The 72,089-nt window shown below is 42.1% G+C and overlaps 1 long non-coding RNA gene and 1 pseudogene across 1 annotated transcript; both read right to left on the bottom strand.

Annotated features, from left to right (window-relative positions):
- LOC121473646 overlaps nucleotides 1-858 on the bottom strand; it is a 1,404-nt pseudogene extending 546 nt beyond the window's left edge.
- Nucleotides 859-13,331: 12,473 nt separating this feature from the next.
- Nucleotides 13,332-71,310, bottom strand: LOC121478124. The gene is made up of 3 exons (XR_005984421.1): nucleotides 71,195-71,310; nucleotides 13,913-13,944; nucleotides 13,332-13,473 (listed from the first exon to the last, which is right to left on the bottom strand). It is a non-coding gene; the product is annotated as an uncharacterized LOC121478124 (long non-coding RNA).
- Nucleotides 71,311-72,089: the final 779 nt, after the last annotated feature.

Raw genomic sequence — 72,089 nt, 5'->3', positions numbered from 1 at the left:
CTGCAGGAGGATCTCATCCAGCATTTTGACAGCCCCCATGCTGGATGCCTGGGTTTTCTTGGTTAAGGTCTTGGCCATATTGATGGTATCTCTACTCTGGGTGTTGTGCTTAGGCGGTTCCTGGCAAGGATGACCTAGAACATGTGGGCAGCACTGCATTGTACCCCTCTGTCTCCCTGCTGCCCTGTCACCATGTCCACCAGCAGCTGGGTTCCCAGCAGGCTCTCACCCCTGCCTCCATCCAGGCCCAAACCAGACACCAGTAGCATAAACCTGTCTGTGTCAGGGTGAGATGCAAGGTTCTGAGGAGCAAGTTCTGCAAAGCAGTGGTCCTCCACCAGAAACTTCCCACTGTCTCTCACAGAGTGGAGCACAGCCAGGACTGACCCTATGACCAGCTTTGACATGTCAGTGGTGCCTTCCAGTTTGATACACTGCAATTCACCCTCTAAAACCAGTTCATCATCTGGGTGGATATATTTGCTCCAAGGAAGCTAGGAGATCAGGTTGTGCTCTTCACTGATCTCCTAGAGGATGGACACCTGGAGTGGCACGGCCTTGAAGAGCCCCCACCACAGGGTACTTCTTCCCAGGCTGCAGCTCACACGGCTTCTTTATTTGGACTCCACCACCCCAGTGTCACTGGGCCAGGCTTACCAGGAAGGGCCTCATCTGGAGAAGATGGGTGGCATAATTGGGGGCATGCCACCAGCCAAAGCCACACACCCCCAGCAAGAAGGGCTGGGAGGACTTGGTGTAAGTCAACACAGGCATATGGGCAAAAGTAACATTGTTGGTTGATGGTGGGGAGAGTAGAGTGTGGGCCCTTTGGGCAGCCTGCTCAGGAAACATGACCATGCTTAACGTGTCCAGACCAGCGTACTCAGGCCAAGGAGGAGGCAGTCACAAATGTAGCATTTACTACAAAAAGGTAATGCCTCAGCTGTGGCTTGGTGAGATTAGAAAGGAGAAAGGGTAGCATTATAGAAACAACATTAGCTGGATCTCACGGTGTTCAGTGTGTTTACGTAACTGTACCTATGCCTTTGTGGTCAGATGCTTTTCCTATTCAACACTAGATTGACCCACAGAGTTGAAATCCAGCCACCAGGACAATATGAAATAAATTTTTTGCATCACTGAGTTGTTGTGGGGTTTGTGTGTGTGTGTGTGTGTGTGCTTTTTTTAACCAAAATTTTCTTTGCTGTTGTTTCATCTCATATACCCTTAATTTGTCCTAAGCAAATGTATGACAAGGTTTTTATTTTGTTTTATATTTCTTCATGAAATCTGACCCTCCCTTAGTCTATCCGAAGTGAAACAGCCCAACTCCTTTATCCACTGGCTTTTAGGAAGCTAGAACGAAGATAATCTTTTGTTATGGAATGTTCTAGTAGTTCACAAGAGAACTCAACTTTCCATACTTCATAGCATTCATTTTCAGTTATTCACCTTTATTATAGTAAAGCCTGCTAACTTTAGTCCCCTAGAGCACTCAGGAGGTATCTTCTGACTTAGCAAAGGTGCATATTACTTTGCTGGGTGATTTAAAATTTAATTTTAATAATGTACACACACACCTTTAACTTAAAAACATGCATACATTAAAATATATACACACAATAAAAGTATAGTTCTCTCCTATGGAAGCTTACTGTGTGGAATTAGAAATTTTGATGTAGAATAAACAAATGGCCACCTGAGCCCATTTCAGGATCACACAGATACCCCCAATCTCTCTGTACATTACGGTATTCTTGTGAATAGGCCCAAAGACCCCTAAATACCTTTTACATTCTTTCTCTTTTCCTCAACTTTCCTGACCCCACCCATGTACCCTTTCCCCTCACCTCCCTTCTTGGTTTGCCTTCACAAGTGCCCATAAGAAAACGAGAACTTGTCTTTGACTTATTTCTGCTGACTCTCTCCATCATGGCCTCATATCATGCCTGCATCCGCAAGCCAGAACAGTCTGTTGCAAGAGGCCTGATGACCCTGTGGGAAAGACTCTTTGGAGCCATCATTTCATTGTGCAGTGATCCAGGAGGGTTAGGAAAAGAATAAGCCTTCACTGGGTTTCTGATGGAGCTCCATCCCCCACCCAGTACAGTCCAGGACACTCTGGGATCTGCTCACACACAAAACATTCTCTTGGGCCTGTCTATTTACATTCCTGGACTCCTGCCTAATCTTCCTATAAAAAAAGAGTCAACATGAAGAATGTCTGCTTTTTCACCCCAAAACTCTCATGAGAAAGTTTTGCTATAAAAGAAGTACCAGACACTAACTGCTAGAACACACAGGGCAAGATGAAGCCAGCAAGATGAAACTCAATAGAGTTTGGGAAAGTTTTCAGAGATTAAAAACAAAAACATTTTGATAAAGCCTATTGTAAAAGGCCTGAGTTCCAAGTATTATGATGAAGGTAGAGTGTTATTACCCACTGCAAGTTGTAAGCATCCTTACAACCACCATGTGTCCTTAAAAGAGAGGGGTCATCAGCATCAGGGCCAAGCACGGTTATGTCCCTGACTAAGTTCCACAAAGCTGACAAATCTCAATGGACATGACTTCATGGCCATTTGCTGCTCTGTGCTAACCCAAAGAGACAGCTCATGGCTTGGGCTTGGAGGACGGGTAGATAGTCTTTGACCTCTGATCTCCCACCCCAATCCAGAAAACTGAGGGTTTGTCCTACACACAGTTGTTTTGATCCTAGATGTATCAACTAGGAATGGGCAGGTGGCATGGCTCTCATGAGGAAAAAGTCCCCAACTACTAGAAAAAGAAGTTTGCAAGTGCCAGAAGAAGAGAACCAAAAGATGTGGAAGAAGCACTGTCACAGGTTAATGAGACTTTTCTTCTCCCATCTGGGGAAAAAAAAAAAGTGAACACCTTTGGAAGGTTTATACATCTCTCACATTTGTCTAGTTTTTTATTGAATTTTTTTTTCAATGTGCCTTCACTGCTCTTTCTCCATTAAGTCTTTTTATTTTCCAACCAAAATGAAATTGCAACTACCTGCTTCGAGAACCTGGGGTAGTTTTATATTGCTTCCATACGTCTGTCTTCCCCACCAAAGTGGAAAATTCTATGCAGCCTTCTCAGGAGAGCTTAGCCATTAGAAAGTGAGCAGTCAGTGGACTGTAAGAACACGTAATTTGGGGCACCTGGATGACTCAGTTGTTGAACATCTGCCTTTGGCTCAGGTCATGATCCCAGGGTCCTGGGATCAAGTCCTGCATTAGCCTGCATATCCCTCTGCCTATGTCTCTGCCTCTCTCTCTCTGTCTCTCATGAATAAATAAATAAAATCTTTTTTTTAATTAATTTATTTTTTTAAATAAATAAAATCTTAAGAAAAAAAAAGAACACGTAATTTATGAAACATCCCTGGGGACAAGTTGACAGGCCTTCCTCATTACCATGCCCCTTCCTTTCTGCATTCCAAGTTCTGACCAGTGTTTACATTGATACTATGGTCCAGAGAGTGGAACCCACTGAGATTGTGTGGGAAGAGGGACTTAGATGAACAAGAGACAGGCATAACAATGCTTCAAGTGAACTGTCTAGAAAGGAGCATGTGGGGAAGAAAACCCAGGGAAGACCACCTGAAAGTTGTTTGGCATTTCTTAGGTTTGAGAAGGATGGGGTAGAGGCCTGGAGCCATAAGACTTACTAACCAATCAGTTTCAGCCTTCATATGATTCTTTTTCCAGAGGCTGCCCTATCTCCTTTGGGACATTTCCTACTTGAGTAGGGACCAGTGGTAAATGTCCTTACCTATGTATTCAAGGCTAACCAGTTGGTCTGTATCACTGTCATTAACACTATCATCTCTATGACTACCACTAACATCATCACCTACACATGCCTAGTGTCACAGTTCACAGAGTGTTGTCGTGTTCGCTGTCTTGTCACTGCTAACAACCCTCTAAGAACATTTCTGCTGTTGGGATCATGAGGACTGAAATCACTGACTTTGCCTTGGGTCTTGAAGTGAGTCAGAAGAAGTATAGTTGGATAACATAAATGAGAAGGATGCTTTACAATAATTTAGTCTTTCAGGGCCATTTTGCTGGGGTCACCTATTTGACACTTCTTTTGGGTTTTTTGCTATTGAAATAGGATGATAACCAAAATAAAGACTTTAGTAATGAAGATTATAATTATAATTTTAAAAAGGTAATTTCCCAAACTGGCCTTTGTACAATAAGACTAAGACTCACTGGTTCACACAGGTGTAAGGATAAAAATGTAATAACAGGGCAACTTGGGCGGCTCAGCGGTTTAGCGCTGCCTTCTGCCCAGGGTGTGATCCTGGAGACCCGAGATCGAGTCCCACGTCGGGCTCCCTGCATGGAGCCTGCTCCTCCCTCTTCCTGTGTCTCTGCCCCCCTCTCTCTCTCTCTCTCTGTGTGTGTGTCTCTCATGAATAAATACATAAAAATCTTAAAAAATATATATAACAAAACTCATAGTGAATAACAATGATACTATACATAAATGTTCACTTCTTTATAAAGTACTTTTATCTGATTTAGCCCCACAGCTACCTTCCCTGTGATTTAAATAATCATTATTTCCTCCATTTTACAGATGAAAAAGAATCTCAGTTAAATAGCTCACCTGCTCTGTGTCAGGAACAGGACAACAGTCCAAGTAGCCTAGCTTCCAGATTAATGCGTCTCCCCATACTGGGCTGCCACTATTGTAGTCTGTCCATTGGCAGCCTGGACTGTCTTAGGAACCCTCTGTGACAGTAGCAACAGGACAGTAGACATTTTTTTGTAGTAATAATTGGCACACCCAATAGGGAATCTGCCCTCCCATTTGCAGAATTCAAATCAGAAACACTGTAAAACAATAACCTTACATTTTATCATCGAATTATTAATAATCAATTCAGCATTAATACTTGAAATGTAGATTTTATTTAATATTGTGTTTTGAAAGGTTCATAGAATTTTTGTCGAATATGGAGACTGAGACTTGTGAGTTGTCACCAAAAATAGGCTTTGGTTTACCTGATTTCTGTAGAGTTCTTTTTGATGATTGCTTTCAGCCTCTTTAGGACCCCCTCCTGCCAAATGCATGTTCTTCTGTGGGGACAGAAAAATACCTGGTTCTAAGTCAAGGTCTAGGTCAGTGGTTCCCTATCATGGCTGCATGTTAAACCTCCCAAGAGGGATCCCTGGGTGGTGCAGCGGTTTAGCGCCTGCCTTTGGCCCAGGGCGCGATCCTGGAGACTCTGGATCGAATCCCATGTCGGGCTCCGGGTGCATGGAGCCTGCTTCTCCCTCTGCCTATGTCTCTGCCTCTCTCTCTCTCTGTGTGACTATCATAAATAAATAAAAATTAAAAAAAAATAAATAAATAAACCTCCCAAGAGCTTTTTGAAGAAGGTAGATGCCTAGCTCCCTCCCCAAAACAACTGAATCTCAGTCTCAGGAAACAGAGCCCAGGTCTTATTATATTTTTAAAACTCCCCAAGTGTTTCTTATCAAAATAAAAGGTTTAAAACCACAGGTAACAGTTTTGTCTGATTATTTTAAATGGGATTACTCTGATTGTCATCCTTATTTTGCATGTGGATATACCAGTTTAATTTTGTAAGGATTTTTAGCAACAAGGGCATTATCCTCTGGGTGTCTCAGCCATTTTTGACTGTTTTCCTGATAGCTTGAAGATTTTGAGGTGGGTACAGAATCAGGGAGCAAAAGGGGCAAGGCTTCTTTAGGCCAATCTCTCTTTCCAGGATAAAGAAAGGGATCCTATTTGATAAAGAAATGTCCCTTGTTAAAATAAGTTTCTTGAAAGATACATAGCTTTTCATTCTCCCCTGACTGTGGGTAAACTGCAATATTAATAAATTCAATAAACTGAAATATTTAACTTATGCCACCAATTAAGTGGCGAATTGAGGACTCTCCTCTTCTCCCCTCCCCAGACTTGACCGTATTGCTATAAATGCAAATTTAAGTGTACTGTCCAAATATGCCTAGGTATGTTTATTTTAGGTCTGTATTATTATTAGCTAAGCCTGGAACAGAAAATCACATGACCTTGTCCAGGTTTCTCAGAAGTCTGTGCCTGGAGGGGCCATAACCCAGAGCTAGGGATAAAGTTTCAGAAGCTATTTGGTTTTGAAATGTTCTCTATGTGTCCTGTGCACTCTCTATCATCCTGAACCGTCACATCTCAAAAGGAGAGAGTGGCCTCCCAACCTGTGAGGGACCCTTTGATGAGGGAGGGACTCCAGAGAGAAGTCAGGTCAATCCCGAGACAAAAGGTACCTACCCCAAGGGAAGGGAAATAGAATCTCTCTCTCCCTCACTCGTAAGTCTGGGTGAGACATCAGAGATCATTCCTGGGAAAATTAGACTCCAGTGTGTGAGTCCGTGTATATTCTAATCTCAGACCACTTTTCTTCTCACACCGTGTGGATGACCTCGTGCACTGCTCAAAGCTTTGCTCATTAGCAGAATTTTCTCTTGGCCCTTATTCCTCAGTGCCAGGCCTGAGTGAGACTATAGTCCAGCTGTCACCAACATTCAACTTGCACACAAACACCAAGCCAGTCCATCCATAAGACATGCTCCGGCTTTTTTACCCTCCTTCAGCATGTTGTAAAGAGCCACTTATACAACCGTGAATGTGAGCTGAGGGAGGGCCACTGACCCAAGGGTGGTAGGTGCCACAGTGAGGGCTGAGCTCTCTGTGATGCAGCCTGAACCCTCTATTCCTGCTTTGCTCAATCCCAGATGTACCATCTCAATTCTATAATGAATTATTTCTGGACCCACTAGAACTTATGACTTGGTGGATATGACAGGGGCCAGACCAAGGTGAGCAGTTCTGGACTCATGGTCACTTGGTGTCATAGGCTCAGGCCTTCTCCTTCCACTGCAAGGCAGATGTAACAGAGCCTGGGCTTAGCTGGTGGGGAGCTCTGGAAGGAGCAGTGCCTATCATGGTGATCCTGCAGTGGGCTGAAATGTTGGGCCTTCAGATTCCTCCTCAAGACTCAGTTGCCCTTGAGAAGAGCATGACTAGGGTGAGGCAGCTCTTGGCCGCTGAGGCACCCCTAAAGGAGCTGGCATGAGGCTGTCTGCTGACCCACTGCCCATCCCTCAACCGGTCCCTTCCTTGGTGGGGGGTTGGGAGGCACACCTCCATATCTGCCACTCCTCCATGCTGTAAAGTGAAGATGGTAAAATCAGGCCAATTTACCTCATCCACTCCAAAGGATCAGGTAAGATAAGGCATGTAGAAGAATCAAACAATGCCAACATTATTGAGGTGAAAATATTATCACTTTGGTTGTTGTTTAGAAATATGTTGGCCACAAGGAGGGACTTGAAATGTTTGCTTTATTCTGACGTCTTTATGATTATGGTATTACTTTTAAGAGACTTTTACCATAAAACCAAAAAAGCAACTTCTAATAATAGCCCTAGGGTTAATAGATGCTAGAAAACATCTGTCTGTTCAGTGTGAAAGCAATCTTTGTGGCAAGGTTTCTTGTCTGTTTTTCTGTTTTCAGAGGTGGTGGCAGTGGGGAGGGCGAGTGGATATTTAGCATTTGCCCAGGAGTAGTGACAAAAACCCTGTATCCCCCACCCCTGCTCAGCAGAAGTTGAGCAGCTTTCTTGTCGTAAGTATGTGGGTCACTCCCAGGCTTGGGAAATAGTGTGTGTGTGTGTGTGTGTGTGTGTGTGTTTGTGTGTGTGTGTTTTAATACATCTTTAATTTTCTCATCTTCATTAACCATTAAGGAAATTCTCACTGTTAGAATTTGATTGTAGGTTGAACAAGAGTGGGCAGGGTGGTTCAGATCACCAAGACAGCTGTATGCAGTGGGAAGAAGGTAGGAGGAAATCCATTTAAAATAATATCTGAGCTTCCGTTAGAAAGACAAATTGTTTTGAGCAAACATATCTTTTTTTTTTTAAATTTTTATTTATTTATGATAGTCACAGAGAGAGAGAGAGAGAGAGAGAGGCAGAGACACAGGCAGAGGGAGAAGCAGGCTCCATGCACCGGGAGCCTGACGTGGGATTCGATCCCGGGTCTCCAGGATCGCGCCCTGGGCCAAAGGCAGGCGCCAAACCGCTGCGCCACCCAGGGATCCCTGAGCAAACATATCTTCAATTGCATTTTATAATTCAGTTATTTAATACCTTCCATCCAAATTATCAGCAGCCCAGGAATGCTCTCACCCCTACCACCTGCATGTGGAGGATGTCACTAGCATGCCAGTAGGCAAGTCAGACGATAATCCTCAACCGACCACAACGTTGGGGCCCCAGTCCCAGTCTTCTGACTGGCAAGTCCCATTCTGGGCTGTAATCCACCAAGCCTCTGGCAGTATCCAGCCCTGCTCTTCACATTTTCAGCCTAGGGAGGAGGTCCCCTTCAGGTAAGAGAAGTGGCAGAGGGTTTTTGGAATTCCAGGCTCTGGTGACTGACGGTTGGTGCAGGGCCCATAGCTGGTGTCTGGCCTTATTTTAGACGGCTTCTCATTTTTCCTCCAAATTAGACTGAACTGCCAGTCTTGCTTGAAGAAGTCATCCACTGGGTTTATTAGATGCTTTTCTAAGGTAGGGCTGTGGCTGGCCCAGCACTTTTGGTGTATGTAAGACAAAACCAGAGCATCTCAGAATTTCCAGTTCTCAAGGTATGTACCAGAGGATAAAAGGCGGCCAAAAACAAAAAGAAAGGGTGCTCTCGTTGGACATGTGCCTGGGTCGGTTTAGATAGGTCAGAACATTTGGCTTGCGGCCAGTCTTTCTGTGCTGGCTTTAACAGAGCTTTCAGCAAACCCTAGCAGTGAAGCCCAGCCATTTCTTAGAATGGACCTTGCTGTCTCAGGAAACAACACTTGCCAAAGATGTGGCAGAGAAAGTTTCTTTCTCTTTATCTCTCTCTTTTTTTCCTCTTTCCTCTCTCTCTCTCTCTCTCTCTCTCTCTCTCTCTCTCTCTCTCTCAGTGATGAAACTTTCAGAAGGCTCCTGACTTGGAAACAATATCTTCATCCTAGAGGGCACATTGTGTGTATTAGCTAAATTGTCAAAGTGTACACAAGCCACCACGGGTCCCCATCCTGAGTCTTCCAGAGAAGTCAGCTCTGGTCTATGATCCAGACTTTTTCTTTTTCCCCTTAGAACTAGCAGCTACCTTGTTGCCTCACAAAAACAGACCATGACCTCTCCCCTCTCACGTGACCTCCCCAGGGCTCCATAGCAACATCTTACCATGACCCAGCACATCACAGCACTTGCAGAGAAAGCCTTGCTCGATGCCGTTCACTGCCAGTATTAACTCTTGGGCTCCCTGGGTGTGTGGAGTCATTAGAATAAAAAGTATCTCAACATACAGCACCATGGCCACAGGCTGTGGCTGGAGTCTAACAGTTGTGTTCTGTGGTCATGCTGTCAGTTATGGGTGAACCTCAAACAGTTGAGAATTGAGACTCTGTTCTAGTTACATCTCCAGTAACTAGGATGTTTCTCTTTCCCTCATGAGACTGCAGAAGAAAGCTGGCAAGTGTTCAAGAACAGACCATCTCATGAGATTTCCTGTACTTCCTGCTGCTGTTGCTGCTGCTGCTGCTCAGCCACGTGTCCCCTAGAAAGGCTTTCTCATGACAGGTCAGCATTTCTGCTGCCAGTTGTGGCAAAAGCCAGATGTGAGGAGAAGTACGAAAAACAAAATAGTGAAGAAGATATATACCCTCCCCCCATCTTTTTTTTTCCAAGGGGAGGGTGTAGGGGAAACAGGTGATAACTTGAAAAATGTACATGTATGGGACTCCTGGGCAGCTCAAATCAGTTAAACATCCAACTCTTAATTTCAGGGTCATGAGATCAAGCCCTGCCTTGGGCTCTGAGCTGTGGGTATAGAGTCTTCTTAAGATTCTCTCTGGCTCTCCCTTTGCCCCTCCCCCACTGCTTACAAGCACTCTCTCTCTCTCTCTCAAAAAAATGTACATTTAGGCTTATAAAAAATCTGAAAAGAAGCCTCACAGTATGCTGAAAGTGGCACCTGCCTTGTAGAATTAGTCACTTGGGTGTGTAGCTCCTTGATCAGACATTTAAGAGGTAGAGTATTGCACCAGTCAAGAGCTAATATCCAAGTTCTTTCCCTGATTTCTGCCAGCCCCTCCTTCATGAAGCCCTGGGCAGTTCATTGAGTATGATTGTCTTTTATTCCCAAGGGAATCACCAAGTTTAGGGCAGTAGGCAGCAATGACAGGCTGTGATCACCACAGGCAGATGACCCCAATCACCTTAGAGGGATAAGATCATCATGTGCAATGGTGTATTCTAATGCCCAGGAAACTGCCTGGAACCTAAAAGGCACTAAATAAATAAGTTTGGAATTTTAAGAAAAGAAAAGAAAAAGGGATCCCTGGGTGGCGCAGCGGTTTAGCGCCTGCCTTTGGCCCAGGGCACGATCCTGGAGACCGGGGATCGAATCCCACATCGGGCTCGCGGTGCATGGAGCCTGCTTCTCCCTCTGCCTGTGTCTCTGCCTCTCTCTCTCTCTCTCTCTCTCTCTGTGTGTGTGTGTGTGTGTGACTATCATAAATAAATTAAAAATTAAAAATAAATAAATAAATAAATAAGTTTGGAGTGAGTGAATGGAGACAATTTTGGCTCAGGTTAACATAGAAAAGGATAGTCATTTTAAAATAAAACAGGTATGCTATTTTACTGCCTGTAAAATGATTTCTGGCCTTCCTCTTTGTTCACTATACTTGAGAGAACTCACAGTGAATTTCCTGTGACCCACCCCAATCACACACCACTCCAAGTACTTACTATCTCTCTCTCTCACTCCTCTCTTTTTTTTTTTTTTTTGTCTTAGATGACAGTTTGGACAAGGAATAACAGGGTGGTTACCACCATATGGTAAGGCCCTGGCCTGTGTATCTTCTTGAAACCTCAAGTTCTTGTTCAGCCAAGGGCTAGAGATGACAAAGGGACTATGGTAAGCCTTAGTGGGCTTTGCCACACCTAGACTAACACTGAGCCTAGGGCCTATCTAGACCACAACACCCAGAGATGCTCACAGCTGTTCTACATAACTTTTGAAGGAAATTCCTGAGACTTCCAGGGGTTTTTTGATACTTGACTCTAGTGCATTTGTGGAATTAACTTACATTTCTCTGGAATTTTAAGATGGAACTGGAGGGTATTATGCTGAGTGAAATAAGTCAATCGGAGAAGGACAAACATTATATGGTCTCATTCACTTGGGGAATATAGATAATAGTGAAAGGGAATAGAGGGGAAGGGAGAAGAAATGGGTAGGGAATATCAGAAAGGGAGACAGAACATGGAAGACTCCTAACTCTGGGAAACGAACTAGGGGTGGTGGAAGGGGAGGAGGGCAAGGGGTGGGGGTTACTGGGTGGCGGGCACTGAGGGGGGCACTTGACGGGATGAGCCCTGGGTGTTATTCTATATGTTGGCAAATTGAACACCAATAAAAAATAAATTTATTATTAAAAAAAAGAATGGTCAGTGGCTTCTTAGATATCTGGGATTTGGAGTACATTCCTTATTTTTATCTGAACCCATCATGTGCTTTTTAAGGTGGCCTAGGTAAAAACACCTGGTGGCATTCCTCCTTTTTTTCTCCTTTTCTTCCTAGAATGGTGGCTACTAAGAACAGTCTTCAGGTTCCATAAATATTTATTGAGCACCTATTCTGTGCAAGGTCTCCTTTAAGGATGTTGGGAAACAGGTAGTTTTCTGTCTCTTATAAAAGGCCTAACAGTAAGAAAAATAATGAATATAAAGCAAACATGTAAAACTTCACTAGAGGCAAAAGTAAAATGCTGCAAAAGTTCAGGGAGCAGAAAATTGTATCCAGTTGGGGAAAATTGGGAAACATGTCATTAATCCTGCCTATAATTTTAAATAGTAGATATAGAAAGAAAATATATCTGGTAAAAAGTACAAGATGAATAATCATTTGTGGTTGGAAATTTTAGTTATGTTTTGAAAATAGCAAGGAGACAGTCGGCCTAGTGTATATGAACACATGTAAAGGAGCCATGACAGACAAGACTAGAAAAAGCATCTGTAATAACTTTGGGAAGAACAACGAATGGGGGAGATGAGTTTGAAGTCAAAGTGTTTGAGTTTACATCCATAGATATAGGGAGTCATGGAAGATTTTTGAGTAAGGGATTCTTTTAGGAAGAATTTGGCTTAGACGGGGTTGAGGCCAGAGGTGGGAGAAAAACACTAAGCATTGACACCAATGGGCTTGGAGAACATGAAGGAAACATGGAGTAAGACAGTGTGATCATGGAAAGCAGGACCTAGATTCAAGGGCAAGAAGAGATGGAACTTAGTGACCAGGGGGGTTGAGGAAAAGGGGCACCAAGAATGATTGAAGAACTGAAATCAATACCAAGAAAAGTGGTAGAAACCACAAACATGGGCCAGGGGAAGATCAAGAAGAGGAAACAGTCTGAAGAGCCCCATTCCTGCTTCCTGTTCCTGTGCTCCACCCCATCAGGGCAGCCATCTTGAGGCCAGCTGCCCGGGAGGTCCAGACTCTCAGGAGAGTAAGAGCCTCTCTATGTAAGTGGCTGGAATTTTTTACTCTCCTCTTGACCGCAATACTTCAAGGAATTTTTTTATCCAACCAGACCACTTAGGTCATACCTCCTGGTTCCTTAACTTCCTTAGGAAAAACCACTGAGAAACAACTTTTTGAAGTCAACTGCCAAATGTTCCCAGTAGTATGGGCTCCCAGTAGTATTGTTCCAAGCAGTGAAAATAACCTCCATACTAGGACTTGAATAAAAAGCTCTTAGACTTGTTAACATGCATCTCAATACTGGGATTACCCGGGTCTATATCAAAGGCAACAAAACTTTTTTTTTAAACTACAGTCAATCATTACTCATTGGTTTCTGTGTTTGCAAAATTGCCTCCATGCTAAAATGTATCTGTCATTTCCAAAATCAATATACCAGCACTGTTCCAGGCATTCCCAGACACCTGCAGACTGGAAAAAAACTGGAGTTGCTAGACATACATGTTCCCAGCTAAGGTTGAATTAGGCAATACTCTGTCATGTTGCTTCAACTCTTCTATACCAAGCAAGTGTCCTTTTCTGCAGTTTTTATAGTGAACATATTTTTCACATTTTTATCCTTCTTGTCAATGATTTCAGTTTAAATAATCTCCAAGCATTAATCCTTTTTTTTTAAGACTTTATTTATTTATTCATGAGAGATACAGAGAGAGACAGAGAAACAGACACAAGCAGAGGGAGAAGCAGGCTCCATGCTCCATGATGTGGGACTCGATCCCGGGACTCCAGGATCACATCCTGGGCCAAAGGCAGGTGCTAAACCACTGAGCCACTCAGGGATCCCCCTGATCTCCAAGCGTAATGCCAAAGTGCTGTCTGGTATTCTTAAGCATAAGAAGGTTGGGATGGGCCCTACAAAGAAAACATATATGTTAGATAAGCTTTGCTCAGGCATGAGTTCTGCTGCTGTTAGCCATGAATTCTACATAAATGAATCAGCAATATATACTAAATCAGGTGTTTTTAAGCAGAAACACACAAAACAGGAATGTGTATTGATTGGTTGATAAGAATGTTGTGACCAGAGGTTCTACAACCTCACCCTGTGTATCTCCCCTGGAGCAATGGTTCATATTCCTCAATTCAGTGTTTGTAACTTTATAGAACAAAAATGCCGCAAACCCATACCCACATGTGAAAACCCAAGGAGCCAGAAATCATAGATAGAGGAGCCAGCCTCTAAGATCAACTGGATAAGAAAAATCTATGCTGTTCTGAAGACTCCATGAAGGAGATGTCACTAACCCCATCCCTCCACTCATGTTTATGCACTTATGTACAGTACACTCACCTTCATCCACAAATGGATTTGAAGTGACTTACCTGAAAGATAAAACAAACCAGTATGAGGTACAATAAGGAAGTGTTAGAAAGAAAAGACACACAGGATTGGGTGCAAGATGGTGCTGGGAAAGTAATATAAGCTCAGGCTCCTAGGCACTTACTAAAGGACAGATCTGGCCCTGAGCTTTTGAGCAGCAGAGGAGAAAGGGATTGCAATGAGTTCAGATATCCAATTCATGGGATCCAGAAGATGAATATGGCTGAGCAACCCAACTGTGTTTCTAAGCTCTAGCAACTTCCCCCTCCACGTAGAAACCCTGATGCACAAGTCCTCTCCAGACCTTCAATCTCAGCAACTAGCACACTGGTTTCCACTTTGCTCCTTGAACACACTAGGGGCATGCCTGACTCAAGACCTTTGTGCAATGTGTGTGTGTGTGTGTGTGTGTGTGTGTGTGTGTGCTTCCCAGAATGCCCTTTGCTCAAATCATTGCATGTTTAACTCATTCAGGCCTCAGCTCAGAGTCTCATCTTAAATAGAAGCTGTATTTGACTGCCCAGTTGAAAGCTCTCTTCCTTCCCCCCATCTCCAAGGTGGTATTCTTCATCTTTTTTTTTTTTTTTTTACCATCTAATCACTACACGAAAATTTTCATTTATTTAATAATTTGCTTATCATGTATTTCTCCCACTATTTAAGGTCTGTGAGCACAAGAACCTGGTTTGTACCTCCTAGGATAGAGTCTAGCACTTAGGAGGAGCCTCAGTGAATATTTGTTGAATAACTAAATAAAAAGAGGGATCCTGAGCAATGTGATGGATATATCCTTAGCAGTATTCTTGCAACAGACGCTACATGGAGTCTCCAAGGATTCTTCATTAGGGTCAGGTCAGCTTAGAGCAGAGGACAAGGGTAACCCACCATGAATAGTTCTGTCTGTACTTCCACTCGTTTCTCCTTCATCTCTGACTGCAATCTATCTTGCTGCAACCAAAGACCATTACGCCATCCTCAGTAGATTCAGATAATATTTGGCTGCCATTGTCGGCTAAAAAAGAGATTATTTTTATAGATGTGAAAAATGCCATCAATTTGGGGCTGTTTGGAAGGAATTAATAAAGAGGTGATATATTGTAACATTTTTGAAAAGAAAGTATTCATTATTACTGCATAGACACATTGACATAGTTGTTAATTCAAATTAATATCTTCTGGATCTATTCAAGTTATTCGAACAAAACATTAGAGATTAACTCATAAACTGTTATGTGTAAATTTGTGTTTGCTAAAGTGACTGACTATGGTATATTCTAGTAAGTATTAATACCTATTTCATTAAATCCAAGGTAGCACTGATTTTAAGCTCATATATCCTTTAAAAAAAATCTGGAAATTATCATTGTGAGACTCAATTCCAGGACATGGCTCAGAATCTATGAAACATGGTGAGAGTTAATATTCACTAAAGCCTGTGATTTAGGCACTGTGCTAAGCATTTTACATAAACACTTTCTGCAGATGATGAAGCCACGACAAGTTACCCCAGTCCACAAAGCTGATACATAGCCGAGAGCCAGAGCAAGTGCAGCATTATCTAACCTGGAGCCTGAACTCCTAGCTGCTACATAAAAATAGCTTCTGTGGCCTTATTTCTTAGATCAAGCATGTGGAACCTTCTAGGGAGGCTATTTGTTCACCCAAAGAATCAATCAGCCAGTCTAGCAATACATACAAATAAAAAACAAACTGATTTTGTTTCTTCCCCTCTAAAATTGAAATTTATAAAGCCCTAAACAAGTATGTTTTTTTAAACTAAGAACATAAAAATATATTCATCCCAGGAGAGACATTCCAAAAACTACTCTGAGCTGTGGCACTGATTATTAGAGCAATATATTGAGAGAAATGGACCCAGAGAAGCCCAGGACCAATTTGCCCATTGTTCATAGATAGTGCAAAAGCAATTTTTAGCCCCAGGTTCTCTGAATATGAAAAATCTTTAATGGTAATATTCTCCCCAAGTGAGAGGAAACTATATGTAAAGGCAGCTAAGAATCTCTCATCTTCCTATTGCTCATAAATAGCTAAGGTAGGGATTTTTAATGTATTCCACTAATTTTTGTTTCATAAAATTACAGTGGGCTAATTCTTCCTTTGGTTCAGGGATGCACATCACAATCACCTGGAAACTTTCTCAACCACATATAGTAGGTCCCTCCCTAAAACTATTAACTCAGTCAGTATTCCTAGGGACATGCATATTTCAAAAAATCTCTCTTCTGGATAATTCTTTTTTTAAAAGATTTTATTTATTTATTCATGACAGACTCAGGGAGAGAAAGAGAGAGAGAGAGGCAGAGACACAGGCAGAGGGAGAAGCAGGCTCCATGCAGGAAGCCTGATGTGGGACTCAATCCCGGGTCTCTAGGATCACACCCCCGGCCAAAGGCGACGCTAAACCACTGAGCCACCGGGGCTGCCCAGTCTTCTGGATAACTCTGATGCCAACTCCAGGTGAAGAGATCCGGTAGTAATTTTCATCAGAGCTAAATCTCTAAAGAAAGCAGTGCCTAGAGATGGTTCAGAGCTAGCAATCGAAAGACCTGACTCAACCTTTACTCATGACTTTTAATTGTGTCTGTTTATCTACCTGCAAAATTTAAACATTATCAATAAACCTGTTGACAATGGTTCAATATATTCCCACAGTATGCTCAAAACTAAATGGTAGTCTGGCAACTACTGCACACTTGCATTCTCTCTTCTGCTTAATGACCCAGCTCTCCACTAAAAAGGACGAGTCTCGTAATCACCTATACCTGTTTCTACAGATATGCCTGGCAAAATTTAGTCCTAGTCTGCCTTTTTGGCTTTATCCCAGTTGCAAGCTCCTAGACATGTGCACACACCCTCCCCACACACACACACACATACACACACTCACATTCACAACTTCTAATGGACTCTCATAACTCATTCAGTATAAAGACAGAAAGTCCATACTGTGACCTATATGACCTGCTCTTCCTCCCATAGCTCCCTGATCTCCTCTCCTGCTAATTTCCTTCTCCCTCTCTTGGCACCAGCCACATTGTTCCTTTGCTATTTCTAGGTAGTGCCAGGCTTCTCCTACCTCAGAACTTTGCACTTGCAGTTCTCTGTGTCAATAACACTCTTCCCCCAGAGAACCACACGGTTGTCACTCTCTCCTCTCTTCAACACTTTACTCAAAGTCCCCTTCTAGTGGGACCTTCCCTAGCTGTTATCTAAAATGTCAACCCCTACCCTGTTGTTTCACATATTTCTTGCCTGTTTTATCTTTTTTCCTTACCCCTTATTGCTATCAACGTTCCAGGTTTATTTCAGAAGGCAGAAAGAGAAAATATACCTACGAAAACGCACTAAAAACAAAAACAAGACAAAATACCCCATAAGATTTAGCATTCTGACCTATTACTAACAAAAGAGGATGAAATTCTGGCTAAAATTAGAGTAAATCTAGTAAGAACCAGGAAGAACGTGACAAAAGGATACTCACTTAAGTGAACAAACAGGTATTCTACTAGAATGAGGAGACATCCCTAGGTAAAAGTACAAAATCATGTTCTATAAAGGCTGCTAGGAGTAGCAAAGAAAGACCATAGAGGAAAATCACTAAGAAGAGGGCATACATAATAGAGTTCAGTAGTAAAGCCAGAGTTTAAGTAACAAAATTACCGGGAAATTTCCATATAAGAATGCAAATACCATCTTAAAGATTTTCTAGACTTAGCAGATAGTGTCTGGCAACTACAACATGGCCACAAAAGCCTGTGCTTTGCAGATTTGAAAGTCCTGGCAGACATGTCAAGTCCTGGATATCCATGAACTCAAGGATTGGTTATGAGACCATTTAGGAGAATTCTAAAGACAAGGTAACAGTAGTAGCAACATGGCTGGGCTCAGAATGGTACTGTATTTACACAATATAGAAAATATGGACATGATGAGAAATCACTAGTCTCATTTTCTTCTAAAAACAGAACTTCTCTAAATTATTTTCTTGCATACAAAATTGAAGAGGCAATAAAAGAAGTGCCATCCTAGATTTACTGTTGATCAAGTAAGGAGTCATCAGGATCATAAAGATGAGAAAAAATCTTAGGAAAAACAACCATGAACAGCCAAACAAGTAAATGGTGAGTATCATTTTCCCAACTTCTGGAGGGGGGCAAATTAACGTTCAAAGCTACAGAAAGATCACTGGTCCCACAGTCAGAAATTGATTCAACAAAGTTGAACGTGTGCTATATGCTAAGCACTGCTTTATGGCTGGATTATAGCATTGAATAAAACAGGCTCTTGTCCATGTGAAACTTAAAGTATAGACAGGGAAGAGAGGAACAAAAAGCAAACACACAAATATATAATAAAATGCCAAGTAGTGATAAATGTTATTTAAAAAGTAGAGAAAGCTCTTTGGACAAATGGCTGATTCTAGGACTGGGAAAGGAAATACATAAGATAAGCTTGGAACAATCTTGTAGCGTCAGAAAGTAAGGAAGTGCTCAAAATTAAAAACAAAAACCAAAAAACCCACACTAATGGGACTATGTCAATGGGAGTAGAATGAAATCACTTCTAATGGCCAAAACTGGAATTTTTAAAATCTTTTTAAAAGATTTTACTTATTTATTTGAGAGAGAGAGACCGCAGCAGGAGGGGCAGAGGAAGAGGGAGAAGCAGACTCCCAAATGAGCAGAGAACCCAACAGAGGGAGGGTTGGATCCCAGGACCCTGGGATCATGACCTAAGCTGAAGGCAGATGATTGACTGACTGAGCCACCAGGTGCCCTAAAAACTAGAACAAGTTTAGCAACAAGATGAAGTAGTATTGATTTATAACCCAGGATATAAAATACATATCTTTGCATCCATGGTGACATACGTAAATGATTGAATAAATAAAGAAAGAAGAGATAAATCTCCTATGCAGAGGAATTCCAAATAATTTATGTAACTAATTCTCCCTTGAGGAAGTGAAACATAATGCTCACACTTAAGTGTGGGCTGCATATAATGATTTCCTTCAAAAGGCACAAGGTAAAACAGGGTTTTATTGATGCTGGAGCTGACCTACCTGAGGTCTCATCCTGGGACTTCCATGCACTAGCTGTATGACCTTGGAAAAGTCACTTACCTTCTGTCTGATGGAAATTCCTCATCTATAAGATGAAAATCCTATTAGAACCTGCCTCAGATGGTTGTTGTAAGGATTAAATTAGTTAATATATGTGAAACACCAAGATTTCTTGGCTTATAAATGTTGTATAAATAAGAATTTAGTTCTTATCATATGGAAAGCCACTGGAGGTGCTAAGCAGAAGGCTGCTTATGGCTCACATTGCTTCTTCAAGGGATCTCTCTATGCTCTCTGTAAAGAATAGATTTAAGGGTAGCAAGATTAGGTCTGGGAGGTCAGTTAGGAGGCCAGAGGTCAGTGATAGAGGCCAGAATAATGATTGCTTAGACCAAGGAGGTCATAGTGGGAATGATAAGAAATAGCTTCAGGGTAAATTTTGAAAGTTGACAAGATTTACTAATAAATTGGCAATAAGTTGTAGGTGAAAGGAAGGAGGAAACACATCTCCAAGAACTTGAATTTAGGTAAGTGAGTGAATGGTCATGCCACAAACTGATATGGGGAACCCTGAGTGTGGAGTGTTCGTTCAGGTGGTTTTTTTGTCAGAGGTATTAAGAAACATTAAGGGAGGAATGTTCTAGTGAAACAAGAAGGTCTCAAAAAATTCAATCCTCACAATATAATTACAAATGGTAGAGGATACCGCCTAAAGACACTTAGGTAGTTACAAGGTTTGTTATTTAATGAACTCAGAGTTTTTAAGTCAAAAAGATAGGTAGGGGGCACAGTTGGCTGGCTCAGTTGGTTAAGGGAAGGACCCTTGATATCAGACCAGGTCATGATCTCAGGGTCGTGAGATTGAGCCCTGAGTCAGGATAGAGCCTGATTGAGATTCTCTCTCTCTCTCCCTCTCTGTCTGCCCCTCCTCCTTCTCTTAAAAAAAGAAATAGATGGAATGGCATAGTACTACACCCACACATTGTACCAATGTCAATGTCCCTGTTTTTATATTATATTATACTTAAGAAAGTTGTAACCATTGGGGGAAATTAGAAGAAGGGTACTTAGGACTTCTCTGTACTCTCTTTGCAACTTCCTGAGAATCTATCATTTCAAAATTAAAAGCTTAAATAATTACTCTGGTTCAAGAGAAGGAAATAACAGTAGCTCTTCTAGAGTTCTTAGGTAACCACAAGCTCCTGTGAGTCAATACTGTGATATGGTTGATGTCACCAGGGCCAAAGGAAGCATAGCATTCCAAAGAGGGGCTATAGAAAGACCACTTTGTTTTGCTCAGGTCAATCCATATCTGAAGTGATAAAAGTCTCCTCTGGATGCCACACTTCTAGGTTAACAAGCACATTGAATGACAACTAGACAAAAAAACCCAGAACCAGGCAGCCCAGGTCACATAAAAAAATAGCTGAAGGAGGCGAAGAGATTTAGCCAAGAAAATTACAAACTTCCATGAGACATAACTGCTATCTTCAAATACATGACAGATTGTCAGTTGGTAATCAAATTTAGATGAGTCTTTGACATCCCTTTAGAGGCAATAAACATACTTTCTTTTCACAAAGCAACCCAAAGTATTTTTAAAGAGCACCTAGAGGGGCGCCTGGGTGGCTCAGTTGGTTAAGTGTTTACCTTTGACTCAGGTCATGATCTCACGGTCCTGGGATGGAGCCCCATTTTGGGGTCCCTGCTCAGTGGGGAGTCTGCTTCTCCCTCTCCCTCTGGGCCTCACCCCTGCTCATGCTCTCTCTCTCTCTCTCTCTCTCTCTCTCGTTCTGCTCTCTTTCAAATAAATAAAATCTTAAAAAATAAATAAATAAAAATAAATAAAACCACTTAGTGAGGCACCTGGGTAGCTCAGTCTGTTAAGTGTCTGACTCTTGGTTTTGGCTCAGGTCATGATCATGGGGCTGTGGGATCAAGCCCCACATCAGGCTCTGTGCTCAGTGCAGAATCTGCTTCAGATTCTCTCTCCCTCTTTCACTCACTAACTCTCTCAAATAAATAAAACCTTTAGAATAAAATAAAATTTAATTTAATTTTAAAAGAGCACTTAGATAAACCATTTTAGCAGCATTAAAATCTTTGATATTTATTTCCCTTTTTAAAAAAATAAATTAGTTTATTTAAATTTTTTTAGAATTACTTTAATTCCAGTATAGTTGATATATAGTGTTATATTAGTTTCAGGTATACAATACAGTGGCTCAGCAATTCCATATATTACTCAGTATTCATCATAGGTATAATCTTAAGTATAATATTAATCCCTTTTACCTACTTCCCACATCCCCTTACCCCCACCCCTCTGGTAACCATCTGTTTGTTCTCTATAGTTAAGAGTCTGGTGTTGTCTTTTTCTTCCCCTTTTGTTTGCTTGTTTGGTTTCTGGAATTCCACACATGAGTGAAATCATATGGCATTTGTCTTTCTCTGACTGGCTTATTTTGCTTTGCATTATACTTTCTAGATTCATCCACGTTGTTGCAAATGACAGGACTTCATTTTTTTTTTATGGCTGAATAATATTATATTGTGTGTGTGTGCTGTTCACACACGTATATCACATCTTCTTTATCCTTTCATTTCAGATGGATCCTTGGGCTGCTTCTATAACTTGGCTACTGTAAATAATGCTGCAATAAACATAAAGGTGCACATATCCCTTGGAATTAATTCCTCATACTCTTTCTGACTTTTAAAACAACTGAAGCACAATAAACCTGAAACATCAAAAATGTTCTCCCAACTGAATCTTAACTGTTATTTTGTTTGGTTTGAAAGTGAGTCAATGATTTAAAAGAGTCTGCATCTTATTACAGCTACTTTCAACCATCTCCTCCTGCAACTGTTTCAAGAGCTATTAAGATATAAGATCTGTGATTTGGGGGCACCTGGGTGGTTCAGTGATTGAGCATCTGCCTTTGGCTCAGATTATGATCCCAAGGTCCTGGTATCAAGTCTGGTATCAGGCTCCCCACAGGGAGCCTGCTTCTCCCTTGGCCTATGTCTCTGCCTCTCTCTCTGTGTCTCTCATGAATAAATAAATAAAATCTTTTTTAAAAATCTGTGATTTGGACTTGGGGATCAGATATCTGTCAATCTTTCACATAGGACAAAAAGTTTTAAGTATTTGCCTAAACTATCAAGGAGGGGTCACAGCACCTATTTTTCCACTTGCTGTATAGATGGAAAGGAAGATGATTGCAATACTGCAAGGTTAATGTTGCTACCCTTAATATTAAACTAATATTAATTGCTGCCTCTTAATATTTTAACACTATAGTGAAAGTTAGGCAAAAATGTAAAAACAAAGAAATTATTTGGCACTTTGTTATAGTAAAAGGCTATAAAAAGGATGAGAATAAAACCCAGTGAGAAGAATCTTGCAGACACTGACTTTTAAATCCCAATTATGATGAGTCCTTCCTGAGCAGTCTCACTGCTGTGCTTATTCAATCTGCTGAGGAACTTCTCTGTTTATGACCCAGCAGAGATGAGTGTACTGCTTTGGCCAAAAGGGGCAAACAAAATGCTGAACATTATCATGAACCAAATACAAAACAGAGAATATTATTCTTTTTTACAAACAAAACAAAACTCTTAGTATGCCTGGAATAGAGAGGACATGGGGATCTGGATGCTAGCAGTCTGGAAAGACACACACAGGAAAGATGGCTGAAGGAAAGAATGAAGCCGGGAAGAGGCTTTGCACAATTAGGATACGTTTGGCTTTTTACTGAAGGGGACTGTGCTAAGGGGTCATCGTTATTTGCACTACTTCCTATGAGGCTCACAGATACCCTGTGAACAAAGACCACCCTACTATTCTCATTTTACAGGTGAAGAAATGAGGTTTTGGAGAGGTTAAGTAGCTTGTCCAAAGATACCCAACTAGAAAGTGACAGGGGTGGGATTCAACCACAATGATCCATTCAGGGACCACTGAACATGAAGCCTTAGCATTGAGTCCATGTTCCCCACCTTCCTCCAAAGAATCAGGGGTTTAGAAAGCTGAGGAAACTTGCCCAAAGCTGGCTTGTGGCAGAACGGAGACTTGAACCAAGCTCTCATGACTCCCAGGCCAGGATCTTCCTGCAATGCCATGGGACCACTCCATCTGGAAGGCTAAGAGCTGAGCAAGGCTATCATCAAACTTTGAAAATTACAAAGGCTATGAAGAGAGTAAGTAAAATCTTCCAAAACCTGCGAGTATAAAAACACTAGGACAAAGAACCATTCTGGAGGTTTGAGAGAGACACGTTTAAAACAAGAAGGGGAAGTGCTGCTGTACGTATGCAACAATGAATTACAGAACTCTAGAAAGCAATAAAGGCTGAGAATAGCAGTCCAAATAAGACATTAGGCTTTGGTTCAATTAGTTGATTTAATGTTCTGTGTTTTAGGTGTTTGTGTTTGTTATGGGCTGAATTGTGTCCCCCACACCCATCCCAAACTTTACATGTTGAAGCCCTAACCCCCATGATCTCAGAATGTGACTGCATTTGGAGATAGGGCCTTTAAAGGGGTGATGAAATTCAAAGGAGACCGTTAGGGTGAGCCCTAATCCAGTCTGACTGATATCCTTAAAAGGAGAGATTAGGACACTCATAAAAACACCAAGGGCACGTGTGCTCAGAGGAAAGACTTTGTGAGGACAAAGATGGTGGCTATCTGCAAGCCAAGAAGAGAGACCTCAGCAAGAAAGAACCATACCGACACCTTGATCTTGGACTTCCAGTCTCAAAAACTACAAGAAATAAATTTCTATTATTTAAGACATCTGGTCTGTGGTACTTTGTGTGGACAGCCCTAGCAAGCCAACATAATGCTTTGCAAATACACATTCACTGGAACAACATTTTGACATAGGTTATGTCCCCATAATATAAAGGAAAAACCTGAGGCTTCAAGAGGTTAAATAATTTCATCTGTGTCACTCACTAGTAGGTAGCAGAGCTGGGATACATTCACGAGTCCTAGGACCCTAGTGGATTATCAAACAAGTCAGGGTCCTGTCTCCAACCTTAGCAGTTGGACTTCAAGAAAGATATCACATACATCATTTTTCTTGGTGCTTCTGGACCATGTAGAGGGAGGCCACAGATCAATGTGACAATTTGTGTGGGCTAATGCAATGTTGGGGAAATCACCTTTGAATAATACACAATATAAAGGTCAGAGCCCTGGATTGGGCACCAGAACACCTGAAATCAAATCCAGTCCCCAGGGCTTTTCTAATACCTGGGCAGGTATTTTTGAGTAACTTAATCTCTAAATCAGTTTTCTAATCTGTGAAAAAGGAATAATACCTGTCTTCTGCTTTTTGGTGTTGCTTTAATTACATTAACATTTTGTACTCACACTGCTACATTAGAGCTCTCTTTAATATCACTAATACTTAGCACAGTTTCCTTGCATTATGCATGGACCTCAGAAAATGCACAAGGAATGAAGACAGAAGCTCTTAGCGTACTGTGCAAATATAAGGCACCCTGGTTAATACAAGGAAACTCACTGTATCACAATTTCTTTGTTCAAGCCCTGGTAACCTTAAAGGTTGGAAAGCTGATAAGTCAAGAAGCAAAGCCAAGAGAGAAGTACAGTCTCTTCCTAAGGAATAAGATGTCGCCCTGACCTGACAGCTTGCATCTCTCACTTTCTCCTCTTCTGTGTCTGAGAGACAGCTGTTCCAATGTCACCTTCATCTGTAATCTACTGGCTTTGCCCAGAGTCCTTAAGATCAGCCAGTCGATACAAAGGAACAGGAATGAGCTCTATAAACCTGAATGGAAGCCTTTGTTCATGTACTTCATGGAGGTACCCAAAATCCTTTTCCTAAGAGCTATAATGGGTCCCTAGGATTAAAGAGTCTATCTTGCCTTCCTGGCCTGCCATTTTACCCGGGGTGGAGAAATGTTACACCTAGAATAAACACTTGCCAGACACTTTCCCACTGATTCAGACGGTGTGGGATGAGCTGCTAGCAGTCTAACTATTCTGTCATAAACAATAGCAGAGTCGTGCATCCACTTATTTGTTTATTCACCAATTCATTCACTCATCAAATATTTATCAAGTGCCTTCTATGTGCCAAGCACTGTTCCAGGTGCTAGGGGTACAGCAGAGACAAAAGTCCTGCCCTCATGCAACTTGCATCACTACTGGGAGGAGGCAATCAGCAAAATAAATAAGTATAAGATAAAACTTGTGAGGTAAGATGTGTCATGGCAAAAAATAAACTAGGAAAGGAGATTAGGAAATTCTGACATAAAGTCCTAAAGATGAGAGTGTAAGATAAGCAAAAACCAGAGAGAAGAACAGTTCAGGGAAAGGCCTGGGATATAACTGGAATATTCTAGAAACAGAGGCCAGCAAGGCTGAGGCAAAGTTAACAGTGTGACAAGTCACAGAGCTAACAGGAGTCCATATTATAGAGAACTCTGTAGGCCACTGCAAGAACTTTGGCTTCTACTCTGAGTGAGAAGGGGAGTCATTGGGGGGGTAATGCAGATGCAAATGAGCGAACTGATCTAAATTAGTTTTGTAGGATCCCTGTGACTGTTGCATTTAAAACTGAGTAGATGGTGTGGGAGGGAGCACACAGGTGGAAGCTGAGCAGTCAGGAACTATTGCAATAATTTAGATAAGAACTAATGATGGCTTGCAGCAAGGTGATAGCTAGTTGAGGTGGGGAGAAGTGATTGGGTTCTGGGAGACTTTCTGAAGGCACATCCAACAGGATTTGCCAACGGCTCTGTTTTGGGATGTGAGAGAGGGCAAATTGGAAAGGAAAGGAAAGATGAAGCTGGCATTAACTGAGATGAGGAAGACTATGGGAGAACAAGTTTGGAGGGCACAGGACATCAGTCTTTCATCTGGGGGATGCTTAGCCGGATGTACCTTTTGAAATTTGATTGGCGATGACAAGCAGATAGTTGGATAGATGAGGCTAAATGTAGGAAGTAGGTCTGTGCTCGAGATGTACATTGGGAAGGGTCAGTATCTAGATGGCACAAATAGGTGTTTAACTAGATGAAAACACTCAGAGTGAACAAGAATACCAGAGAGATGCAGCCCACTGACAAGGGGAGGCTGCTGGCATTGGACATCAGAAAAAGAGGACCCAGGAGTAAGGTTGAAGGAAAACCAGGAGAATGTGGCTCCTTCCTTGTGGAAGGACAGAATGTGGCCTGTCCTGTTCTCTAACTCTCATTTTTATTTTCTACTCTCACTCCACCTCTCTCCACCTTATTCTTAGGTAAGTAAGAAATAGTGAAAGGGATTATAAGGGAAAGGAGAGGAACTGAGTTGGAAAAATTAGAGAGGGAGACCAACCATGAGAGACTCCTAACTCTGGGAAACAAAGGGTTGCAGAAGGGGAGGTGAGGTGGGGGGGTTGGGGTAACTGGCTGACGGGCACTGAGGAGGGCAGTTGATGGGGTGAGCACTGGGTGTTATACTATATGTTGGCAAATCGAACTTAAATAAAAACAAGTGGGGAAAAAAAAGTGCATGAGCCAAGGCAGGTATTTACCAGGTAAACACTAGCCTTCTAATTGTGTGGCTCTTTTTAAAAGGCACATAGATCACTGTGCAGTGTGTCGTTATAATATGTGGATCAGCAGGAACATCCAGTTACTCAGCTCTGTGGGTTCTGTGGGCTGCCTGCCGAGTAGTGTTGGAGATATTCTCTTTACTGTTGGGGTTGTTATTGTTCAGGAAGGCTTTGGCCCTCGCTGCACCCCTCCCTCCTTCCTTCTCCCACTCCCCACCCCCTGATCAGAGGGCAGTGAATACTCACATCATTTCACTTTGGTCCAGCTGCCAGGCTGGGGAACAGATGTTGTATTGTTAACACAAAGAAGAAAACAAATAGCCCCACTCCTCTGTGTCCTCTTGCCTCTCCCCTCCATCTCCATTTTAGCCCCCCGGTGAAAATGGGCAAACAATGTTGGGGAGAAGAAAGGATGGGGCTTCAATGAGTAATGCCATCCTCCCCAGCCAAGGTTGAGCTCTAACCGGAGGTGCACAGAGCGTTCTCCCCAGCCCTGTTTACAGCAGACACGGGTTCAGTCAGCTGAGAGGGCTGGCTCGTGGCTGGTGACGTGAGGATGCTCTCACTGAGAGGAGCATTGAGAGAAGGAAGACAATGGCCCTCTTCTATGTTTGGCTCCAGGAATGAGTCTACCTGCATTTTATGGGCAAGAGCTACGACCAGAAGTCACAGGGGCAATCCTAGGAGCAGAAGGAAATGATGGCTGGGGTCTATCTTTCTATGTTTGATTATTCCTCCTTTGAAAGCTTTTAAGAGATGGGGATAGAGTGATAATTTCTTCTCTGGAGACCACAGGTTTAGATTCTTCTGCCTTTTCTTTCATTTCTCATGCAGACCTCGGGGTACGGGGTGGGGGTTGCAGGAGGTGAAGTGAGCATTGGAAGTCTAGTGTGAAAGTTAGAGGTGAAGCTATACATGAAGATGAGGATGCCAAGGGAGAAGCAGAGCACACAGGTCCTTGTCAACTAGCCTAAGTACTTGGAACTTCCCTTGAAGTTATTCAGTGTCAATAGAAAGATTTTAGCAAGGAGACTGATATACAGGAAGCAGATACACAGCTCTATGAAGGATGAATGGGAAGGGAATGCTAGTTAAAGGCTGCTATAGCAATCCAGGTAGCAGGCAGTGAAAGCCCTAAGATAACATTAGAAATGGCTCAATTGTTGTCAATTAGACAAAATCAACAGGGCTTAGGAAACAATTGGGCATGGAGAGGAAGTAGGTAAGGATGGCCAGAGCTCTAGTGTGGACCTAATGGTTTTAAGCCCTGAAAAAGTTATGCCCACCTCCTGTAACATCATTCAAAATAAAAGTAACATCTAGTCGTAAAATAGATGTAAGGAATTCCAAAAAGTTTCTGTTTTTTCTAGAATGGCTGCTTTGATCCACTTGCTAAGCACTAAATTCTTTGAAAACAATTTTTTGGCCCCCCGGTTTTGTTTTCTTGGTGTTTCAAGCATGAATTTTTGTGCTTATTGGATAATCTGATACTGGGAAGGAGTTGCAGAATTCATGTGTGGCCCACTAGATGGATGACATGCCTCTCACAGAGAAGGGGGGGATTCAGGAAGAGAAGCATAGGAGATGGGATGGGAATGATGAGCTCAGCCTTGGACGTGTGAGTGTGAAGTATCAATGGAGACAGACACTGCCAGAGGGCAGCTGATTAGATGGGTCTGGAGCGGAGATGGTAGAACTGGGTATCATCAGCACTCATGGGTGGAGGGGGTGGGGCAAGAGGCACAGGAGAGGATAAGGTCATCCAGGGTGAATGTGTAGAAGGAGAAGAGAGACAGTCTGCAATGCAACCTGCAGAAACTTGGCGTGTTAGGAATCGTGCAAAAAAAGGAGGCTGCTGAGGAGTGTCCAGGAAGATTGAAGAAAATTCAGGAGAAAGTGGAGCCCCAAAGACTAAGGAGCAAAGGAGTTTCAAAAAGGAGGAAATAATCAACAACATCAAATGCTATAGACCCATTCAAGTCAGATGAGAGGATGGACAGAGCTGAATAGCACCAATGCGTGTGCCGTCAAAGAGGTTACTTGTGGCCTTATTATTGACAGCAATTTCTGGCGAGTTGTGTATGTGGAAGTATGAGTGAAAGACACATGAGAAGGAAGAAAGAGGTAGAGAGTTTATACACTATTAGTGGCAGCATAAGAGAATAGAAGGTTGACGGATGGTTTTATGTAAACTTGGTAGAGAACATACTGATATCTCATTTATGCCTGCCAGGCAAAACATCAAAACATACCAGATTTAATAGGAGCAGGGGAGAGGAATAAGTTTAAGAGGAATAAGTTTTAGAGGAATAATTCTCTTTGTATTACCTACAGGCTACAGAGTCAGCTGAGACAATAATTTTGCTTGGCTTGGATGTGGTATTCTGGAAAGTTGGAAAAGTACTTCTCAGGCACCTACTCTGCATGCTGGTTCCTGTATGAGCTGCTGTGGGGAATTCAGAAACAAGGAGTTCAAGAAGCTCATTGTGTCATGGAAAGAAAACTTATGTCAGAGGCTGCAGATCTACAACGTGAATCCCCCATGGTATTTGTGCCGCACAGTGTTTTTGTAAAATTGAACCATCATTATTTTAAAATCAGGTAAATATCTGCATATCTGGCTCTTGTTCAAAAACTGGAAGATCTAAGACCCTTGACCTGCATTCCTGATAGGCAGCAATTGACTAGGACAAAGGTACAGGTGCCCATTCCTGAGAGCGCCCATTCTCCCCTTTACTCTTGTCCTCGAAGCTCTCTATAGTGGACTCATGGGGAAGATTGCATTTGTATTAGCTGCTCAGTGCTTGGGAGGCATGTATGTTTATGACCACACCTGAGGACAATCTAAGTCATGAATTACTACATGCTAGAATGTGTGATGCTGACGGCTCTGCTGCAGGTATTCAGGAAAAGGAGAAATCAGTAGAATTCAATAGTTGAATATAGCTTCTTAGACTTGGCCTTGACAAGTAGATAGGATAAGGATAGGTGGTTGGATGGATAAATGAATAAATAGATGAAAGAGAGAAAAGTGTTTCCCTTAGATTCTGGGATGGCTTTAAGGCATTTGTATGGCAAGTGATGACTGAAATTGCAGAAACATATATCTAGTACTTTTACTTAAAATCTGAAAATTCTTCGTTTTTAGATCGAGAAGACATTTCAATTTATCTGCAGACAGTGCTCTCTGTAATTTCTCTATTCACCCATGACTGTCCTAATGCAGAGAGCTTCCTAATGCAGAGAGTCAATAGCAATAATCATATAGTGATATTGCAAGAAGCTGCTCCTTTGAAAGTCAAACACAAAGATCATATAATACCAGGACTTTATATCTGTACAAGAGTCCCACTCTTGCTTGGCACAACTGCATCAATCCCAATTCCATGAGGGTAGTCATAATACCCATGTAATCTTTATTTTAATCTTTTCCAGTTGATTGGGCCCATCTCCAAAGATGGTGCTCTTTGGGCTCCGTGAGCTAAAGTCCCAACCTCACAACTAGTTCTAAGTTTTGGAAAGCATCTGAAATTATCTCAAAGGGGTAATCACTTATTAATCTCTTTGATGATTTCTAAAGCTCAAGAATGAAACAAAGTGTCCCTAAATGAAAGAGGGGAAAGCATTGAACTTTACCATACTAATGCATTGCCCCCTGTTTCAAGGACCTGGTCTTTGTACTGTATTTCCTGCTTTCCAAATACAACCAGCTGTGTGTGAAAAAGCCCAGTTGCCACTAGATGACCCTAAAATTTAATCCAACAGTTGACAAACCTCACTCTTTAAATAAGAACGGACAAGAAGAAAACATGAGCACTAAAGAAAACCCTTCAACATGAAAGATGGAGATGATAACAAACAGTAACAAGACAATCTGGAGGAAGCAGAGGTCATTCAGAAAGCAGCAAACTTCCATGAATATGTAACTAGTATCTTCAGAGAGGTAGAATATAGGTTATATTCATGAAATAAGAATAAGTTACAAAAACAACAACAAAAGGAACTATGTGAATAAGAAAAAGTGGTTTATTGCAGAAGTTTATTGTAAAGATGAATTTTTATATTGTAAAGATACAATAAACTCAGTGGAAGATGTAAAAAAGTTGAAAATAATGTCCCAAAATGTATAAAAATGTGTCAACTGATGGATAAGTAGATTGAAAATCAAAGAATTGATCTGGAAGGTATTTTCTGGCCAATGATATTCCAGAAAGAAAAAAAAAAGTCAACAAAGAAAAAGAATAGAGACAACATTATTTTAAAAAATACAAGAAATTGAAGAACACAAAGTTCTAAACTGAAAGGGCCCAACAAGTGCCCAACATAATAAGTAAGAAAGGACTCACACTATTGTATATAGTCATGGAATTTTAACATACAATAGACAGACAGAAACTTCTACGGAGAAAAATATCTTACAAAGAAATGAGGACTAAGAATAGCAGCAGACTTCTCAATGTCAGCACTAGAAGCTAGTAGACAAAAAAAATTTTTTTGAAGGGAAATTATTTTCATCTGTTCTCAACTAAAAGTCCCAAATAAATGCAAACATTGAATACACATTTTTATACAAGCAAGATTTCAAAATACTTACTACCTATGGACACTGACACTTCCTCAGAGAGTTGTTAGAGAATATGCCCCAATGAAGTGAGGTATAAACTGATAAAGGGGAAGGCATGGGATCCAGGAAATAAGGGATGCAACATAAGAGAAAGATGACACAAGTTCCAGAGATGACTATGAAATGAGATCCCATGTGGACATGTTTGCAGTGGGTCAGAAGAGCAAGCGAAAGAGGAGCTACAGGATAGAGACCCCTGGAGAAAGGTCTGCAGGGGGATAAAAAATGGAGCTGTACACATACTGGACTTCAAGATAAATGAGAAATCATCTCCATCCCCCACAGATGCCAATTTTGACCACGTAGAAATTGGTTTATAAAGGATGTTGAAAGGTGTTAGGGAAATTTAGGCATAGATACAAAGATAATGAAGTAAAGAAGAAGTAAAGGGAGGATGGGAGTGGGGAAGAGGAAGCAGCAATCATGAATTACTAGAAAAAAACAAAAGGTTGGAATTACCGCCCACTACCTGGCTTAGCACAAGCAATCTTTCAGTGATCATAATAATCTAAACAGTGAATATAGTTCTAATTCACTGTTGGAGGAAGTGAAAGCATGAGAGGAAGAGAAGGGAGTATAAGAGACCTAAAACCTCATCTGTGACAAAATTCTAAAAACGATGTCAAATTATTAATCAAGCGACAGTAGTATGAGCGTTTTATTTAAAAATATGGAAGTACATATGATAAGAAGGAGCTTAAAGACCTGAATGTGGTTGCCTCTGGGGAGCAAGAAATGGGGGAGGTGGTTGGTAGGCGACAGGACTACTGTGTTGGCAAGCGTTTACAGCACAGTTGACTTGTTTCAACTCAAAGCTTATGTCACTTCGATTAAAATTTAAATTAACTTACTTTCAGAAATAAGTAGTAGTACCCAAATAGTTTTAGAATAACTATGCCGCTACCAAGGTGAATACCTGCAAAGATGACAACTCACTTAGATACATCATTTGTGCTTCTGGCATTTTATCAAGCACTTATAACCTGGGAGTTCCAGCTCCCTTAAGCACAGTCACCCATGCAGACCCACACTTGCCAGGTGCGCTCAGACAACAGATGCTTCTGTGGGTCCATGTTCAGGAAGAAGGAAAAGTGGATGAGTTAGACGAAAATAAGCATCTGTGGGATGGAGCTCTTTTCACCTTCCTCTTCAAGCCTGCTATGTGTACGTCTACTAGAACAGAAGTCTGAATTTAGAATTGTGTTGAAACCAACAACTATTCTCAACCTCAATCAGAGAGATCTGGGCAAAAACAAACAAACAATGAAATTTGCCAAGTTACTGACATTTGTAATATCACCTTCTAACAAAAGCTGTCAGCTTAGTTAGTCTGAAGAAAAGTTTCTACCCAGAGGTTCTAGAATGCTTCACATTGAAAGGTAAAGTTAGAAGAGATTTTAGAAATCATCGAGGTCTACTATCTCATGAGACCCAATGAGGCAAAGGGATGGACATCCCAAAGCCTCCAGCTTACTTGCATCAGAACCATATCTGGAACCTTGGATGGAACTCTGTACTGCCTACTACAGAGATTGACCTGTTGCCTACAGATAAATAAACAGATGTAGACACCAGAACAAGGTCAGAGTCTAAATACAGTCACCGTTTTGAGACTTGTAATCCATCCACCATTCCAAACTGCCTCACACAGCAACAATAATGAAAGACGAGCTGTAAAATCCAGAAAGTCAGAGGCCTACCTCTACCTGACCTTCAGAGTTTAGATAGTCATACTTTCAACAGTGACTTATAGAGCAGCCACTGTGTCCTAAGGAACTTCCAAGCAGAGGTGTCTAGTGAACAGGTAAGTGCCGGAGGCTGAGAAGAGATTTCAGAGTCATCACATATAAGTGGTGATTGCTGTCATACTCAAGAATGAGATTGCCCAGGGAGGATGAGAACACTAAGAAGAGAAGATATTCCACACAAAATCCTAAGGAACACCAATCTTAAGACAAGAAGAGCAAAGGAGAAGACAAGTTGCTCCTGGAATCTACATCTGCCTCCAAACAGTTGTCTCATATGTCTTGAGGTGAGGTATGAGATCCTCATTGCTTGTTTTCCTCTCAAGTATTAAAAATGTGTTATAAGCATGTGCAGCCAATGCTTGAAGTAATCGAAGAAAGGAAGAGGGAAGATTTACAGTAAGCAAAGGCATTTGAGGTTCATCCTGGAGAAGCTGGCGGGACTGTTTCTGGACTTCCTGCAGAGTAGGCTACCGCCCACTCTGCCCCATCCCAGCACTGTTGCCATTAGCACAGACTCCAAGGGAACCTGGGGAGGACAGGTGTTTCCTGGAAGGGTCAGCTGAAGGCCACCCACCCTCTGCTAGGTGGACTTAGTCCAGATCAGAGCATGTGCTGCTCAGAGCCATGTGGAATAAAGGTTGGGTAAACATGCACTTTCTTTGCACTGAGGGCAAAGACCAATGAGACTGAGATGTGACCATAAAGGTTATCATATATGAAAAACAGAGGGAAAAAGGCAATGACATCCACCTTTCACCTAGTTCAATATATTTCTCAGAGAAATGCCAATTTGGAAAAAAACAGAAGTTCCAAGTAGAAAAATGTTGAGCTGACCTAGAAGGAGTATTAGTTTATTGTTAGCTTTGGATTGGCCCAAGACCCAGGAGGTTTTATGAGCAAGGATCTCCTGATCTCTTCCCCTATGTCCTAATTATACTAGACCCTCTCTGAAAGCTTTCCCCGGCTGGGATTTCATACCCAAAGGGAATAGAGAGAGCTGGAAAACACCACTTTGGAGAAGAAAGAGCCTAGGTTTTGGAAATAGGGGGCCTAAGTTTGAACCCCGATTTTAATAATTATTATCATTATGACCTTGTTAGAGTTATGTAAATTTCATGAGTCTTCATTTCTTCACCTATAAAATGGAGGTGATACTTACTGAAAAGTATTGAATGAGACAGCATTCACAAAAGATATGAATAGGTACTCAGTAAGTGCTCCCTCACCTCCTACCTCCTGCTCATCTTACCCTTGAGAGCCACCCTTGAGTGGGCAAGATTACTCTTCATCTTAGCTTCCTTCAACTCCTTGCAAATTAGACACATTATCTACATTGACAATGATTGCAGCATTTTCTATGGACCATCGGTAGAAAGGGTCATCAAGTTATGGCATCTTGGACATTACATGCTCTGATCATAGTGTATGAGCTGACATGCTTTTGTAACTCTCAGCTATTTATCCAGTTCTTGAAAAAAAAAACATTACATTTCTATACATCATTAGATGTAGCAGAATTTTGATGTGGTTCATAGTTTTCCATCATCTCAAATTCCCCAGGATGGCTCAAGTGCCTTAGTTAAAGACAATCCCCACCTCCCCCACCCTCCCACCCCACCCCCACCCCGCCTTCTACTCCAACAAACTGTAATAGAGTTTAGCAGCTGCTGCAGATCAGCACTGGAGAGATTTCCTTCTTTTGCTATTGTGATTCATCAGCCATGGGTACTGTCCTTTCTGGTCTCCTTCACTGGCATATAAGTGGTTCCTCATTTGCACTTTCTTTCCGTGAAGTTCATGCCTTCAAGCACTTCAACCTGGATATATTTAGCTTTTCTCAAGGACCTTTGTTAACCTTGTTTCATGGTTGATGAATGTTTAGTTTACCCCCAGAAAGACTTTCAGACTGACTCCCTCATTGAAGGTCTCACCTGGCTCTAGTGACTGATGTCCACTTGCATAATTGTGATGTGATGTGATACTTGCATAATTGGTCATTTGAGTCACCTCAGACCACGGTATTTACTGTGAGCATCAACCAGTTTGTGCTCTTGGAAACTGAAATTCTTCATTCCAGGCTCTGACCCCTTGGAACTCCTTCCCTATCATTTCCTTGCCCTGAACAACCTGCTGCTACTGCTCTTAGCTCTCATGGTCATTTCCCATCAGGGATAAGAAGGAAATAAGTGACTGGCAACTAACTAAGGCTTTTCAACCCTTAAGGCCACAGACCCTATTACCAGGATCCAACAGAATGAGGTGCACTTAGCAGATACTCATTTAATGTTTACTAATTGAATTGTTCTAACTAAGCATAAGAGTGGCTAGAGTCAGACTGCCTTGTCAGCAACTAAATGAAAGAGGAAATGCACACAAAGGCCATTATGCATTTAGGCATGCTTACTTTCAAGGATCTAAAATAGGGCTCTTGGATCGTGCTAAGCCTTCTATCATTTTAATCATTATTGTCTTCTCTTTAATATAGGCTAAAGATAAATCAACCAGTCAGTAACTATGTATCACCAACTTTGTGCAAGTAGCCATGGGCATTTCAGAAGTGAATGACAAAGGGGAGATAAGTGATCTTGGGAATGAGAGCTATCTTAGGTAATGTGGGCAAGGCATGAAAAGAATCCAGCATGGTGCCTACCGTCCTGGAGCTCACAGACCCCACAAGCATACAAAACTGACCACATAGCATGAAGATACAAGGAGCAGGACAAAGTTGTGAGGAAACACAAGGGAACATTCTGGGGAGGCTGCATAGAAGAAGTAAATTGCATTCGACCTTGAAGAATGGTAGGGATTGAAGAGATGCAGAGAAAATAGTATGAACACAGGGAACATAGACAAGAGGAGAGAACTGTCATAAGGTGCATACGTGTATATGCCATGAAGGATGTGTGTAAAGAGTCAGTCTTACTCCATGGAAAATAAGGAGAGGAGAAAAGAAAAAACAATCTGAGGAGAGTCAGCATCTGCCGGGCCTTGAGGGCTAGGCTATGACCCAATCAACTGACCAGCTACAGACTCTTGCTAGTCCCTAACAGTGTGAGCAGGCTCCTGTGGGGAAAGAGAGATTTTGCCCTTGTTCCTTAGAGAAACCACTAAATATAGCTTCATTCCAGTCCCGTATTCACTCCCACCCCAGTTTATATGTTCTTATTTCATAGAAAACCAGGTTTAAAATATCTATAGAACCAAAGTAATCTGCTCCAGATGAGTGAGACCATTCATGCACTTGCCACATTGTGAGGGTCTCAAATAGTATCTGGGGCAGCAGACACTCTTATGAGGACCCTACCACTTGGGCCACCAAAGTCTGTGGCCTCAAGAGACAGAAAATTGAACAAACAGTTGGGTACTGGATAGATAAGAAACCCACGCATTCCTGATTGGCCATTGTCCTGATATGTGACTGGAGCCAACGGCTCAGTTATCACTGTTGCCTTTCTAGTTGATCCACAGAGAAGAAAAGTCTGTTTTAAGAATCTTTCTGACTGGTCACATGGAGGAATTGCTACTCAAAAACAGCTATTTATCGGGAAAGTAAAGCTGCCTGCAAAACAAAAGGTTAGTATACCATCCCCAGTAACTCTTTAATCTAAAGCAAACATCCAGGCAAACCATGTTTGCTCTGCATAGTACTTGCTTTCTGCCCTCAGTCACCTGATTCCTAAGGTTCCAGGTTGATTTCCTCCTTGGATTAAGTTGAGAAGGAACAGCAGTAATATCAAAGGACAGGATCTCTAAAGGATAAGGGAGTTAGAGGCACATAGTAGTTCTCATTAAATGGTGAGACTTTGGTTTGTTTAATTCAGGAAAGTCAAGGAGCTGGGCAAGGCAAAACCTAAAAGAATCTGGAAGATCTAAGATCTTTCAAGAGAAAAGTGTCCCCTCCACTTATATTTGAGGAATCTATATTAATGGATGGGAAGGACATCAAATACGGTCTATAGAGGTACTGTTCAAACTAGAGATAATACCAAAAGCATTAAAATCAACATTGGAGAGACCAAATGTGCTGATTATGGTGCCTGTGTGGGGCTAGGACTTTCTATTAGCTGTCACAACGGTGTGTTCCTAGCTTCTCCAGGGGTATCCCCAAGCCTTCTTTATCTCTCAGCTTTGATGCTATGCTACCACACTGAGCCATATCAAGCTAGGAAATCTTATGTGACCTATTCTATGGAATTTATAATCTTGCTTAGGGCATAAGATGACACATATATCTAACAGAGAAAATGATACAAGGTAATATATAAATACTAGAAAATAAATGGAATAAATCAGTGCAGGGGCTGGGGGGCAAAAGAGTGCACCCAACAAAAAAGACAATGCCTATAATGGAAATTGAAGTCCTGAGCTTGCCTTCCAGTGCTTTCCATAATCTGGCCTCAACTTGCACCTCAGCCTTACCTCTCAGGATCCCTCCTCTACAATCAAACTAAACAATACCCTAAGCTCACCTTGCTCCATTGCTGTGTTTTTGTTTTGTTTTGGTTTTGGTTTTGGTTTATCACTTAGCACATCTCTTTCTCCCTCTTTGCCATGCCAAATGCTAACCATGCTTGAGGTCTGGCTCACATACCTCCTGGTCCTTGACACCTTTTCCCCAACCCCTGCCACCCCTCAGTGACCTCACCCTGCTTTATGTCCACCAGCATATCATGTGTGGCACTCATTGTCTGGATGCTCATTCATTCATCAGTCTGAGACAGCCTCAAGATTGCTCTAGACTTCTTATCTCAGACTATACCTGACCTCTGACCTCTTTGTGTATAATTCCCCAAGTATATTATTCTCTCTTTTAGAGCTTGCAACCCTGGACATCATGCATTATCTAGCACAGGACCTAACACATAGGAGGTGGTCAATAACTGCTTGTGAAATGAACGACAGAATAGAAAACCTTTTGATGGACAACTACATTTCCTGATTTATCCCACTTCAAGGAATAAGAGAAGGAGCTACATTTCATGAGGGCCTGTCATATGTACTTGTTTGGCACTTTCTGAATATCACATCATTTAAACTTTGCACGGTGAGAGCTAAAAATATTATCTTTAATTTACATATCATGAAAATAAGAATCAGATGTATTAGATAATTTGTTCAAGGTCAGTCAGCAATAATGAGATAGAGTTGAGAGGCAGACTCTGGGAGGCCTGACTTGGAATAGCATGTTCTTTTGAAGGTGCCACACTCCCTCCCATCTGAACATCCATGGGAAGGTTACTGAGTTTCTTCCTGTAGGTCTCTCAGGCTCCCTTCCCATGACTTTCACTTCAGCACTCCATGCATGTCCCCTCCCTTTAAGCCACCGCTGAATAGTTGCTTTTCCCAGAACACATTGATATTTTCAGGTTTCCAGGTAATTCTTTTATAATTCCCTTATCCCAGAAAACATCCTTCTGTCTTTTCTACTTATCCTTCAAGGGCCCATCTGAACCGAATATCCCTTCCATGAAGGTTTTTGTAATCTTACCCTATAATAAAATTGTCCTTTTCTGAGTCCCCATAGCCCACTGCCTCTTCTACAATTTAGGACTCACTTTATTCAGCTTCAAATTCCACTCAGTCATTTACCTTCTGCCCCACCCCCCGAGATGTAAGCAACCTAAAGGCAGAGGGTGCATCCTCTTCATCTCTGTAATTCAGCATGGTCTCCCAAGAGTCTTTGATGGTAAAGGCAGGTAACAACATGGGGAGCGTTGATTCAATAGTGGTACCAATCCCTTCAGTGATACTGCTCAGGTCATGAGCCATTGAAGACCAACTGAGACCAAAAAAGAAACTCCAAGCAGATTTCCCATGTTTGTCCCCAACTCTCAACCGAAGGGTTTCCCCTTGAGGCAAAGCAAGTCCCCAATTTAAGCGATTCAAGTTCTACCCTCCTTTTTAATCTAGTCTAAGGTCCAAATTGTTTCCCAGATAGTTATGCCACAGGAAGAGACTGTCATCACAGTTTTCCCTGTGGTTTAAAGGGCTAAGGAAAATAAATGGCTAGATATATCCTTTTTAACCATGCCTTAGGGATAAGGTCTAACTACTAAGTTTAAAACATGAATGAACAAATAAATGAATAAGCAAATGATGAACATTCCAGACCCTAATGGAATGAATATGGGACATTTATTTTATTTGCCTCATAGAATTGCAGCCCCTCCCCAAAGTTCTTGAATACATTCCATCTAAAGATGGAGACTGGATATCCTCCTGGAGAGCCAGCAACCATAAAGAAACGGTAGCTAGGAAGCCAGCCTGTAGATATGGCCAATATGGTATCCGGAGCCCAAGAATCTGTATATAACATCTGACTCCACACGAATCAAGCCTAGGACCATCTGGGGAATCCAAACAACAAAGGTCTTTAAAAGCAATTACTGCATAGAGATTTAGAAAACAAATCTTCTATGGCACACTATCCCTTGAAGGCAGGGCTTGAAAGTGTCAATTTTTTTTTTTTAAGATTTATTTATTTGTGTGTGTGAGAGAGAGAGAGAGAGCAGGGGAGAGGCAGAGGGAGAGAAAGAATCTCAAGCAGACTCCCTGCAGAGCATGGAGCTCAACATGGGGCTCAATCCCATGACCTTGAGATTATGCCCTGAGCCAAAATCAAGAGTCAGATGCCTAGCCAACTGAGCCACTCAGGTGCCCTGAAAGTGTCAATTCTCTGTCCTCAGTAGCACAAAGCCTATGACATAATAGATACTTAATACATATTTGTACATGGATACCATCCGCGCTCTTCTCTCTCCTTTTATCCTCCACTTTCTCCTCCTTTCTCAAGTCTCCTTCCTGCTCATTCAGAACCCATTTAGGCCCTAATAGCTGACACTCATTGAGGCCCTAATTACCTTTTCCTCTCTACCTCACTTTATCCACCAGGCAATAGATGAACGCTCTTAGTGAATTATTAAACATTAAATTCTATTTTCTTTTGAATTGGTGGTTTAAGAGTCTTCTGGATGGCCAAGTATTGATAGTCAGCCTCTCAGGCAATCAGGCCCTGCTTCTATTCCTTTGTTTACCCTTATTTTTACTCTTTTCCTACTCCCAGTGGTATCAATCCTTGTAGAGTCCAGCTGCTGGCCCTCAAAGCTGAGAAACTCAGCCCTCATCCATGCGTCGGGAACTCTCCCTTGCAGCTTGTGTCAGGTTTCTTTGAGGTGGGTTCACAGCTGCTGTTGGCTGTCCTGCCCACTTATACCCCATTCTCCTGTCTATGCTAGCCCCCAGGAACCCAAAATATTACCAGCGATTGTGCCATGTTGGGGGGCACACAAGCTATTCCAGTGGCCTTTTGTTCTGGCACCATCTCCACAGAAAGGGTGCATTTCTTCTGGAGTGTGTGCCAGATTAAAAGCAACCCAGAGAACCAGCAAAATAAACCACAGTGTGGGAGAATAATGTCAGCATTCCCAGGGTGCTCCGGGTGCTAAAAATCTCTTGTCTAATCCAGTCTTACTTTGGCAGAGTTCATGTTGAACTGTTTTGCTTGAGCATCAAAACATACACCCACATAGTTTGAGCCCTGGTCCCAGCTGTCAGGTAAGTGGTTCACACTCTATCCCAAAGGAAACTCTCTGGTCAAGATGTGGAGACTTCAAAAGGGGGAATGAGCAGCTGTAAACAATCCCCCTGTGTCTACAATTCCCTGTACCCCTGGCCTTCCACCCCACCCCGAACCCACAAATCCCATCTGGAGAGCCTGCCCCTCATTGTGAAGGGTGTTTAATCCACCCGCCTTCCTGATAAACTTTCAGAGGGGAAATGTGTGTGTGTATGTGTGTGTGAGTGTGTATAGTGCTGAGCTGGGGAAGTTAACAGCATCAATACAAATTTAAAACTAATTCCGCGTTAAGAACACTGTCTTAGTCGTGGAGGGCAAATATCTATCCACAAATCATTGAATGAATTTTCATCAGGGAAATACTCAAGAAAGAATGGCAACGCCTAGGTGGTTCAGTTGGTTAAGCATCTGCCTTTGGCTCAGGTCATGATCCAGGGTCCTGGGATCAAGTCCTGCATTGGGCTTCTTGCTCTGTGGGGAAACTGCCTCTCCCCCTACTTACTTCTCCCCCCACTTATGCTCTCTCTCTCTCTGACAAATAAATAAAATCCTTAAAAAAAGATGGCAATGGGGTAAGAAAGCAGGCTATCAAATGGTAGATACCATATATTTTAGGCAGAGCCAGAAACAAAAATAGGCATTGAAAAAGAATAGAAGGAAATGTTATAGGATTTCTTTTCCTTTGGTGTCCACTGTTCTTGGTCACACCGCTTCAAAGAATGAAGAGGTAGACCAAGCAGAGTGGTGGGCAGCAAAGCCAGGTTTATTGAGTGAATAGTAAAGTGATAATACAAAGATCCCAAAGAGGAAGGGGGTCCAGGAGGGTTGCTACCAGAATTTCTAAGTCTAGGGGTTTTTATGAGCTTGTTGGTAGACTGTTTAATGTGATTAACCCTCCCTGTTTAATGTGATAAACCCAATTAGGTTTTTGTCATCTATCACTTGGGAAGGGTGGAGGGTTCCTTCCAGGGTGGTGTAAGATTCTCTTAAGCGTGATTTCCTCTTAGGGCAAGGTGGGGGCGGGGAGGCTTGTCCTTGCCTTCCTGCCTTCCGACTACCCTTCATCAGAAATACATCAAAATGCCAGAAGTAAAAAAACAAAAACAAAAGCAAAAACAAAATGCCAGAAGATTTTTCCAGATTGTGGAATTATGGGTGATCTTAGCTTTTTTTTTTTTTTTTCTGTATGTTTCTGTGCTGCCCCAAATTTTTATTTTTTGCTATTGTTGTTATGTTTTTTTACCATCAGCAAATATGGCTCTAGTAATGTTGGATGAGAGGAATAGTTTTTTAAGTTTGTTTTTCAAATGTAGATCACCTTGCCCCAACTCATCCTCATCAAGAAGCCCAAGTGAAAGCTGAGGACAAAGGCCTTCAGGTCTTCTGACCCCATGGCTCCACCCTCCTTCCTGCTGCACAGTACAGTGTCCACTGGAGGCCATTACCCTTACCTGAGGGCAGAGACTGAGTTGAAAGCAACCCAGGAGAGGTAGCTCAGGCATGTGGATTCTGCAGGAACCAAGATCAAGATCAGTGATAGGCCTAGAGACTACCAATGGGGCTCCACAGCTGAGCCACAAACCCCAGCCCACACCAGCCTTGCTCCAAAAAGATTCACTAGCCTATGAAAGGGAGGAAGTCAGGAATAGAAGGCAAGTGAGCCCAGGAGCCAAGAAGGGGATTTCTAATAAAGAATTGAAACTACTCTTTTCAAGAGCTGGCACATTTCCAAGGACCTCTAAGGCTGGAAAGAGAAGAACTGGGAGAAAACCAGGAAGAGGAGGCAAGGTTCAAGTCAGCTCAGGGAAGAAGACCCCACCCCTCCTCCAGCCCCAACCTAGTCCACTCATTGTCAGATCTTTTACATTCTCTTTTGTGTTTCTCTTATCTCCCTCGCCCAACCTCTAGCTCCCACACCCACCTCCGATTTCATTCTGTCTGGACTAACAATCTGAGTCCTTGTTACTCCAGGGCCTGCAGCTCCTACTGGAGGGGGTGACAGTCACACCCCAGCTCTTAAAGAACTGGTTTTGAGATCAGGAAGAAAAGGCAGGGTGGGGCTGGTAGGGGCAGAGAAGAAAAGCTTGGAGCAGACCTCTCAGAAGTGTAGAGAAGGTATCTGAACTTCTGCAGCTGCAGGCTACCTCCCTTTCCCCCATTACACTGTTACAGTGGCCTGACCCTTGAGCAGCCCTCAGTGTTGGGAGGAGAAATTATGGAAGCAGAGGGGGAGAAAAAATATGCACAGAGTGTGGTAGGGATTCCTACAGGAGGTATTGCCCACGTTTGCCCTTACCTGGCAGGGCCCTTTCTGGAAGTGACAAGAGGTTGACATTTGTTCTTTAAATACTAATACCAAATAGATTGTTTGACAGTAGTTTCGCATGCATACCCAAGAGGGGTGTGTGTGTGTGTGTGTGTGTGTGTGTGTATGTGTGTTTTGGTGGTAGGAAGCAGTGTGAGGTAGCAGAAGGCAGTCAGGGGAGGGTCCTTCTGGTAAGTGAGAAGATTAACTCCGCATTCCTGTAAACTCCTGGGGGAAAGAATTGGATAAGTTCAGAAAAGTTATTAAGTCTTGAAGGATTCTGAGCCGATTTTCCCACAGCAGGATGTGAGCACATCTGTCCTTCAGTCTTCTTTGTCTCCAATTTTTCTTTTGGAAAATTAACCACTTTGGGGTAAAAATGTCTGTGTTTTGAAAGACACAACCCCTCACATATGATTTCTACAGCAATGATACTTCACGATAGGAGCAGTATGGTGTAGTGGTAAGAACATGCACCTCAGAACCAAATAGGCTTTAAAGTCTGGCTCTCACAATTACAAGCTGGATGATCAGTTTGATCACCCATAAAATAGAGATGCTCCTAGTTCTTTCCTCACAGAGTTGTTGTAAGAAATAAATAAGAGAGGAGATGTACGGAGCCTGCTCTCAGCAAGCCCTTAGGAACTTAGGCTGCCATGATGATATCATAAAGTCAGCAGTCTCCACATGGCTTCACTCCCATTAAAGCTGCTTGGGGTGGTATAGTGATGGACTCAGCACTGGAGCAGGAGTAGCAAGCTATGACTGGTGGACCAAACCCTGCCCGACACCTGCTTTTGTATGACCAGAGAGCTAAGAGTGTTTTTTACATTTTTTAAAAGTTGGGCAAAAATACCAAAAAAAAAAGAATAATATTTTACAGCATGTGAAAAATAGATGAAATTCACATTGCAGTCTCCATATGTTTTTCTGTAACACTGTCATGCTCATTCATTCTTATATTTTCTATGGCTGCTTATGCATATGAACAAGAAGGCCTAAAATATTTAACCATCTGCAGACAGAAAAAGTTGGTCAACTCTGCATTAGAGGATCAGTTGTCCAATTCCAGTCGTGCTTCTCACCTCCCAAACAGAGATAATACCTCCCCTCTTCACCAAAAACATTCCCACCAGCATACACATACACCATTTGGCTCCCTCACCATGATGTTGTTAACACCAGCTGGCCTGCACTTTGCAAAGTGTAAGACAGGGACTGGCTGTAAAGCATCACTGTTATTTTCTGAGCTGGCACTTGGGGGTGGTACAATTCCAGTCACCCCTACTGAAAAAAACTCAACATGTTCTTTGTTCTCTCAGCCCTTGATCTTTCATTCTCATTACTATTTCTGAGGGCCTGCTGTGTCCATTTGCACTTGCTCAGCTGGGAAAAAATATGAGTTGAGCTTTGTCTACATCTTTAACCAGTTTACTGAAAAGGATCAGAAATAAAAGAGGGAGGAAGCATTAAAACTTACTCATTACTGAGTCCTTACCAAATGCCACCACCCTGGGGATTACAATGAGGAATCAGGAAAGATCCTAGGAGAGGAAGACACAAACAGTGAGGTAAAGAGTCATAAAACCCTGCAGTAACTGCTATAATAGAGGGAGTAAAGGAAATGATTCAATATATTGGGGTGCTGACGCATCAAGAAAAGTCACAGAGAGGGGACAGCTTTGGAGACTGGAGAAGAGTTTGTTACATGTGAAGAGAGGGTGAAGCCATAGAGGTACAGGAGAATAGCAAGGGCCAGAGCAGAGGGAGGTAGACAGAGGGGCCCATCTGAATGGAGGGGGTGTGCGGGGCAGACCCTTGACAGACAAGCTGGGACTAGGCTGTGGATGGCTCTATGAACAACAGCCAAGGAGTGACACCTTATTCTGGAGGTAAGAGGGAGCCTTCAGGGACTTCATGGACTTCAAAGAGGGAAGAGAGCTCATCAGATGTGTGCTTCAAAAGTCGTAATTGGTAACTATGAGGAAGAATACAGTGGCATAGAGAAATCCTTGGTTGAAAACAAATCATGGGTGATGTAGCAGGAAGAAAGATCTTGGATATAGAGTTAACAGGACTTCATGACATTGAGCTCTTAGTTTAGGGAGCTCAATTCCTTTTTGATGAGCACTAGAAAGAAGTTTCTGGGTTTGTAAAAAGGGAATCCTTGGTGAGATGAGCAGGAGCAGTTTCAGTAGAATAGTGGGAACACAGGCATAGTCGTCTGGTTTCAGAAGTTAGTGGATCTGAAGAGGTAGGAGCAGGGAGCATAGAGTGAACTTTCAAGAAGTGACATTTCTATTACACTTCCTCCCCCTCTTCCTTCTTCTTCATCCCCTCCTTCTCCTCTTCCTCCCCCTTCATCTATCTCCTTCTCCTTCTCTTTCTTCTCCTACTCCTTCTCTCTCTACCCCTCCCTCTCCCTCTCCCTCTACCCCTCCTCCCCCTCCTCCGCCTTCTTTTTCTTGCTCTCAAAAACCAATTGTCCTAGAAAATATTTCTGCTTTCCAATTCATTAACCTGGCACTATGTTCTGGCAATAGACCAATGGACTTTTACAACTCCTCAAGGTGACATTTATCCTTTCACAGAATTTCAAGTGGGCCTTTTGGGAATCCGTTATTTGAGCTCTTAGCTCTTCTCTAAAAAGTATTCCTAGATAAAATCAACAAAAAGGATCAAAAAGTCTTGCTGTGGTAGTAAGCCCTGCAGGATGGATTCCTCTGCAAAGGTGTCTGCCATGTATCCACACAAGAAGTCAGCCCTCCTCTCTGTCTAGCATACAGAAACCAGGAACCAGGAAAAAAAACAAAGGAGGCCAGCTGTGCACTTAAGCTTCACTTCTAATACCAAGTTCCCATTTTCACTTTAGTCTGAGACTGAGAAAGAATAGAGAACTTAGGATAGTAAGGGACCAGCCACCTGGAGAGCTGCATTATAGTTCCCACTCTACTTCTTCCACAGGTCCTACCAAAAGGAGACAATTGTCCCTATTCCAGTTCGATTTGCTTAAAATATAAATACGATCAATGTATCTGCTTAAAACTTCATGGCTTCATCTTACCCTGGGATAAAGCCCAGTATTCCTAATAAGGCAAACAGGGCCTTCCACAGTGAAGAGCTCCTAGATCTCTCCTCAAATTCTCTTGTCTGGCCCATTGGATTACTTTTTCCTGCCAAAGCAACATGTAGCTCTCTATTCTTACAGCTTTGGAATGTGTTAACCCCCTATCTCAATGGCCTCCATTACCCCACTTTATCTGGCAACCTTAAACTCATCTTAAGTTAGAATGTCAGATGCTCCAGTGAACTCTCTGACATCCCCTAAGCTAGGTTAGACCCCTTAGATCAGACTATATGTCCCCTTCTTAGCATTCCAGTACCATACTTGCTTAAGGTCAGTTTCTCCTATAGAATATTAAGCCCTCAGAAAGCGGATCCAAATACATGGAAAAGCTCTTTGAAAGGTAAAACACAAGATCCAAATATTTGGAACATTTTCTGCAGAAAAATGTAAATCAATATAAATCAAATCAACATTCCTGAAAAAAAAACTTCAAAATATTCTACATAAGATAGCCTTTATAATCAAGGACAATGCTATTATTATTATACATACCTCAAATAAGTATTACATCCTATTGCCTTTATAATCAAAAGATAATATTATTATTACTGTCCATAATCTCAGACAATTCATCATTATATCTTAGGCCCAGAAGGGATATGGAGGTCCTCTACCCTTACTCTTCATATTTTCTGGGAATATATCAAGTTTAAATATCCCAGCTCTCATAAATTATTGACATTTTATAGAAATTCTAAATTTCCTGCAGACAACATCAAAATGAATCAAATAGGTGAACATTGGAATGACTGAATAAGTCACAAACACACAAATATACAGCAAAATAATACTCTTTCAACTGCTATTGTCAATGAATAGTAAAAATTACAGCCCAAATATTTTATTAACTAACACTTTTTCCCTTAACTCTTTTCATTGATCTGAAGTGTCCAAACCTTTGAATGACACTGAATCAATTTTTACAAATATATACAACCATAAAGTTACTATCAAGATCAAAGTATGCTTATGTTATCTGCACCCTAGAGGTTTCCTTCTGCCCCTTTCTAGTCAACCCCACCCTCACCAAAGATAACCAGTATCCCAACTTCTTCCATCTTAGATCAGGTTTTTCTGTTCTTGAACTTCATATAAATACACAGTCACACAGTGTGTTCTCTTTTCTGTCTGGCTATGTTTGCTCAAAATTATGTCGATGAGATTCATCTATGTTTTTACATGCAATAATAGTTTGGTCTTTTTTCATTACTGGATAGTATTCCATTGAATATATATGCTACATACATTTATCCATTCTACTATTGAAAGACATGTGGGTTGTTTCCAATTTTGAGCTATGATGACTAAAAATGCAGTGAGCACCTTTGTGTTTTGGTGCTCATGTCTATGCCTTTCTGTTGTGTGTTAACTTATGAAATTGTTAAGTCACAGGGTAAGCATATGTTGGCTTTAGTAGATAATGCTCAAAATTTTTCCCATGTGATTGTGCTAACTTACTATGTCAATGTACCCACCCACAAACAGGGCATGAGAATTCCAGATGCTCCACATCCTCTCTAACATTCAGTATTATACATTTTTGCTGGATTTATTTATTTTTAGCTCTTCCAGTAGAGAGGTACCTCTTTACAATTTTCATTTGTTTTTTCCTTATGAGTAATGACACTGAGTATTTTTTCATGGTGTATTAACCACCTGGACATTCTCTTCTACAATGCAGCTTATAGAAGACCAGAGAATATTGTCATGACCTTGGAATAGGCAGACTTAAAAAAAAAAAAACTATCCATAAGGGAAAAGAGTGATAACACAGCCTTTTTGAAAATGTAAATATTCTGTCCATCAAAGGACACTGTAAAAAGAATGAAAAAAAACAAGCTTCTGAGTGAGAAAATATATTTGCAATCGTAGCCAGAATTATTAAAGAAATTTTGGAAATCAAGAATATCAGATAAGTTAATGCAAAAGTGGGCAAAATCTTGAACTAAACCTTTTTTATTGTGTAATTTTGTAAACAAAATTACAAACAAAATCTAAAATGTTTTTAACTGCACTTTTTTCTTTTGTGTTTAATAAAGACAGCTCATTCAAAGTTATTTCATTGTTTTATATCTTTGCATGATCTTTTATATAAATAAAATCACAAATCAGGATTTAAACAATTCTTTTGTGCCATAGTTAACACTAGATTGGCTTAGAAGATATAGTCACAGTAAATATTTCATCCAGTCCAGCTCCTCACCCACCCTGAGCCCTTATCTGATGAATGAACTCCCTATTCTCCAGACTTCAAATGCTCAACAAAAACAGGAGTGATCACTCCCTCGGCCTTACAGGATCAGATGGATATTCCTGTTCAGATAAAGCTTTCCAAGCCTTCAGGCCCTTAGGGAAAATATATAACCTCATCTTTCTTAATCTCTTCTGGGACTGTCTTAGAAAGTTGATTTCCCCCCCAAGCTACATTCAAGCTACATACAAGCTCTTTTTCCTATACCACCACCGCTACTACCATATTCTTTGAAAAATTTCAAAGATCTCAGGAGTAGACAGAGAGGCAGTAAAAGCAGGAGGGTTCTCTGCAAGGAATGAAGGAGGTGGACCAGTGAAAAAGACTAGGGTGGATGCCAATGCTCTCTTACCTGTAGAAATAACATCTTCCTGCAGTCCCTTGGGGACTTGACTACGGCCCAGGGCTGAGAAATCTCTGGAAGTAAATGCAAATATCTTTTTTTCCCTTTCTTCTCATCTTACGCAAATTTTTAAAAAGAAAAAAAATCAGATTGAGGACTTCAAGTGGCAAAGTCAACAATGAAAAAGAGGAGAGATATAGATCCAAATATCTACTAAATGCCCACCAAATGCCAGATAGTATACTAAATATTGAATAAATCACTGCTTTCAAGGTACTAAGAGTCTAGTATGGATGGGCAATACTAATAGGCAGAATAATAACAATGACATTTATTTAGTGCTTATAGTATGCAAGGCATTGTAGACAGCATTTTAACATATAAAGTAATATATTCCAATATATTACTTAATATGTGTTATAACATATTATTAACATTTTTAATATCTTAATCTTCATAGTACATTTAAAAGGTAGAGATGGGGATCCCTGGGTGGCTCAGTGGTTTAGCGCCTGCCTTCCAGATGGGGCCTGATCCTGGAGACCTGGGATCGAGTCCCACGTCAGGCTCCCTGCATGGAGCCTGCTTCTCTCGTGCCTGTGTCTCTGCCTCTCTCTCTTTCTCTTTGTGTGTGTCTCTCATGAATAAATAAATAAATTTTTTAAAAAAGTAGAGATTATTTTCACCCCCTTTTATAGATGAGTAAATTGAGGTATCAAGAGTTTAGTAATTTGCCTAAGGACAAGTAACTAGGAAGAAGCCAGTCTAGGAGTTGACCTTAACTCCCAATTAGAAGAGAGTAATAACAGGTGCATAGATAGCACAGTGTATATAAGGGATGCTGGGAGAACCAAAGAGAGACCTTTAGCCCAGCCTGGGGAAGTTAGGCTAGGCTTCCTGGAAGAAGTGGTATGTGTACCATCCTGAAGAGTAGATAGATTTTCAAAGAATGCGGTTGTAGTGGTGGTAGTGTGGGGGGAAGAGGATTTTGTATGTAGCTCGGGGGAAAATCCAGCTTTCTAAAACAGTCCCAGGCAGATTAGGGCAGGGATTTGAGGCAGGAATTTCAGGACCTGAAAAGACAAGACACAGAGGTGTGGGATAGTAGACCATGTAGTGTGGGAGCCTAGTTACAGGTGGGAGACAGAGCCAAAGTGGGTGGGCAAGATGCTCTCTAGGAAGCATTTTGTGTGCCAGCAAAGGAGTGTGAAGAATTGGGCTTTATCCTGAAGTCAATGAGGATCTGCAGGAGGATTTTATTAGGTAGAAGTGAAGGAGGTCAAATTTGGATGGTGTTAAAGATGATTTGCAAAGAGAAGGAGGGCAGCAAGGAAATAGATTAGGAGGGTGTGGGAAGCCAAGGGACAGAATTATTACAGAAATAAAACTCCTTTGACTTAACCTCAGAACTGCATACCACCCAGAGGTAGCAGCTTGCTCTAGTAGGCAAGACCCAGCCCACCACCAGCTGTGGTGAAGGTGGCTTTGTTCTAGTTCCTGACCCTGCAAACAGGTGCAGAGGCCATCTTCCCCTTCCCACTCAACCCATCATATCCAGGCTTCCCCACTCTGTGCTGCATTAAGAGCTCCGTAAGGTAAGGATATTTTAGTGTCATGCACATGTAGCAGGGTGTATGGCAAATGACCTGTGTATGTGTGTGGAGGCTGTGGAAGCTAAGAATCCTAGGACTGAATTTCAGTTAAACTGTACCAGATATGTAGCCTCTCATGTTACTTGCTGTAGCATGTGAATAATAACACGGGGTGCATGTAGCACTAGTGGCCTTGTAGGTAAAGTGTACCTTGTTCATTGTAGCTATTATTGGTCTTATTATTACAGACCCCTTATGATGGGGCTCCTACCTACCACTCCAGGTTCATCTCCTGCCAAATCTCCCCTTGCCTTGTACTTTACACCCCATCGATATCACTCTGCTTCTCTTTTCTCAGATAGGCTATTTGGTTCACATATTCATGCCTTTTACTTGCTATTCTCAATGCTGAAAATACTATACCTTTCTTGTCTGTCATAGGGATTCCATTCCCATTTGTCTTTCAAAAGGGATGGTACCTAAGGACACCTGGGTGGCTCAGTGGTTGAGCGACTACCTTTGGCTCAGGGCATGATCCTGGAGTTCCCGGATCAAGTCCCACATCGGGCTCCCTGCTCGGAGCTTACTTCTCCTTCTGCCCTAATCTCTGCCTCTCTCCTTCTGTGTCTTTCATGAATAAATAAATAAAATCTTAAAAAAAAAGGATGGTACCTAAACTTGGCAAATATGGCAATCATGGCATATTTATAGTACAAAAGGCTGTATATGCTTCCTATAATTATCTTTGTAAATATATATATGTTTTGATACACAATATATAATAATATATAAAATAATATATTCTAATATATAACATACTAAACATGTGTTAAAATATATTTTTAATATCTTTAATCTTCATAGCACATTTGTAAGGTATATATGATTAAATAAACAGTTCCTTTGTCTACCAAGCAAAACCAGAAATAAGCTAAACTCAAACTTTTGGACCCAAAAAACATAGATGGTGTATGTATTAAAGCTTTATATGCTCACTTTTGGTTTTTGACACTCAGTTGGATAAACAAATTTACTTGTAAATTTAAACAACATTTTTTGCAAATTTGCTAGTCAGCACACATAACTGACATGAAAAAACTTCAATAGAAGAATAAGTTTTGAAGCCACTTAGAAGGCCATGTCACTACGTCAGGGAAGACTCTACAGATTCTGTCTCCCAGTCAGTCCCTCTACTGTGCTTTCTGTATGTCCTGCATCTTCTATGCAGTTCTACTCTTGCACTTATCCATCTGATGATGTCCTACAGTGCATTTCTCTGGTTATTTACCTGTCTCTAAGCGCCCAGTCCCTTGTGTACCCCCAGAACATGGCCCAGGGCCCAGGATCTAGTAAGGGATCAATATTTTCTCCATTGAATGAAAGCCATTACAGAGAGCATAAATCCAAATAACCCACAGATTCTTTGTAATGCCAAATCCCCAAGACAGGGATAACAGAACCACTGGTTTAGGGATTGAGTTCATCCAATGCAGTTCTAGCAGGCAGCTTAAGACATATTGCTAAGGTCAAATGAGAAAAAAATAAAATTAACAAAGGTCAAATGAGAGATAAGAGCCTGATACAGTTTTTGAGAACCCAGTCCATGTTTATATGGTAGCTGAACCTATGATCTTGGTTATTGATGACAAGAATTGTGAACAGAGTGAGAAAAGGAGAAAGCCAAGGAGAATAGGGAAACATCCATTTCAAAGGCCAGCCAAAAGATCTGAAGATTAAAAGATGGGTGGCTGGAAATATAGGAGAAGAACCAAGGAAGAAGGGTGTCCCAAAAAGCCAAAGGAAGACAGAATTTCAAGAGATGTTGATACTCCACAGATGCAAGTGAATATGGATTTGGCAAAATGGAGGTCACTGGGGAATTTAAAGGAAGCAATGTCAGCAGAAAATCAGAGGCATAGAATGATTGGGATGACAGGTTTTTACAGAGAAGAGATAAAAGGAGGAAGTGGGGAATCCACCCACCTGATTATTCAAATGAAGCATTTTCTTCCCTGCTTAAAGATCTTAAGGCAATATCTGTAATTTCTCAGAGGACAGTCAGCAGCTCTAGAAGTCCATAGCAACAGAAACCTCACTACGGCATTTGCTTCTGGAAGATCAACTAATTTTTCCAGTGTGATATATCTCAGCTTCCCTGCAACTCAGAGTAGACCTCAGTTTATATAGATGCAGACAAGGTACCTGAGACTTGAAGCATCTTGCTCAAGCCTTAATGGATAAATGGTAGCCAAATCCTAATTCCAGACCTTCTCATGGGACCCCGAAAGAAAAGGTAGTACGCACTCTGGATGGGATCCAAAAGCAGATAAGGAAGAGGTGCTAGGCCTGTTGGACTTTTAAAAGCCTTAATGATCTCTGAGTAGATAGGAGCTGATCTGAAAATATACAAATAATTTGCTACAGCCTGGTTTCTGAGATTTTAAATGATCAAATACGCATGCTGGCTACCTAAGGTTAGATTACAAGATCCTTGGAGAGAGTGATCATCCGGAAAGTACTAAACATACGTTAAGAACTTACTAGACAGTAGAATGTTTAGACATAGGAATGCCCCTTAGGGATCATCTAGCTCTGCTGTATCAAATTACCCTGCAATCACCTTCTTGTTGACATGTCAGGTCTCCTCCACTTGATGATGAATTCCTCTGGGGCAGAGTTCCTGACTTACTCACTTCTTTTTGGTACTACCCAACACTAAGCCTGACCATTAAAGACATTCAGTAAGTGTTTGATGACTGAATAAATGCATCATAAAATCTACAAGATGTGAAAGAGGCAGTGAGTAATCCTTCTCTCCAGATCTGGGATTAAATGTCACTTCCTCAAAGAGGACTTTCTTGCTTACTGGCATTTACTAATTGCTTCAAAGAACTTCTTAGTTTACATTTGCTTTGTTCACTTTTTAAAATTCAAGTATAATTAACGTATAGTGCCATATTAGTTTCAAGTCCACAATATAATGATTCAACAAATCTATACATTTCTCAATGCTTATCATGATAAATGTAATCTTAATCCCCTTCACCTATTTCACCCATCCCCCCTTTCACCTCCCCTCTGGCAACCACCAGTTTCTTCTCTATATTTAAGAATCTGGCTTTTTGGTTGTTTCTCTTTTTTTTTTTTTTTCTTTGTTTCTTAAATTCCACATGAGTGAAATCATATGGTATTTCTTTCTCTGACTCATTACACTTAGCATTATGCCCTCTAGATCCATCCATGTTATTGCAAATGGCAAAGTCTCATTTTTTACTGTGGCTGAGTGATATTCCACTGTGTATATATATCAGATCTTCTTAATCCATTCATCCACCCATGGACACTTGGGTTGCTTCCATATCTTAGCTAAAATGCTGCAATAAACATAGGGTGCATATATCTTTTCGAATCAGTGTTTTCATTTTCTCTAGGTAAATGCCATAGAATCTAGTAATTCCACTATTGCTTTGTTTACCTTTCAGTCTGTTCTTCAACTAGAATGTTAAGTTTTAAGAAGTTGGAGGTCTTGTATATCTTGTTCAGTGTTGTACTCAATGCATCGTGCTACCAAAGGCCTAACACGTAATAGGGCTCCAATATTTGTGGAATGAATGAATGACTGAGCAGAGCCAGAAGTAAGGCTAATAGAAAACTCAGATCTGTGAAGGGAGCAACTCCATTGGCCCCGGGAGCTTTTATATTCCCAGAACAAAGCACTTTCTCGCCCTATTTCATTCCTTCCCACTATCCAAGGAATGGAGGTAAAATTTCTGGCTCAAATCTTGTTTTAAACTCTCCATACTTCAGTAAATTTTGTTGGACTGAACTGTGACCTAAGATCCCCAGGATTAATCAGATGAACTCCACTGATGAGTTAGCTATGAGTTTTTACTCTTCCATAACTTGAAGTTTTAATCCCCTTCTGTCCCCAGAAATCATTAAAAAGAAAGCTGGAAAAAAAAATCATGAGGGTTTTTCCAATTCCCAGAGTTATATCCTTTCCCCTACCCCACTTTGACTCTCCAAATTCTGCAGTTCCTCCCACCATACAAGCAGAAAGATGTGAACTGGTGAATGAGAAGACTTTCTCCCCCAGCATCTTGGCTCCTAGGTTATGGGAGAGTCACGCCCACATTGATGGAGATGGGTCCCAGTGACCTTTTGCCTTGTTTACTTGATTTATTGTTTGTGTCAAGGCAGTTCTGGGAGAATTGCTTATGTCACTGTCCTGGCCTAAGGAAAGATCTCTGGCTGCTGAAACTTGCCCATTCCATCCTTCCACAGTCTACTCTATCCCTGGTTTGCCTTCCTCAGTTTGCTGCCAGGGTCTGGACAGCTGGGGCTAGGGAGGGGCCAAAGGGTGGAGGGGCTTCTTCCATTGATGTTGCTAGTATTGAGTTTTTCTTTGTCTTTCTCCTAGTATAGAACAATAAATAGAACAAAACAATGAAGAACAGTTGACAATCCTAGAAGCCACTCATCTTCGGTAAATTTCAGAGAAAGTGGAAGCAAAGAAACCATCAATACAAACAAATGTTTGTACCCACTGGAGAGAGTAATGGTGGTCTGGATTAATACTGGTCAATAGAAATATCATGTGAGCCGTGCATGTAATTTAGAAATTTTAGTAGTCACTTTAAAAAACTAAAAACACTCATGCTCTGTCTCCCTCTCTGATATTTCCCACTCATTTTCTCTCCTTTCCCCTTTATTCCCTTTCACTATTTTTTATATTCCCCAAATGAATGAGACCATATAATGTTTGTCCTTCTCTGATTGGAGCATGAGAGACTCCTAACTCTGGGAAATGAACAAGGGTTGGTGGAAAGGGAGGGGGGTGGGGGTGACTGGGTGACGGGCACTGAGGGGGGCACTTGATGGGATGAGCACTGGGTGTTATGCTATATGTTGACAAATTGAACTCCAATTAAAAAAAAAACTAAAACACTTAATTTTAGAATATATTTTATTTAACTTAATTATCCAAAATATTATCATTTCAACATGCAATCAGCATACATGTATCAATATATGTTCACACTAAATCTTCAAAATCTGGTGTATATTTTATACTCGAAGCACATCTCCATTCAGACTATCTGCATTTCAAGTTGTCAACAGCCACACGAGTCTAGTGCTACTGTACTGGAGAGCACAGATCTAAACAGAAATGTCTCTCGTCCCTCTATGAGTGGGAAGGTAAGAAAATAAGGAAAGAGATTAATAAAGATAGTGACTTTAGATTGTAATAAATGCTGGCATTGAAATAATGGTGATGAGCTAGCCACTGAGGAGTAGGGATGGGAAGTGTTGCTACTTAGATAAGGAAGTCATCTGGGGCCTCTCACAGAAGGAGCACTCGAGTGCATACCTGCAACCTAAAAATGGACCAGCCAGGTGAAGGAGTGGGCAAGAGCAATCCAGGCAGAGAGAGCAGTAGGAGCAGAGGCTCCAAGGCATCCAAATGCTTAGCTGGCAATGTTCTCCCGTGTGGCAGTGGAACAATGATCACAGAAGAGGGTGCTGTGGGAAGACAAGGGGTGGGTAGAACTAAAACACGTGGGGCTTGCAGGCCTTGGAATAGAACTTGATGCAATTCCAGCAACAGTGGATAGCTGATGAAGAGATTCAAGCAGGGAAGTGCTGCGATCAGTGTGCCATTGTGAAAGATTTCTCCATTTTCTGCCTGGAGAATGAATAAGAAAGAAGCAAGAGAAAATGCACAAAAATTACTTGGAAGAGGTCATCTTGGTTGACCACGTGAGAGAAGGTAGAGGCTTGGCTGGGGGATGATAGTAAAGGAAAATAGGTGTAAGGGACTTCAGGACACACAGGACTGATGTGCTTGGTCACAGACTGGTTATGAGGGGTGAGAAGGAGAGGAAACATCAAGAATGTCGTCTATGATTTTTTCCTGAGCACATGGCTTGCTCCCCTCTTCTTTACCCTTAGCTCCAGCTTCTAAAACCCACATCGCAAGAATTTCTGGTCTCCCTAAGACTTTAGCCAGAAAACAGGCTTTCCTAGGCATTGGACAGGAATTTGTCTGCAGGGTTCCAAGCCTGCAGATGCACCCCTCCTCTAAGTCTGCTTACATTGATGCACTCCTCAAATCCGTAAAGAAATTTTGAGCTTCTGTGCCAGGACCACATTCCTGAGTAGAGTGTGACCTCGTACTTGGGCCCAAGAAGTGCTATAAGGCGGCCCTATTTAAATTGCTTACAGCACTGGGCAGGTGAATCAGCCTAAACTGACACATGAATTTGTCCCATTGATTGGAGAAAGGGTAGAAATTTATTCTAGGGGTGCATGTCAAAAGAATCACATTCAAAAGAAGGAGTCAGAAAAGCAAGCCTTCTGTGCACTGCACTAAAAAACAACTGTAATAACAAAAGGTACTGGTCCAGTTTAAGAAAGCACTAAGATCACAAGGAATGAATTTCCTAACAGCACTTCCTTATTTACTCTAGGCAAATGTTGAGGCTTAGTACACTTGATACAAAGACCAGACTGTATATGAAAATGCACATAAGCATTTAATTAAACCTTGCCATGGCTTGAAAATTAAGGGAGGGTTTGAGTGTATATGGGTGGGGCCAGGGGAGTGAGGAGTGTGAGAGTGAGCTGCCTTAGCAGGTAGAGCATACAAGAAAGGTGAACGGATAATGACGAATGCCTGACTCCTACCCTTTCTCGCTGCTGCCTGGGCCAAGGGTGATAGAAGGCATCCGCATAGCAACTATACAAAATAGAAGTACTAGCATTTTTGCTGCCTAGAAATAAGCATCCTCAATGGATGGCATTTCCCAAGATAACTGAATATGAGGCCTAAGGAGGCCTGAGCTCAAATCCTGGAATTGACTGAGTCCCAATATCTGTAAGGGAAGGGCCTCCTGTCCAGTCTGGCTTTCAGCCTTTTCTAGCCCAAGACAGCCCCCTGCTCCACTCCCTAGCCCAGGCACTGATGCTGCACAGGCTTAAGAGATGTGAGGACACTGCCCCTAATGTGTTTCGCTCTGTGCCATGATACCTTCTCAGCAATGGGCATAAACCTTGAGGCTGGGCTTTCCAGAAATAGTCAACAGTTCCCTGGGAAGGAAGCCTGATTTTCTCTCCAGTTTGAGCCTTTCAGATACTTTTCCAAGCCTTCAGTGGGGACCTGAGGAGGGCAATGCTGTGCAAAGGAGAGCCCAAAAGCTAATTCCTTGCTACGATAGAATACCATAATCTGAAGCTCGTCCCCAAGAGACTCTCAAGAGCATGGGATGTCACCTCCCCACCAGACCCAAGATACCAATGGATGGCAGGAAGAAATGGAGTAGAAGATGAAGATGGGAAGAAAAGGAATGGAAGAGACAAGCTGTCAGCTGAGTTCAAATTAATCAGGCCCATTAGGACAACCAACAGGACTTTAGATGGTGACCTGGTAACCTTAATTGTATATTAATCTTTCCTATTCCCCCTACAACTCATATCCACAACCTTCCCCAATAGCCTTTTCCCCCTCATTTACTTGTGTGTTGTTTTCACTTCAAAGTGTTACAACCATGCATTCATGTTTAATCAACAGTCTGTTTTTCTCCAAATCAGAGCTGGCCTTTCAGCTGGTGGTGTGGTACATTCCCTAGTAAGGACTGAAAATTCTAATCAGCTGACCCCACAGCATTCTGATAATATTGTGTGCTCATGCATGTGTAACCTGAGGAAGGCCGTTGGATCTAATCTAGTACCTGGAGAGCAGAGACCCAGAAATCAGATGTCCTAGATTCAAATTTCAACTTTGCCATTGAGTTGTAAAATCTTTCAACAGGTCCCCTTCTTACTACTGCCCACCTCCTTGGGTGAATTTAGGACAGCACCAATTCAAAAATAGCAACAATTCTAGTTGCACAATGTTACATTGTTCTGTGAGTTTATTAAGGATTGAAAATGGGGCAGGGGGGTGGTATAAATCACTTGCATGTCTAAACAATAGATGTGCACATATAAAAATCCACTCAGTTGTGGACAAAAACCTGATCTGAGATAAAAATCTGAACAATATCCTCATTATGGGAATTCACAAATTTCTAAAATTTGCCAACATTTCTTGGTAGTTTGTCTTTCTGGGGCTTTCGGATCATGTATTCTTGCTCAAACTGCAGCTGTAATCAGGAGGGAGATGCTGCAAGGGGAAAGTACATTGTTGATCCTGGCCAAACAGACTTGCCTTTCATTTCTAGAGACCTGGAATTATCCTGCCTGCCTGGGAGGCAGGGAGGAATGAAGGGTTAATCTAATCAGCCTGGCTGCACAAAGCCACCCTATTCAAGTGAAGGAGGGTCAGAGGACTTAGGGACTTAAAGACATGCTTTCAAATTACAACTGAGAAATTAAACTGAGTCTGTTTCTAGAGGGGTTTGACTTTCTCAGGAAAAGAAAGGTAAAACATAAAGACCAGAGAGAAATGCAAGTCTAGTTAGATCAGTAGTTCTTAGCCTGCTTTTTTTTCTTTCAGTCTGTCATAGGTGTTATTTCACGTGTTATTATTTGCTTATTGATTACTATTTGCCTCTCACTATAATGTGTCATGAAAGTAGGGATTATATTTATTTTATTTATTTATTTCTATTTTATTCTCTGGGCCTACTAGGGTACCTCACATACAGTAAGCAATTGAGAAATATTTACTGACTGCTTCTCCCTTTGCCTATGTCTCTGCGCCTCTCTCTGCGTCTCTCATGAATAAATAAATACAATCTTAAAAAAACATATCTGCTAACTGAATGAATCATGAATTCCTTAGCCTTTTTTTTAGGTGCTAGACTTTTTTTTTCAATTGGGTAAAAGTTGAGGCACCTGGGTGGCTCAGTAGGCTAAACATCTGCCTTAGGCTCAGGTCATGATCTTAGGGTTCTGGGATCAAGTCCCATATCCAACTCCCTGCTCAGCAGGGAATCTGCTTCTCCCTCTCCCTCTCTCCTCCCCCTCTTTGTGTTCTCCATCTCTCTCTCAAATAAGTAAATAAAATCTTTTTTAAAAATTGGCTAGAAGAACTCCTCTCTCCATAAAAAGTATATTTATATATTTTTATTTTATATTGATATTTATAAATATACATTTTTATTTATAAATGTTTATAAAATATTTATATTTCATGTTATATATTTTTTAATTTATATAATTCTTCTCTCCATTATACATATATATAATATGTGTGTGTGTGTGTGTATATATATATATAGACACAGATAAATTGAATCTTCCTATGCAAAGCATGTAAACAAAAGCTTTAAGGTCACATATTCTCCAGAAGAGCTATTCTGAAAAGGACGAAGAGTCTTGGGACTAGAGTCTTCTGACTCCCAAACTAAGACATTTGAAATTGGCCCTTGGAGATGCCTGAAAGATTCTGGGTCACCTTTGGACACATGTCCAATGAAAGGAAATCCTGAGTAAAAGGGAACAGGAAAAAAAAATCCTAAATTTGTAGCTCAGAAAACTTGAGTTGAAACCCAGCTCTTGCCCCTGACTAGCTGTGATATTCTCAGCTAGGTGCTGGACCCCTCTGGCCCTTAGTTTTCTCTCATGTGAATTAAGAGGTCAGGCCTAGGCCCAACCTCCTATAATATAATTTGTGAACCAGGCCAATGATGCAGCTTTTGGGACTTTAATGCAGCAATAGGATGCTGCTGTGTAGTTCAAATGTCCATTTCACAGCAGTGCTCCCTCACTAGAAGAAGAAAAGAAAAGGGGGTCCTAGTGGCTCAGGTGGTTGAACAGCCGACTCTTGGTTTCAGCTCATGCCATCATCTCATGGGTGGTGAGATCAAGCCCCGCAGTTGGGCTCCATGCTCACTGGGGAGTCTACTTGAAGATCCTCTCACTCTGCATATGTGTGCTCATCCTCTTTCTCTAAAATGAACAAATAAATCTTAAAAGAAAAGAACACAGTTTATACTGAAACAAGAGTCTAAGCAAGATATCAGGAAGAACTCTGAACTATCTAACAATTGTGAAACCCTGAGTCAGATATCTAGATGGTGGTGGCGTCTCCTTCTGAAGGTGTAGGAGGATGAGATGGTGGATAGTTCTCAGATGATCTATTCACAGTATTGCCCGGAAGGGAGTCCTCCCGTCAGATTGCCTCCAAAATCCAGTCACTCTTGATTTTAGGAAAAACCTGGGGCTTATCTTTGACACAAATAAGATCTTAAATGCAAAATTCCTGGCAATTTATTCTAATGGAACAGAATATTGATTGCCTGCAGGTGTTTTTCTTCTAGTTGGTTCTTGAGTACAAAGAAGCCTGAAAGAAGGGTGCCTGGATGGCTCAGTCAGTTAAATATCCAACTCTTGATCTTAGCTCAAGTCTTGATCTCATGGTCATGAGTTCGAGCCCCACATTGTGTTCCACACTGGGTGTGGAGCCTACTTAAGTTAAAAAAAAAAAAAAAAAAAAAAGCCCGAAAGAAAGCAACATTGATTGAGCAGCTACCTGGCAGTTATCTTTTTGGATCCCACAGCAACCCTGCAAGGCACATTTTCCCTACCAATTTTACAGATAAGAAAACAGACACTCAGAGAAAGAAACTAACTTGTTGTCACAACTTGGAAATAGAACTTATGTCCAGGTCTGTCTGGCTTGGAAATTCTTTCCACAACACTTGGCTGCCAGGAGGGAGGATCTGAGTGGTGGTTGGGCCCCTAGGGACTTCGAGGCTTCCGGTAGTGCTCTATACAAAACACAGCTTTCTACTGGCCAAGAGGCAATGTACACACTGTGTCCAGGGCTCACTCTGCTAAATCTTTTCCTGAGTTACTATCTCTGAGTATCTTCCTTAAAACAGTGGATTTTAAAACCCCAGCACATACATGGAATTCAAACAGATATCTGAGAAAAATAGTGAGTTTGTGAAGAGATGTTCAACCTCCTTCGAAATCAGGGAATTGTAAATTGAAATCACAGTGACAGAGCCGGTCACACTCACCACGAAAGCAAAATTTAAAAGTCTGACAACACCCTATGTGCAGTGAGGATAGAAGAGTAATACTTGTACCATCATTTTGGAAAGCAATTGGCCTTATCTTGCAACGCGGAACATATCTATAACCTTTGACTCAGCAATTGTTATATATATATTCTTGTGTATGTACCAACCATTGAGTAGTGAAAGTATCTTAAGATAAACGAATTAGAATATAGTCTATGATATACATAGGCATTGAGGGATCATGGAACTGAAGGGGTTCACAGCAGCCTTGGATGAAGCGGTTCCCAGTAGGGAGGGGTCAGCCATGGAACAGAGCCACAAATGGCCTCCAAAGGGAATAAACTCACCAACTTGGTCTCATTCATTATGAATATAGATACCAGATAAGGTACAGGATATCCAGGAAATTTGAATTCCAGATAAAACAAAGAGGAGTTTTTTAGTGTTCGAGTATGTTCCATGCAACATTTGGGACACACTTATACTAAAATTATTTAAACTGAAAAATTATTTATGTATCTGAAATTCAAAAATACTTGGTACTCTTTATTTTTACTGGCTAATCTAGAAACCCTAATAATGAACCTCTTATTATTTGTAAGGGAAATGTCTTTTGTCCAATAAATTAAAACCAATTATTCAACACATATAGAGAACCATTTCATAATATTAGGAGTTTCATAATGGACATAGAATGGTATGTTAGGAGCTCAAAGTATGAAATCAAACAAATCTGATGCTAGGCCCTAGCTCTGCCACTTGCTCACTGTGGTCTAGAGAAAGTAATTCCTCCTTTCCAGATGTTATTACTCATTAGGGCTTCTATGAGTATTAACTGAGTACTCATAGGAGTAAGGTGCATGGCAGGTGCTCAGCAAGTGCCAGACACAACATGATGTGTCCTCAATAATCTGAGTCACACTTATCCATAAACTGGGGTTCCCTTAAAACTAAACACAGAAGGGATCCCTGGGTGGCGCAGCGGTTTGGCGCCTGCCTTTGGCCCAGGGCGCAATCCTGGAGACCCGGGATCGAATCCCACATCAGGCTCCCGGTGCATGGAGCCTGCTTTTCCCTCCGCCTGTGTCTCTGCCTCTCTCTCTCTCTCTCTCTGTGACTATCATAAATAAATAAAAAATTAAAAAAAAAAAAAAACTAAACACAGAATAGATTGATATTATCTTGGTGGCCGGGATATCATCTTCATTTCTGGTATATTTAGGACAAAATCAGAGGCAAGAACCCCATCCCCCTACCCCTCACCAATTCACTCATTGTCTGAGAGCTAGGAGGCAGAAGAAGGGACCCGATGACCTCTGAAATCCTCCCAACATTAGCAATTGGCGATATTTATGTCCCTAGCAACCTCATGTCTCTGATGGCCACCCCTCTTTATAACTGTAAGTGAGAGATGTGTCAAGTTGTGTTCTAACCAGCATGATTGGGTCCAGTCATGGCGACACACTTCTAGGCTGTGAACCATATACTCACACCCTATTCTGGGAAATGCGATTTCCCAAGCTTCCTCATTCCTATTCATAGCTCAAGTCATTACTCTGGATCCAGAGAAAACAAAACATATGTGATTCCATGAAGTCTTGGCCAAGATTTAGAGATTTCAGAAACCCCAACAGCCACACGCCGTCACTTGCAGAACTTCTCCAAGTGTCTCTCCATGTCACTTTCCCTTTCCTTGCTGTTGCCCTCTACATCCCTATACTCCATACTCTCTCTGTGTCTCTATCCCTATATGCTACATTATTTTTATCAGCATTGCACAGGTATAATTAAGTTCCTGTCATTACATACAAACTTTAAGAACGTGGCTTATAAAGAATTGATATTTGATAACATTGTCAATCATAAAAATGTCCATATAAGAAAATATCCCTCTGTCATAAGAGTAAGAAATAAAGTATCTAGAACAGACATTTTCATGCTCACGTGAAATGGCATGAAACTATGAATAAGGAGATCATCCTTATAGAAGGAACAAGAAGGATAGGTTTGGTGTCAGCTGCAGGGTCTGAATTACATGATAGCTATGCTTCGTAGGAGACAACTTTCCACAGCATGGCTGGGAGGCCCAGAATTTACCCCTGGCCATCGGCTCGTGAGACATGGAGTTACACAGGGCTCTGAGTGATGTCCAAGTTCCGGTACATTTCTCCAAGCCTGTAATATTCCACACCCTGCTCAGTTTCCCTCTGTCCATCATAAAAGTCTCAGCCAGTCTAATTTTGGCAAACTAATTGTGATTCAGTGCTCAGAAAAGCATCAAGCACGTTTTTAATATCTTGAGTTTTAGGTTAAGCAGCCTTTCTCAGCAGGCTGCTCATTTCATCCCTACTTCAACCCATGAATATGACCAAGATGGCCAAATCCTCACCAGGATGCTGATGGATGGATCCTGCTAAAGGTTCCAAAAGGTGTCATGTGATGCCATGCTTCAGAGAGAGCTCCACTGAACTCATGAAATCACATAATAAATGCTGCTCCAACTTCCAGCATGAAGGAGTAGATGGAGGCAGTGCTGTGGTTAAGAGTCCTGAGCAGGAGCCTCACCTTTGGGCCTCCATCTCCTCTGAGAGAGAAGTTCGCTCCTTGTTTTGACATTCTGTGATGCACACAGCATCATGGGAAAGGGAGCCCTCCCCTTACTCCCAGGGGCAGATTCTGATGGCTTTCTATTGTTGCCTCTCTCAAACGAGTGATATTTTGTTGTCCTTTCCTTTTTCACCGAGAAGGAAAGACAGAGGGAGGGAGGAAGAAAAGCTTTTGAAAACAAACAAAATTAAAACCACCAAACAAAGCCATGCTTTTTTAGAGTGGCTCAGTGGGTGGGGGTGAGGGGTAAAGGGGCCCCTCTGCAACGCAGCGGCTGTGTAAGTGGCTTTCCACCCCAGGGCCATGAGTCTTCAACCTCACTTAGTTATCAGAGCCAACTTGTTTATTCAAAGTGAAATGTGGGACCCAGACACCTTGCCAGGTGGCATCAGAGGTCTCCAGTGAATTAGGAGGTAAGATACCACATTCTTCCCTGCTCCTGCCCCAGAAAGATTTGGGCCTCTTGGCCTCTGTTTCCTCATATAAAAATACCATCATTACGGTTTCATTAGAATGACTAGTGAAAACATCATCCATTAGCCCCCACTTGGCGTTTCGTTAAAAGAATACAAGACACTGAGAAGTGTTTAAGAAAAGGCTGAATAGGGACACCTGGCTGGCTCAGCAGTTGAGTGTCTGCCTTTGGCTCAGGGCATGATCCTGGGATCCCAGGATCGAGTCCCATATCGGGCTCCCTTCATGGAGCCTGTTTTTCCCTCTGCCTGTGTCTCTGCCTCTCTCTCTCTCTCTCTCTCTCTGTGTGTGTGTCTCTCATGAATAAATAAATAAAATCTTTTTTAAAAAGAGAGAGAAAAGGCTGAACAATCCTTGCAAACAGAGGAATATTTTAATGCTCCTCCTCTTCTCACCAACAGTCAGAAGTGGAGAGCAGACTTTGCTGAGGGACTCAGGGAGAGGCTTCCTCCTTGTTTCCATCACCACAGTTAGACAAACTGCCCCTGACCTGCGGTGACTACAGCAATGTTAATCATTTCTGGAAAATGAAGACCAAATCACTTAGCCATGGGATCTAGGCAACCAGGGGTGCAACATTCAAATCCACTTAGTTCAAAAGGATTTCCAGAGGAATATTCCACTTGATGCTCCCTAGGCCAGGGCTTTCCTGGCTGCCTATCACCTACTCCCAGAGCTTCCTCCTCCTCCTCTTCCCCCCACCCTGACCACCCCATTAAAGAGCAGCCCCCATGCTGCCCCATTCAACTAATACTGTGCCTCCAGGCAGCTTCACATCTGGAGGGGAAGAGAACAGCAACGGTCACTGGGGATACTTCCTCTCCTACCAATCTGGTGATTGAGGCTGGAGGCAGCTGTGTGTGTATCAGATTGTTCTTGCATGCCTCCATGAAGTTTCCATCCTGAACAAAACAAAATTCCTCCCTTTGAAGAGAGAAGGTATCCAAAGGCAGTGCTACCCTAAATACGTGCAGCAGACAATGTCATAAGCAAAAATGCTCTCCAGCCTTATTTCCAAAGACTGAGTTCAACAATATTGACCTGATGTCTTGACAACAAGACTTCTCAGATGTGCACAGTGAGTCTCCAAGATGGGAATACGGCGTCCTCTTGTTCCATTTGACCATGGAAATCTTTGGTCATGACATGACTATACGGGACTAATATTCCTCAGAACATACTTTGGGAAGGCTGTCTTTAGATAAAAGATAAGAATTTCTCTTTTTCCCACTTTTTAACCTCTGGTTTGGATCTTTTGGGTTTGTTGTAGACAGGTGTGATTTAGGACACAGGTCGCCACAGCAACTTAAGAATATGATGGGTATTCATTTGGGGCCTACAAACCATCATTTAGCTCTGCTTTTTTGACAGCGGAGGAGAGAATGCTTTGTCCACCAGGGATTCCCCATTGGAAAAAATAGCCTTTTATCTCAGAAGCCCAGCATCTCTGTGTAGACAGAGACCTGACCATTGTCCTGGAGTCCTTTATTTTTTCTACAGTAACTGTGAGGTTAACTTGCCTTAAATTCTGCTTTTTCTTGACCTGATCCCTCCTCGTAGGCTCCTCCCTGTGACTTGTCAAAAGATGCACTTTAAAGGGGTTCAGGTAGAGAACCCCTTTTGTCTTGTGCAGTGTCTCCCAAACTATGGTCTCTCAGTACACCATGGCAAGAACTAAGGGAGATCATGTGTCCCTAGAAGAAATCAACCTGAAACCAATGGTGTGATTTTGTCTATTTTAAGAGTCAGACCTAGGAACAAAACTGATGGCTAAACATGTCCTTAGTTCTTGCCATGCACCCAAAACAGAAACCAGCCTACAAGACTCCCTTCATGAGCTCCCACTGCTGTCAGAGTAAAATCCAGTCACAATCTGACTGTATCCAAATACACCAAACACCAATTACATTCCTATCTCTCAGCCCTCGTGTCGTCCTCTCATACTCCAGGCTCTTTGTCTCCTCGGAAGCTTTGACACTGCTGTCTGAATAGTCTTCTGGTTCCTTAAAACGATGACCTGTTCTCATTCTTCAGGTCACTGCTTAGATGTCACCAACTCAAAGAAGCCCTCACTGGTCTCTCTAGGTCATCCCCTCTCATTTATTTCACTAACCACCTTATTTATTTCCTTCACCACACTCTCAGATCCTCTTGTTCTTTGCTGCCTCCATTTATTTATTGCTAGCCCCATTAATTTTCTTCTAATTGAGGACATTGCCTGCCCTGAACATTACTGTAGACTTGGCCTTCAGCAGATACCTGTGGACTGAATGAATGACAGCATAAAAGAGGTTTCCTTGACACAGGGGTTGCCATGCATCTCTGTCCAGCTCCTCATTCAATGATTTTATGTTAAAACCCCAAATTTTCTACATGGGAAGAATTTATACCATGGAAATCAGCAAACACTAAAAATCAATGTTTGATTTGTTTTGTTGACTGTCAGACTTAAGTTAATGAAGAAAATGTTAATAAGGCAGGTAAAAACTCAAAGTGTGTCCTATCTGTAGCTACTCTAAACAGCATAAAAAAATTGAGAAAATAACATGTATTTATGTGCATATATATGTATATACACATTATTCCTTACCCATGAAGAGCCAGTTAGGAACCAGTTACAAGCACACAAGTGGCTGGGACGTTGCCCATATTTGCAATATGGTGTCACGGGTGCTCTGATTATATATGTGTAAAGCAAAGATGTATCAGGAAAGGGGGGTCACCTGGAGCCATTAGGGAAGACATTATAGAGGAAGTGACTTTCGTTTTATCCTAAGGAAAGAATGAGAAGTTTTCAAGTTAAATAGCACGGGGATGGGAATTCCAGGAAAAGAATCTACAACGATAACAAAACATCATTTTGTGCAAATTCCACACCCTGCTTTGTTTGCTCTGTTATTGGCCTTTCTGTCAGGGGAATCATGATGTATGTATGCTTCTTGGCCTTGGTTTTTTTTTTTTTTTTTTCAATTTGAAAAGTATTGTTGGATTTCATCTGTTAGCACATAGAGTTCATTCATTTTACTGCTTATACAGTTTGACATCGTATCCACTTAGTGGTTTATTTATTCTTCTACAGTTGATGGTGCATTTGAAAACTTACATAAACTTATAATGAAGTATATCGTATTACAACCGAAAAGTGATGCTCATGGTTTCTCAATTAGTTACCACTTCATTTTACTATGTTGGGTTGCTTGTTTCAGGCTTTTGCCTATAAAACAACGCTGCCACGAACATTCTTCTGATGTCTCTTGTACATGTGCAAGAATTGAATACCTCCCTATAAGTGGAACTGCTGGGTCATAAAGTGTGCAAGTGTGCTTCTGGGCCCTCTCTCTTTTACAATGGGGTTGAGCAGTCTACCAGCGTTTTTATTATGCCACATGCTATCGTTGTCACTTCCTATTGTCATATTGCTTAATATTTGCCCATCTAAAGGGGGTAAAATGGTTTTGCATTGTCAGTTAAATTTGCTGTTTCTTTGTTTTTTATGAGTTTTGTTATTTAGTGAATTCTCCAAATGGCCCAGCTGTTCTGGCCTTGGTGTTTAAGGGAAATAAATTACCCCATATTTTCTTATTATAATAGAAATTATATGACTCATTTTATTATTCCCAGGTGATATGCCCAGCCACTAGGTATGAAAAATACCTTCATGTCCTAATCTGAATTTGGTTTTTAATCATGCAATGCTGATTCTATGGTCATTTAAATTAGGTATTTGGGGAAATAGGAAATTCCTTCAAACAGGATAAGTCTACTTCAATGGGCTTTCGGACCTTCTCTCTCACCCAAGGGAGAGAGAGAAGTAGGCAGTGCCGTTAATTTGTTCAGCATGTTCAGTATATCTAAGGCCCTGGAAATAATAAGAATATGGCCCCTACTTTTCTAGAATTTGCATTCTAGTGGCATCTACTAGTATTATTAGTAGTCTAGCCCAACTCCCCTTCTCATCTCTCCAAATTACTGGGCCCTTCATTCTTTCAATCAGCATTACTGAGCACAGGCTCTGGGCCCTGGCATCCTGTGAAGTGCCGGGGCTCCCTCTGGGGAGGCATTGTCATGATATATGCTGCCTCCAGGAATGTCCCCTGGAAGCCTGGCTTCGAGGCTTGTGGAGCATCCATGAGTCTTGGTTTTGTTTTTTTTGTTTTTTTTGTTTTTTAATATTTTTTAACTTATTCATGAGAGACATAGAGAGAGGCAGAAACATAGGCAGAGGAAGAGGCAGGCTCCCTGCAAGGAGCTCGATATGGGACTTGATCCTGGTTCCCAGGATCATGCCCTGAGCCAAAGTCAGATGCTCAACCACTGGGCCACTCAGGCGTCCCCCCATGAATCTTGTAAGGGAGGAATTAACCGAATCACGCTTTGGTGGTAGCCACTTTAAGCAGCCATGTTTTTCAAACTGTAGTTTACTTGCAATCAGAAACACTTTTCAACATCTGTTAATAATGCAAATTCCTGCACCTCTAATCAATGAGCTACTGATTCAGCAGGTGGTGAGAACTCTGGACTCTCATCGGATCTTAGAGAATTCTGATGCCCAAAGTTTGAAAACCACTGTCCCCCTAAAGTTACACAGCTGGAGAATGTCAGAGCCCAAAGGGCATGACTAACAGGTATAACACTGCAGATCAGGCCCCAAGCCCAGGAGGTGGAATCCCCGATGTTGTGGCTCCCTGTCCAGTGCTCTTGGCCCTAAGGAAATGTGCGCAGACAGCATCTAAAGCAGGAGGCTGCACTGTGCCCACCGTGCTGAGGATGGCTCAGTTGGTCAGTCAGTGAACTTTGCTACTGGGATTCCCTGAGGGGGATGTGCTGCATGACCACTCCACGTACCTCTGGGCATTTGTCCAGAGAGAGAGAGAACACACACGCTGAAACATTCCAACCCCTAGATGGCCCCTCTGGATGGTTAATGGCATCAATTTACAAACACAGCATGCTTGGAGCCCCACTGGCTCCCAAAAGGAATCTAGCTGAAGAGCAAAATAACAAATGAAATGGACTGGAGCCAACATGGACCCAAACAGGAACAGCTGGGAGAAGTGACCTCCTTAGGCCTAAGACATAGAGGAGGGGGTGTTACTTCCTGAGTTCCTGCTCAGAGGAGGGGAGGATCCCTTTCCCTTAGCAGGTGCTCCATAAATGCCAGCTGCATGCTGGAAGAAGGGTGACAAAGAGCTGAAGCATTTGGGGACAGGAGGCCGTGGGAGGAGAAGGGTCTCTGTAGAGACTGGATCATCACGTCCTCAAAGAGAGCCGATCTCCCAGACACTTGTCTTTCTACACTACTCTCCCAACAGGATCCCTAATGTTGGCCTCCTGCGTGACTTAACTTGTCCTAGCACTGCTTTCCAGACACTAGCCAGTCTTGCCAACTCTAGACTCTGATCCGGGAACATGGGGGCAAAGCCACAGGCAATGAAGGTGGTTTAACTCACATTAAACAGGGTATCTGTGTAGCACTGTAGATTTTGTAAAGCGTTTTTCCTTTGGTTAGCCCATGACTCTGCTTGGAAAGCTTCTGCCTGGCTGACAATGCTGCCTTTTCTCAGCTTGCGGGGGGAGACTTAAATAAATATCACCTCCCCCACGTTACTCTCGATTTCATAATTCTGTTTGTCTCCCTCAGAGCACTTGCCACATTCGGGTAATTATCTTATTTACATGTTTCCCGGCTAATTGTCTCCTCACTCTGGAATGCAGACTCCATGAAGGCAGGGGCTTGTTTATTGAGCAAGATGTCTTGTTCAGATCCATATCCCAACACCAGACAGAGCCAGTACACAATTTTTATTAATGAATGAGTAACAATTCTAAGGCAGGTGTCATTTAGATGAGTCCCTGGGACACAGAGAGAGGAAAGTTTGCCATCTAGCCTTGAACACCTGGTTAGTGCAAACCTGTACTAGAATCTGAGGTCTCTGGCTCCTAGTCCAGTAATTTGCAGGATGCCAGCACCTGTCCCTGTCCTGCAAAGGAGAGAAAACTCACCGACATGCCTGAAGGAGACAGAAATGAGGGCAAGCCAGGCACAAGACCAAATTCAGGGCCAAAGTCTGTCCTCTCTATAACCCATGTTTCTGATTTTTTTTAAAGATTTTATTTATTTATTTGAGAGAGAGAGACAGAGATAGCAAGAGAGCTCGGGCAGGGAGGAGAGGGAGAAGCAGGATCCCCACTGAGCAGAGAGCCCACTGAGATCTTTGGGGCTCGATCCCAGGACCCTGAGATTATGACCTATGCCTCGGTTGGTCACCCAGGCGCCCTTCCAACTGATTTTCTACTCTGTGCCTGGGACCTGGGGCAGAGGAGAGAGAGAAGTTGGGTCCAGGCTGAGCCTCACCCAAGAGTACACCCTCATGCACCAGCCTCGCTTCCAGCCTGAGCCTCCCTAGGACCCGAGGTCAGTTGAGACTGTCTCTGGGCTTCCTTAACAACATACCACAGATTTTGTGACTTAAACAGAAACCGATGTCCTCACAGTTCTGAAAGCTAGATTAGAGATCAGGGTGTCAGGATAGCGGGGTTCTGGTGAAGACCCTCTTCCTGGCTTTCAGGTGGCCACCTTCTTGCTGGATCCTCATATGGGGGGTGGAGATGCAGGGAGGGCATTAGTCTCCTCCTTTTCTTAGGAGGGGACTAATCCCATCACGGAGGCTCTACCTTAATTCGTTCATCTCAATCTAATTACCTCCCAGAGGCCCCACCTCCTAACACTATTATACTGGAGGGTTAGGGCTTTACCATAGGAATTTTGGGGTAACACGAACATTCAATGTATAACAGGGACCCAGAAAGTAGCAGACTCAGGGCAAAGAGGAACCCAAATGTGAACCTTCTGTAATCTTCAGCCAGAGAGATAAGAGGAGTGAAGAGGAAGTGAGCAGGGAGATGGAGGATCCCACCCAGGGGTTCGTTGGCAACAGCCCTCCAGGGGCTCCTGTGGGTTTCCGGGGCTCACCAGACAGCACTGGGAATGAAGGCTGCTCAGCTGGACCTCATTAGCTGGTCTTGTTTTCCATTCGTTTGCCGCTGCCCTGGCCCTGCTTAGCGCTGCCCCAGGCTGGGAAAGAGCGGGCCACCACCTCATGCTGAGTCACCCAGCTCAGGGACCAGGAAACTTACATAACGAGTCCGATTCCGAGGCTTTGTCCATCAGGCTCAAGCTCCGGGGACAGAGAAGAAGGAAGCAAGTGCGGGGTGGGCAGCGGTGGGGGGCCTGGGGACCCAAGGTCTGTGGGGGCAGGAAGTCGCTGCAGCCGCGGGGGACCAGGAGAAGGCTCCTGCAGGGCATGGCAGGGGCCCTCAGATTAGAGACGCAGATTAAGAACAACCACACATGGAACCTTAGCTTCCAATCAGGAAGGCGATGGTCCTGCCAAGCCCATCCTCGCGACCCGGGGAATGTGAAGCCGGTCCAAAAAGCACACAGGTGGCAAAGAAGGAACTGAATAAAAAATGTGAACTCCTGAACCATCTAAGTGATGTCTTCGGGGTATTGTTACAGCCACAAGAGATAATCGCTGCAGTGACATAGGACGATGTTGTTTGTGGAGGGAACGGCCTGTGGGCTGGAAAAATGTGAGTGGGCGACCTTTTGAACTTTGGTGCAAAGCTCCTTTCAATCCCGACCCCTTTACAGATGAAAATCAAGAGACTGGCTATGGTAGGAGACATTCCTGAGAACTCGTGGAAAGGGGATACTTTCCTCTGTAAGAATATTTTTCCACCCTGCCCCTTTGGTCGCTTCTGAGAAAGCAGCCTTCCAGAACCCTGCCCACACCCTCGCATGCATACCCTAGAAGATGTGTCAAAGAAGAGTTGCCTACAGAGGAAGCAAACTTGTTCTTTCCCAC

The sequence above is a fragment of the Vulpes lagopus genome, chromosome 1 (assembly GCF_018345385.1).
Source record: "Vulpes lagopus strain Blue_001 chromosome 1, ASM1834538v1, whole genome shotgun sequence".
NCBI lineage: Eukaryota > Metazoa > Chordata > Mammalia > Carnivora > Canidae > Vulpes > Vulpes lagopus.
Note: the sequence above shows the minus strand (reverse complement) of the source record. Positions and strands in the feature narration are given on the sequence as shown.